Source organism: Eutrema salsugineum, unplaced genomic scaffold (genome assembly GCF_000478725.1).
Source record: "Eutrema salsugineum unplaced genomic scaffold, Eutsalg1_0 scaffold_20, whole genome shotgun sequence".
NCBI lineage: Eukaryota > Viridiplantae > Streptophyta > Magnoliopsida > Brassicales > Brassicaceae > Eutrema > Eutrema salsugineum.
The window spans coordinates 157175-229263 of NW_006256828.1; the positions used below are offsets into that span (position 1 = coordinate 157175).

General features: G+C 34.2%; 3 protein-coding genes, 3 long non-coding RNA genes and 1 pseudogene across 9 annotated transcripts; 4 read left to right on the plus strand and 3 right to left on the minus strand.

Annotated features, from left to right (window-relative positions):
* The first annotated feature begins 6350 nt into the window (after positions 1 to 6350).
* Positions 6351 to 9293, plus strand: LOC112086389. 4 transcript variants are annotated; one of them, XR_002899505.1, is made up of 4 exons: positions 6351 to 7790; positions 7868 to 7974; positions 8148 to 8348; positions 8472 to 9293. It is a non-coding gene; the product is annotated as an uncharacterized LOC112086389 (long non-coding RNA). The 4 variants fall into 4 exon arrangements; XR_002899503.1 differs by having other exon boundaries at positions 6351 to 7162; positions 7330 to 7974; XR_002899504.1 differs by having other exon boundaries at positions 6351 to 7162; positions 7386 to 7974.
* Positions 9294 to 20148: 10855 nt separating this feature from the next.
* On the plus strand, positions 20149 to 21823 carry LOC112086403. The gene is made up of 2 exons (XR_002899524.1): positions 20149 to 21249; positions 21522 to 21823. It is a non-coding gene; the product is annotated as an uncharacterized LOC112086403 (long non-coding RNA).
* Positions 21824 to 33592: 11769 nt separating this feature from the next.
* On the minus strand, positions 33593 to 33811 carry LOC112086408 (annotated as a pseudogene).
* A 134-nt stretch (positions 33812 to 33945) lies between these two features.
* LOC112086391 lies at positions 33946 to 43130 on the minus strand. The gene is made up of 3 exons (XR_002899509.1): positions 42939 to 43130; positions 41835 to 41903; positions 33946 to 34355 (listed from the first exon to the last, which is right to left on the minus strand). It is a non-coding gene; the product is annotated as an uncharacterized LOC112086391 (long non-coding RNA).
* Positions 43131 to 46974: 3844 nt separating this feature from the next.
* LOC18016125 lies at positions 46975 to 48292 on the plus strand. The gene is made up of 3 exons (XM_006398009.2): positions 46975 to 47205; positions 47720 to 47794; positions 47898 to 48292. Exons 1-3 carry the CDS (start codon positions 47085 to 47087, stop codon positions 47999 to 48001), a joined length of 300 nt encoding a protein of 99 aa, XP_006398072.1. The 5' UTR covers positions 46975 to 47084; the 3' UTR covers positions 48002 to 48292.
* Positions 48293 to 49754: 1462 nt separating this feature from the next.
* On the plus strand, positions 49755 to 50677 carry LOC18016144 (uncharacterized protein F12A10.7). Its single transcript, XM_006398010.2, has 2 exons — positions 49755 to 49917; positions 50141 to 50677. Exons 1-2 carry the CDS (start codon positions 49800 to 49802, stop codon positions 50398 to 50400), a joined length of 378 nt encoding a protein of 125 aa, XP_006398073.1. The 5' UTR covers positions 49755 to 49799; the 3' UTR covers positions 50401 to 50677.
* A 19849-nt stretch (positions 50678 to 70526) lies between these two features.
* Positions 70527 to 71493, minus strand: LOC112086409. The gene is made up of 2 exons (XM_024155323.1): positions 71372 to 71493; positions 70527 to 70956 (listed from the first exon to the last, which is right to left on the minus strand). Exons 1-2 carry the CDS (start codon positions 71475 to 71477, stop codon positions 70844 to 70846), a joined length of 219 nt encoding a protein of 72 aa, XP_024011091.1. The 5' UTR covers positions 71478 to 71493; the 3' UTR covers positions 70527 to 70843.
* Between the last annotated feature and the right edge of the window lie 596 nt (positions 71494 to 72089).

A 72089-nucleotide genomic window follows, 5' to 3' on the forward strand; every position in this document is an offset into this window, starting at 1 on the left:
CTTCTCACATATTGTTTATAGATTTAAAACAATACCGTTAAAACCTCAAAATTTACATAAAAATTATTAGATTAACACCACAATATTTTAAATATATTATTAAAATACTCATATATAAAATTCATATCTTAATAAATATAATTGATTACATAAAATTTTTATTAATAAAATACTCACGCGTAGCGTGGACGCAAAATCTAATCTTATATATAAAAGACTATCAACTCTCTGCAGCTGAGTGACACATCAGCAATGGAGAGAGTGACATCTGTCAATTTAAAATATTAATAAATAAATAATTAATTAAATTTAAAGCAAATACATTAAAGAACATATAAATAAACATTAATATATATATATATATATTACAATGAATTCAAATTGATTTTTATATAAAATTTATAAATATTATATAATACAAAACTTTTTAAATGCACCATTCTATTTTCTTTTTTAAGTGATTTAAACTTCATTTTCAAATTAAAAATATAATTAAAATTTTAATGCAAGTAAAAAATAATAAAACTTAATAAGTTTAAAGTTTAAAATAATCTTTTATAAAACTCCAACTAATAAAATTATAAAACACAAAGAATATTAAATAAATGATTAAAAGTTATTAAAAATAATAGTTAAATGAAGGGCGTCTACATAAAAATATCATACATGTTTTTTTAAATTTAAAAAATTTGGAATCAATAATATATATATAACCAAAAAATTCAAAATATAAAATTAAGAAAGTTAACAAATATTATATTAGTAAGATTTACAATAATAAAAAATATGAGAATCGAATAACAAATAAATATTTATCTCTGATATTCAAAGTATATTTTTAAGTGAACGATTACGTTTTTATACATAAATTAAAATAGTAATTTTTAGTTCCTTGTTATCTTGTAAGAAAAATTATACTATTTAGCACAATTAGGTGTAAAAGAGATTACAAATAATATATCATCAAGAAAAAAATGAAGAAAATAAAATATTTTAAACACAAACATTGATTATAAACATAAGATTCAATACAAATTATAAAAATATATTATTTAAAATATAAATTAAAATAAGATCCGCGCAGGACCCTAAACCCTAAACCCTAAAATACTCACGCGTAGCGTGGCCGCGTCATGTCAGCATCTCTAAAAGTGCCACCGGTCTTCTTTCATAGTTTGATGCTCACGCGCTTTTACTCATGCCTTCTTGTTTTCCTCTCTTTAGTTGTGAATTTACTCTCGACATTAATTTTTTCCTGCGTTTACTCTTCTACCCTTCCCTCATTTATACGAAAATCAATTCGTTTTAGTTTTCTCATCTAACCATTCGTACTTTAAATCTACCAGGAGAAATATTGATACAAATGAGTGGGAGATTGGGTCTTCTCAGCTTCGCCTCTCTTCCATGGAAGCCACAAGCAAGGTCAGCGGCTTTAGACTCAAGAAGGAGATTGTGCTGGTAAAGTGTTCTAGGCATTCATAATCCATTTAAACGAAATCTTGTAACATCGTTTTTGGGTTCACAACAAATGCAACGATTATGGTGCTTATATAGATTGTGAGAAATTGGTTCTCGGTTTAATACTTTGGTCCAGCTAAATTAAGAACGGTTGAGCTGGTTATGAGTCCAACAGAGAGTATTGGGCCAAGGTGAAACGGTGTGGCCCAAAGGCAAGCGATCAGGTCGTTTTGGAGAAAGGATAAGCTTTAACAAACTCTAACGTCTATATTTAGTTAGTTTGTCTCTCTCCTTGATCTGTAATCTTAGAACGAGAAATCTCTCTGTAACTCGAAGCTCGTATAGTGGATTTCCAGGTGCTGTTCCTGAAGAGAGATGTACCCAGGTTTCGGGGAACTCTATACGTGCGTGTGTTGTTAGTTTTCCTTCCACAAGCTAAAACCAGCGAATCGAGAGAGAGAGAGTGAGCTAAGATCGAAGTAGATTGGATCGAACAAATCGAGTCGAATCGATAACAAGTGGTATCAGAGCGAATCCAGGTTCAAGGAAGGTGCTCAAGGATTCGATCTAGCTCGGATCGAAGAAGACGAAGATCAAAGGCTTCGAAAGGATTCTTGAAGCGAAGGGATCGGAAAGTTTCTTCGATCGGATCCCGAAATCTGAAGACTCAGGGAGTTTCCTAAATCTTCTTTCTATTCCATCTGTTAGTTCAATAAAGCTACATCGAATATCAGGAATCTATCATAGACTTAACCTGTGTAGGGAAGATTGTGTTAGATTAGCGGTCTCGTGTGTTTCTTGACACTCTTTGTTGATTGTTACTTAGATCTGGTTACTCTGTCTTGTTTCTTAACAGCGAAAGGTTAGATCAAGGATAATCAGTCATGGAGCCAACTCCAGGAAAGTTCGAGATGGAGAAATTCGATGGCAAAGGGGATTTTGGAATATGGAAGTACAGGATGTTGAGACAACTCGAGATCCAGGGTTTGGGATCAGTTTTACAAGAGAAGACAAAGTTAGCCAGTCACCGATGAGAAGGGATCTGTAGTTGATCAAAAGGATGATCCGAAGGCAGCTGAAAAGGATTTGAGGGTAAGAAATCTTTTGGGAACTTGTGTGTCTGATCAGATCTTGAGGAAGATTATGTTCGAGCCAACGGCATTGGACATGTGGAAAGCCTTGGAAGCAGATTATCAGACTAAGTCGCTCCCAAACCGGATTTATCTCAAACAAGCGTTTGCAAGCTTCAAGATGGAAGGTAATAAGTCCATGGAAGATAACGTGGACAAGTTCTTAAAGCTCATACAGGATCTTGCCAGTCTACAGATTACGATTAGTGATTAGGATCAGGCGATACAACTTCTTACCAGCCTTCCTTCTGCGTATGAACATCTTGTTCACACTCTAAAGTATGGGACAGGCAAGGACTCTTTGACGGTAAAGGAAGTAATCACATCGGCATTCGCTAAGGAGGCAGAATTGAAGCAGAAGGGTATGCTTTCAAAACCAAAAGGGAATGCTGAGGGGCTCTATGTCGAGTCAAAGAAGAAAAAGGAAAGCAAGGGCAATGGTAAGCAGTCAAAGGGAAAAGGCAAAGAGAAGTCTAAGGACAAGAACAAGTTTGGGCCAAAGGCATGTTGGATTTGTGGAGATGAAAATCACTGGAAGAAGGACTGTCCTAAGAGGAATAAGGATACTACTACAGTGAATATAGCATCGAAACTACCAGAAGCAATAGCTTTAACGGCCAGCGTTCAAGGTCCAAGTGATGAGTGGGTACTTGACTCTGGATGTACCTTTCATATTACACCGAGGAAAGAACTGTTATCTGACTTTGTGAGGTGTGAAGAGACCAAAGTGCTTATGGGTAATAATACGCATTGTTTGGTTAAAGGCAGAGGAAAGATAACTATTGAGAACCCTGATGGCTCTATAGTTACTCTCAGCAATGTCAGGTATATACCAGATATGGGTAGGAACTTAATATCCTACGGTCAGCTTGAGCAGTCAGGCTGTAAGTACACTGGTGGGGACTTTGAGGTTGTCTTCTTCAAAGGACAGAAAAAGGTGTTATCTGGAAAATATGAGCAAGGCTTGTATTATCTAAAAGGAAGAGTCTTAATACCAGAGGCGAACGTGGTAAGTGGAGGTGATGAAGTGACAAGAAAATGGCACTCAAGACTCGCTCATATGGGACAATTTTCAATGGATGCTCTAGTCAGAAAAGGGTATCTAAAGAAAGAAGAAGTTTCAAAGCTGGGATTCTGCGAAGCTTGTGCGCTAGGAAAGTCACATAAACAAAGCTTCCAAAAGGCAAGACACACCACTAAAGAAGTTCTCGACTATGTTCACTCTGATCTCTGGGGTTCTTCTACGGTTACACCAAGTTTATCAGGAAATCAGTACTTCTTGACATTTATTGATGACTTCTCAAAGAAAGTATGGATTTACTTTCTAAAGTTGAAAAGTGAAGCTTTCCAGAAGTTTGCAGATTGGAAGATTCTAGTTGAGAATCAGACGGGGAAGAAGCTTAAGTGTCTGAGAACTGATAACGGGCTCGAGTTTTGCAACAAACAGTTCGATGATTTGTGCCGAGACACAGGGGTTAAAAGACACAAAACGTGTCCATACACTCCACAGCAGAACGGAGTTTCCGAGAGGATGAACAGGACCATTATGGATCGTGTAAGAAGCATGCTCTCTGAGACAGGTTTGAAAGGTGAATTCTGGGCAGAGGCGGCATCCACTGCGGTATATATAATAAACAGATCACCAGCTGCATCAATAGACTTTGAGGTACCCGAGACACTGTGGACAGGAAGTAAGCCGGATTATAGTCATTTGAGGTGTTTTGGATGTATGGCTTATGTGCACGCCATTCAGGACAAGATAAGTCCGAGAGCTTTAAAGGGTATCTTTGTAGGCTATGCTCAGGGCACCAAGGGATATAGAATTTGGTTGTTGGAAGAACGAAAAGTCGTTATCAGTAAAGACGTTATCTTCCATGAAGAAAAGCTATTCAAAGACCGGAATGCTGACACTCTAAGTCACTCTGCATCTGACTCAAGGCGTGTCATCGGAGTTCCACTGTTAAATACCATCGATAGGTCCCAGAACTCTAGAAATGAGTTGAGCGAGGAGGACTCACATCTAGGAGAAGTTGATTCTGAGCACATTGCAACAGAATCTGACAAAGATGAAGAGTCTAGCTCATCTGATGAAGCAGACGATGTTACTTCTACTGGAGGTGACTTAGACCACTATCTGTTGGCTAGAGATCGTGAGAGAAGAGTAATAAGACCACCATCCAAGTATGAAGATGCTGATTTTGTAGCATATGCCTTGGCCACGTCGGAGGTTATTAATCTGGACGAGCCTAAGACATATCAGGAAGCAATGAGCAGCGAAGAAAGGGAGCTGTGGAATTCAGCGATGGATGAGGAAATGGACTCTTTAGAGAGAAACCATACATGGGACCTAACAGACAAACCCAAGAAGCAAAGAGTCATAGGCTGTAAGTGGGTTTACAAGCTAAAGCCAGGTATACCAGGAGTTGAGAAACCTAGGTATAAAGCTAGGCTGGTAGCTAAAGGTTATGCTCAAGTTGAGGGCATAGATTACAATGAGGTTTTTGCCCCTGTGGTTAAACATGTATCCATCAGACTGATTTTATCTTTGGTGGTTAATCAAGACATGGAACTTGAGCAACTTGATGTGAAAACAGCATTCTTGCATGGAGTATTGCAGGAGAGAATATATATGAGTCAACCAGAAGGGTACATCAAGAAGGGCAATGAAAACAAGGTTTGCCTACTAAGAAAGTCTCTCTACGGTTTAAAGCAGTCACCAAGGGAGTGGAATTTCAGGTTTGATACATTCATGGTTAGAAATCGGTATAAGAAAAGTCAGTATGATTCGTGTGTGTATCTGAAAGGAAAGACAGCAGAGGACATGGTTTATCTTCTTCTGTATGTCGACGATATGTTGATTGCTTCAAAGGACGTCTCTGCAGTCACCTCGCTCAAGACTCTCCTCAACAAAGAATTCGAGATGAAAGATCTCGGGCCTGCAAGGAGAATCTTGGGGATGGACATCTTCAGGGATAGAGAGAAAGGTATACTGGTTTTGTCTCAGGAGGAGTATTTGAATAAGTTTCTCAAGACGTTTGGCATGTGGGAGTGCAGGTCAGTCACTACACCTATGGGTTCACAGTTTAAGTTGCAGAGTCTTACAGAGAAAGAGGCTGCAGATCAAGCTGGAACGATGGACAAAGTTCCGTATGCGAGTGCTGTTGGTAGCTTGATGTATGCAATGGTGGGTTCTAGACCAGACTTAGCTTACTCAGTGGGGTTGGTAAGCAGGTACATGGGGAACCCTGGGAGAACACATTGGCTTGCAGTTCAATGGATTATGAGATATATTAAGGGAGCTGCTAAAGTCTGCCTAACGTTCAACAAAGAAGAGGAGTTTAAGGTAAAGGGTTATTGCGACTCAGACTATGCAGCGGATCTGGACAGGCGAAGATCTATCTCTGGTTACGTTTTCACTGTTGGAGGTAATACGGTGAGCTGGAGATCTTGTCTACAGAAGGTGGTTGCTTTATCCACAACGGAGGCTGAGTACATGTCTTTATCTGAAGCTGTGAAAGAGGCACTTTGGCTTAAAGGTATATGTGAAGAAATGGGTTATGAACAGGGAGCAGCAGAAGTTCATTGTGACTCGCAAAGTGCGATCTGTTTGGCAAAGAACAACATGTTTAGTGAAAGAACGAAGCATGTGGCTACTAAGTATCATTTCATCAGAGATGTTATAGTGCAAGTAGATGTGTCAGTATTGAAGATTCATACTACAAAGAATCCAGCGGATATGTTAACCAAAGTTCTATCAGGGAATGCGTTTAACAGGTGCCTGGAGACTTTAAAGATCACTGCCTAAGTTGGTGGTGAAACGTCATTGCTGTTGATCAGGTGATGACGTTAATGCCTCAAATCAGGTGTTGGTTTGAGGGATTCCGGGTTTAAGGAATCGCATTATGTTTGCTTCTGGTGATCAGGAAGTGAAGGGAGTCAGAGTTCATAAGTTGAAATCTGCAATGTGCTTTGATCGGTGTTTGAGAAGCACATCAGGAATGGAGATCTTCAAAGTTTCTTTTAGCTGGAACTGAAAGAAATCGAAACCAAGGAGGAGATTTGTGAGAAATTGGTTCTCGGTTTAATACTTTGGTCCAGCTAAATTAAGAACGGTTGAGCTGGTTATGAGTCCAACAGAGAGTATTGGGCCAAGGTGAAACGGTGTGGCCCAAAGGCAAGCGATCAGGTCGTTTTGGAGAAAGGATAAGCTTTAACAAACTCTAACGTCTATATTTAGTTAGTTTGTCTCTCTCCTTGATCTGTAATCTTAGAACGAGAAATCTCTCTGTAACTCGAAGCTCGTATAGTGGATTTCCAGGTGCTGTTCCTGAAGAGAGATGTACCCAGGTTTCGGGGAACTCTATACGTGCGTGTGTTGTTAGTTTTCCTTCCACAAGCTAAAACCAGCGAATCGAGAGAGAGAGAGTGAGCTAAGATCGAAGTAGATTGGATCGAACAAATCGAGTCGAATCGATAACATAGATCATTCTCGGGTATTTTTGTTCTTAGGGACTGAGTATTAGTGTATGACACATGTCTATTTCACATTGAGTATTGCCAATGAATCTATCAAGGTAATTTCTCGTATACTCTAGCTACTACAGTATATCGCTTCCCTAGAAAATAGCGGCTTCCAGAATATTGGGGGAAACGGGGTTTTCCTGTGTTGACAAAGAGCGAGAATCAAAGATATGTTCTTTTTTAATTAATTTAGTAATGTGCTATGTTGGTATATGCGTAGATTGGGTGTGTGCACTTGTGTATCCATTGATTCTCAAGGCTTTCAAATTGTTGCAGCTTGGTTATACTGAGGAGTTGTTCTGAAGTCCGAGAAGCGTATCCCTTTGCGCCTCGTCTTTGTATTAACAGTCTTGCTATGTTCAGCAAAATCCAACTGGTTGATTCCGATTCATTCAACTTTCCATTGTAAGCATCTTAGATGTAATTTTTTGTTTTTATCTGTCTTTATTGGGTTCTATTTGCATCAGAAACTTAATCTTGGTGAGGCATGAGTCATAAAGGTATAAAACAAAAGTAAAATCATTTTAAGTTTACCAATAATAATAGTCACACACTACTTTGTCAGTCTCTCTTTTAATCTTCAGAAGCGGAGCAGTATGGAGAAGACAATGGCAATTGATGACCATATAGGTTGTCCAATGAGTTATCTGATTGCTGAAGCACGCACGAGTGAAGACTCAAGTGACATCTCAGTTTTTGCTTCTCGTGGTTCCTTTCTTACATCAATATGTTACCAACTATTTTTTGTTTCTCTGTAGCCTAGAACCACAGCTTCTCGTATGGTGAGCCAATGAATGTAGAATCTACAAGACAAGCTTTGTGTGATATGGCGTTACGGTTTGGTGAAGGACGTGAAGAGTCAATGGTAATAACTGCCCCATTACTCATTAATATCTCAGGAAGAGTCACTAATAACAGGCTGAATTTACTCTCGTCTAAAAAGTTTCGTTATGTCTATTCCTCTATGTTTCTTACTATTTACCTTAATAGATACGTAAATCGAATTCCCCTTCTTTCACTGAACTACAATGTTGTCAGCCGGTGAGCCACGAGGATGGAATGTCTGTCGAGACGGTTTTTGGGAGAAAAAAAGCCCCTTTCAGTAAGGCCTTTCCAATCACAAATTTTTTTACTGACACTAATACTCAGTATCACTGGTACCGAAGTCCATTTACGATCCGTCATCTAAAGGAAATGGTATAGTCTTTTCTTGACCCAAAGACCACAGCTAAGATTCAGGTAATTAAGCTTTCCTTTCATTTCAAGATCCAAACTTTACTTCTTTTTCCACTTGAAAGACTATAGTCTATAGCAGTCTCGGTTAGTTAGTAAAAAACCTCTGCTTCTGTTCATTAATGGCAGGTTCTTGGCAACCAATACCAAAGCAAACTGCTAGAAATCATTCACGCCAAGTGCTAACTTGATAACTCTTTACATGTGACTTTGGAACTGTTGTTTTATCTTCAGATAAGCATCTAAAGACTCTCTTCTCATTGTTTGTTTAGTGAACTGCCTTTGTGGGTGGTACTTGTACCTGCGCAGCAGTGCCGGTTCGAAAAAATTTGAGACCCTGTGCTGCTAATTTATAATAGACTTTATAATATGTAATTTTTAAAATATTTATATGGTAAACTAATAAAAATATTTATCATATATATAAGTGAGAAGTGAGTAAACAATCACTTGAATAATTAATTTAATAATTTAATATTAAACACTTTAACCATCAAAAATATATGAAAAGAATTATCAAAAACTAAATATATACGTTATAAACCATTTATAAACAATGAGAATAAAATTAATTATGATAAAAAAAGTTTCTGTAAAAACCTTCTATTATACACTTGACATTACATGTTGTACTTAAAATTTGTTTATATTTTTTTCATAATTTTTTTTAAAAACAAATGTTTTAAAAAACTATAATAAACCTCAAATCATATTGGACTCTGTGATGTATATCATGTCACACGTGCTAAATGCCGGCCCTGCTGCGCAGATAAAGATGAATCTATGCATTCAGACAAAGGTTCATGGAACGACCCCGAGATCTTAATACATGGAAGTCGAAAACGTTGCAAGTAAGACGGCAGTCTTTTATCCTGTATTGCCTTCTTCGGAAATGAATGTTGTGTATGGTTGACAGCTGTTTTGTGATTCTTCACAATTTTGCTTACAATACCTATTTGGTTGTGTATTTGCATGGTTACTTGGTGTGTAATGTGCATATTTAAGTTGTACTATATATTTATATAATAGAAAAAAGAAAAAAAACCTCATTGACTTGCCTAAAGATTGATCAATGTTTTTTTTAATTGAATTACATCCGGAATATTTACAATTTTGAATTCATATCAAACTCCACAAAAGTAACACAGTTTTGACTTGGCTAAATATTTGATCAATACTCATTGTATGCAGTCACAATTTTGAATTCATATCAAACTCCAACAAACGAATTCTCACAATGTCACCTCATTAGCCAAAAACAATGTCCTTTCTTCACTCTAACTGCAATCTATAACTATTGATTTATGGTTGTGACTATAAATTTATATTCATTAAAGTTTTCTTGTACGTTCTAAAATTGGCAAATCCAGATATCAAAAGTCCATCACATAAGCAATTTCATGAGAATAAACCAAAACTAATTACATGGGATAGCAACTTTTTGGAGAATGATGATAATGTGACTTAAATAATAAAGTTTAGATGATTTTGCAAATATTTAAAACAAATATTAAAAAAATATCGCGCATATGCACAAGTATTCACCTAGTTATTTATAAAACTAAACTAAATACTGCATGATGTAAAGATTCTCTCATAGTAAAGATAATAAGTGATTTATTGTAATAATTAACCATCGTAAAATTAGATATAAAATTTTAGAGTAGCCATTTGAAATAATAAAACAAAACCAAATAAATCAAGCTTCCGTAATATCTTGTAAGTAAGACTCAATTTGTTGAAAGATATTTTTTAATGACTTACACAACTTAGAGAGTCATTCAAAGTTATATATATATATATATATATATTTTTTTTTGAGCTTAGCCTGACACATCAACATCACTTAAACTTGCTCTCAACTTAACATGTGCACATATATGTATAAAAACTGCCAGTCAATCAACCCAACTATCTAACTTTTACCAAGATAAGTTCAAACTCTTTATTGAGCCAAAATAAATACAAATTTATGTTGACCGGGTCAATTTAGTTACAAAATTAGTCAACCTTAATAATTGTGTACCTGGAGCCGTTTAATAAAACGAAGTGTCTCATAAATTAGAAAACCTAAACATTAAAACAAAAATCATACTCCCTTCGTTTTACAAAGAGTGTCGTTTTAAGGTTTTATTTTTGTTTCACAAAGAGTGTTGTTTTATATTTTCAATGCAAAATTTTAAACAATATTCCAGTTTTAACCCTATTAATTTAATGTATTTATTAGATAAAAACAAATTATTTAATGTATTAATAAGGGACAAAATTATACTTTTAATAATTTTCTTAATATGTGTGAAAAATGTCAAAATGACACTCTTTGTGAAACAGAGAGAGTAATTCTCTATACTTCTCAGTCACAACTTCTTCTCTTCAAATTTTAATCTCCATTGTCGATTATCCTTAAAATCATCATCACCATCATCGATTATCCTTGAAACCCTTTAAATCGTCATGTCTAGAAGGAAAAAAAAATCACTCCACGTCGAAGCAAAACAAAAAGTGTTATCGAAGATGAGTGTGGTGGAGGAACTCCTAAGGCTCCAGAAGATGATTGTGTGGCTATAGCTGATGACAATTCTGGAAATGATGTAAATGACGGCAATGGTGGTGATGACGTGAACCATCTTCTGGTAGAGTCGGCAACTTCTTCATTCAGACTGTATATGACAACAATGGAGGAGCAAAGATTATTAGAAGAGAAAACACTTGTCCAACAACTCTCTTTTCTCTGATATTTTTTTCTTCTTCAGTTACTATTCCCTGCAATTACTACTTAATCTTCTCTGCAATTAGTACTTTGTTTTATCTGCGATATATAACTTTTCTCTACAATTATTAATACTCTGTAACTCATGAAAATGAAGACAACTAAAGAAATCAAGTTTATTGCATAAACTGATTCTTAAAAAATGGAGAAGACGTTGCAGCTGTGAATGATAGGAAATTAGAGACTTGAAATCTCGATTTGGGGATTTTGGTTTTTTAAAGTTCAGGTTTTCTAATTTAGAAAACTAGGGTTGAGTTTGCGCTTCACTCAGATTTGAACATATGTTCATGTTTTTATATGCTATTTCTTAAAAAGAGTTTGTTTGATAAATTTCTTTTCTTTGTTTAATAATAATTTTTATAGTTTGTATTGTGTTAACAATGTCTGTATTCTATTAGTTATTTTGATAGTGTTTCTATATAACAACAAATTTTTCTCTCTTCATCTTCATATTCTCATAGTTTGTTATTTTAATTTTTTATTTTTTCTGCATATTTATACTAAAATTTCTTTTATTTTATTTATTAATACTAAATATATTAAATATAAATGTAAATATAAATGTATTAAATGCATATTTTAAATATATATTAATATTAAATTTTGTAGGTTTAGACTTTCATCATATTTTGTTTAAACAGCTAATTCATCATATTCTTTTTCTTATTTTCTTGATTTTATTAGATTTTTTCTCCATCATCAAATTAACATAGTATATTATTTTCATTTTCGATCTCCTTTTTCATCTTTAACATTTTTGTCTTCGTATTTTCTATAAATTCCTCTTCATCAGTTTTGAGTTCTTCTTCCTCTTCTTCTTTCTCCTTTTTTTTTCATTTTCATCTTCATCTTCTTCGACTTCTTTTTTTTTTAGTTTTTCTTCATCTTTTTTTTCTAATTTTGTTTTTCTTATTTTTACTTATCTCGTTTATGTATTCTTCATCTTCTATTTCATCTTCATCTACATGTTTTCTTTAAATTTTAAATTTGTCTTCTTTCTTTTTTTCTTATTCTTTTTCATCGTCTTAAGTTTCATTTTCATCATCATTTTTTTCTTTAACTATTTCTTCTTATTTTTTTTCCAACTTTTGTTCCACTTCTTCTTGATAAAAAAATAATGATTATAAACAATAAGTGAATTAATGAAATCATTAACTTAGTATTAGTGTTTTTCTTTTATTTTAAAATGAAAATAATACTATTTTAAAGTGTATGAATTAATTGAGTCATTAATTTTAATTTTTTTATGTGGATATCCTAAATAGAGAAAAAATTATCCTATTATATAATAGATACGTCGTTTTATTAAATGTTAAAGTAAACGACTAATCACATCAGTTACACAATTATTAAGGTTGACTACTCATATCTAAATTAGCCTGGTCAACATAAGTTCGTGTTATTTTGGTTCAGTGAATAGTATGCACTTATTTTGGCGAAAATTGGATAGTTGGGTATTTTAATGGCCGTTTTCCCATTTTATGTTAGAGTGAAAAAAAGGTACACGCAAAACAAAACTATCATTATTTTCTCTTCACTCATTTCCTTTTCAAGAACATGACAAAACTACCTATATTTTGTTGCACAAACTTGCGTAAATATTCTAAAATCACCATTTCTACTTTATATTCAACACCACAAGTATTCCTCCAATTTTTAAAAAACTGAGAGAATAACTAAGTATTATTTAGTGATTGTCTACATGAAGGTGACAAACTTTCAAAACCTTTAAATTTTTCCCTTTTGCAATTGTTTGTCTTGAAAGATTCATAGTTCATTTCAATTATAAATGTAAGATTAAATTCCTTTATGAATTCAGTTTATGAAATTTATCCTAAGATAAACTAGATTCATTATAATCCAACCAAATAGACGTTATAGAAGAAGGAGAAATACTAATCTTGATCCATGCTTTGATTAGGCTTGAGATCAAAGATTTCTTCTTCCTTAACCCTTGTCTTTTAGAATCTCTTTTGATGGAGAAGATATCAATTCTTTCTATCTTTCTTTTCTCATGTGGATGTGTAGTAAACTTTTCTATTATGGTGATCACTTTTAGAATGAAGCTTAAGCATCTATTTATAGGAGAATAAAATTTGCTCACAAAGTATTGCCTTTAGCTCTGTCTCCAAGTTTTAACTTTAGCTTGGAGACAAAGTTTCCCTAAAATCCTCCATGATAGTCACATGTCTTTACAAAATCTTGATCACCAAGTTAGAGCTTACTACACACCATATTTCTCATATATACATATAATTCTTAAAGAAAGACTTGTCAACATTTTAAAGTAAGGAAGAGGGTTATTAATACACCTGAATTCTAATGTCTTTAATTGAAACCGATCCATCATGGTGTCGTCTTTTATGTTAGAATTCTAAACTTTAATATGAGCTTGATCTAATAGACATATATGTCACTTAAAGATAGAAATTTTCTTACAATAAATCTTATATATAAAAGAAGAAGAACTTTCTCCAGTTTGCGCATGTGAATCACCATCCAGGCGTAATTCTGATCATCATGTTCAGAACCCTAATCCGAACTACTACCATGGAGACTTGCGAACTCTACACCACCGAGATGAGCCCTATTCGCCACACCTGGTGAACCGTCGACCATCTTATCCTTTACCTCATCAGATTCTGCACCAGAACTATGAGAACAATCTACTTAACATCCTGCTTAATCGATTGGAAGCTAAGCTGAATCAGTTCCTTGCTTCCCAAGCCCTCATCGAAGCTGCCCTGCGAACAAGGATAGATGCCATCACCATCAACCTTAACAAGAGGTTTGATGACCTCTCTGAGAACGTGAAGACATTGGAGGATCAGAGAACCAAAGACAATGAAGTGTTGGATCAGAGTATGGAGTCTGTCAGAATAGAGCAGGATAAGAACAAGTTCAACATTCGACAAAAAGAAAGGGAGCTGCAAACCCTAACTTCAAGATCGATGACTTGGACAAGGAGCTGAATGAAAGCAAGAACCAGACCTACGACTAAAATTTAGAGATGTGGCAAGGCGTAGCTAAGGTTGAAAACAAGACAGAAGAGCTTGATGCTACTTTAGATAAAGTTGTTTGTGCTTTCGATGAAGTAGAAGAGAAAATTGAAAAACTTTCTAAAGATCATAAAGAGTGTGATCTGAATACTGGAACCAATGATTTGGATACCCAAGACGTGCCTGATAACCACTGGAAGCAAGAGAAAAACAATGGAGAAGAAGAGATTGAATAAGCAAGCATGGAGAGCCGGAGGAAGCTGACCGCAGCTGCGAGCCTTTCACCCGTGGCCAGAGTCACTTCCACTGTGGCTCCGAGCTCCTCACCCGCGGTGGAGCGTGATTCTTCAGACTGGGAGAATTTTCATCCTCTTTCTAAACCTGTTCAACTGAAGACCGACCTCATGTGACCAGATCTAGGTTGTTTGATCAAGCTGTTATCTCAATCACTACACAAGCATCAAAGGAAAAGAAGGAATCCAACACTTATGCATTTTGCAACATGGTTTACACTTGTGACAATGAGCTTCAAAGAGCAATTCTCAGAAGATGAAGAGTATAGTTTGTTTGTTGAAGATCTAAACCCTGGGGATAATTCATCTAATGACAACTCAGAACCAATAACCAAGAGCATATCTAGAGAGAGACTAATCGAATTAAACAAATTTGTGAAGTCCATTCCTCTTTATCTCGGATTCGATGACATCTGGAAGCAAGGCTGCCTTCAAGTGTTCTTAGATACAACAAGGAGACTAAAGAGAACATCTACACTTATTTCAGAAGAGCCATGTATCTATCTTTTCCGAGATCATCACCTGATGCAGCTGTTTACTGGATCCATCTCAAAGATCCCCAAGAAGCCAGTGACTACACAAACAAGATCAGCAAAGAAGCACTTGAAGAGTTCAATTAAGTTGTTCAAACTCTGCACAAAGGAATTTCGTTTGCCAAAGCATGTAAAGACTACATGATAGGCCACTTCTTCTGTGATAGCAAAGAGTCTATCCAAGAGATGAAAGACTTGTTCACACACGCCCAAGAAGGTAAACCAGTTCAAACTCTTCACAAAGTTCAAGACAAATGTCAATTTCTTATCTCTTGTGACATTAGAGGTGAAAGATTCTTCAATATTCTTTGTGATTCTAGAGCTTGCATTAACATGATGTCCAAAGCTACTGCTTTGAGACTTGGCATTAAGCACATTTTGAGTACCAGGACAAAAATTAGCTTAGCAGATGATTCAAGTACAATACCAAGAGGGATAACCCGAGATAGTCCTCTAAGTATTGGAGATTGCATAACACCTGTCGATTTATACATATTGAAGACCAAAGATGACTCATATCCAGTTATCCTTGGATGGCCTTTCTTAGCAACTGGTGGAGCCATCATGGATTTGGCGCAACCGGAGAGTTTCTTTTGCAAATATCGACAAGAATATCTTCTATGAAGCTACACCACTTAATAACAAAAGAGAAGAGCATAAAGCCCAAACATTTGAACCGGAAGAACTCTGGAGTGATGAAGAACAACAAGAGAGAACAAGAGGGTTTCGAGAAGGACTTGTCTTAGGACAAGATCTTATTTGAACTAAGTCCTTTTTCTTTGCAAAGTCTAGCTAAAGACTATAAACCAAAGTTCTTGATAGGAGGCAACCCATTTAGGTACTTATTTTTTTTTTTTTAGCTTTTTTTTCTATTAAAGTTTTGTTTTTTTTTATCTTATACAGACCTTAGTATGCATCTAAAAAAAAAGAAAAAGAAGAAAGGATCTGACTGCGGTCGAGGAGCCTTCAGCCGCAGCCAGCAAGCATTTTGCCGCGGCCACGAAGCCTTGACCCGCGGCCAGCACGAGTCCAACCGCGGCCGCGACATCCTGACCTGCGGCCAGCACCAGTTCGGCCACCCTTGGCCACTTCCACATCTACCTTGATTCTAATCAATCCCCATTTGATCAAGCACTACTCCACATCATCCACCATCCACCATTCAACATCCTACCACCTCCACAATCACCTCACAATCCATCACCAACATCAGGTAAGTTTTCTTTTTTTTCATCTTTTTAAATTTCACATACTCTATTTCTCATCTTTTCCTGATTTATATTACACTGGGGGCAGTGTGATTTAAATTTGAGGGAGGATTTCATTCCTTTCTAACCACCTTTTCTTGCATGAGCCCTTGCATTCTGCATTTTTCCTTAGCTTGTACTTCACCCTTAACCCAAACATCAATTCAAACATGATCTCACCACAGTTCCTCATGTCTGTCGACATATATGTGCAAAAACGCCAGAGAGGGAGGAACAACATAGTTTTCAGTCAGTCAAGAGAATGACTGAGTGAAACTGGGAAGGAAGTGTACCATGCAATCTCAGCAAGCCTCATGATGTCTCAAAAAGCTCAATCTTAAAGGTAATTTTCGTGCTCTCTAAGACCCTAAGTCAAAAGGCGGTTTCCCCTTTCCAAAAAAAAAACGAAAAAAAATAAAAGAAAAGAAACCAAGAGCCTAAAGAGTCTTAGAAGCCGAAATCATTTGAGCCAAGCAATAGGTATTCACCTAAGGAGTTATGGATTGACAACCTAGACAAAAATCCAAGTATGGGGGAGTTATAATGAGAACTTGAAGAAGGATATCAGAAATCTTGAAGCAAGGAGAATGTGACTGAAACCTGTGGAGACATTGACAGTTCTATCCTCTATTGCTGTTTTGCATAATGTCCTGTTTTTCCAGAAAAAGGTAACCCTAAACACATCAAACCTTACCATTAAAAAGCCTTTTGATACCTAACCTTGAATGCCTTTTTTAATATCCTTTTGATGAGAATCACTGAAACCTTTAATGAATGTTAAGAGCTAGTTGACTGGAAGTTAGTTCTAAGTGTGTGGATTTTTGCATGACAGATTAACGGTAGTTATGTTTGTATTTTGGTGAGAATTTTATGGACTTGATCTGATTGATACATTGTCCATAATTAAGGTCTACAAGTATGGTTGCTGATATTTTTGAGTTCCCTTTCATTTCTGTTGAATGATATTTTTCCAAATGGGATCTTGTTTTGTTTGAGGACAAACAAAGTCTTAAGTCTGGGGGAGTTGATAACACCGTATTTGTACCCATTTTCACCATTGATTTCAAATGCTTTTCTAAAGGTTTTAATCAGTTTTAGGAAATTTTATTATGATTTCCATGTATTTGTAGTTTCAAGGCTCTTTTCAGGAAACTTAGGAAAAATGATGACAAAATGGAAGAAATCCACTTTTTCAGCTCAAAGTCAAATTATCAGAAGTTCAGCCTTAAATGAAGATTTTCTCACCGTCTGATCCAGCTCAAATTTGGAGACAATCAAGAAAAGACAACCAGCTTTCTATAAAACTTTACATCACGAAGATCCAACGGTGCAATCAAAAAGATACATGGAGAACAAGTTGACTCAATTCACCGGCCACAGAAGACTCTCACCCGTGGAAAACCTACATTTTACCTGCTCAGGAAGACTTTCACCCCCGGTGGACCTAAGGACGAGCCACAAGGCCCAACATCAAAGCCCACTTCACCATTCCTCTTCACAAAAGCCCTAAATGAGACCTGGAAGATCCTAGGACCTATAAATACATTTCTTAGCAGCCCTAAAAGGGTGTGTGCTCCTGTAATGAGATTTTGAGCCACCAAACTTTGTTTTTCTAGGGTTAGGCGATGGAGATGGGGATTCTTCCCCAGATCCATTTTCTTTCTCTTTTCTATCTTATTAACTTTTCTGTTTCATTCTTTTGCACTCTTCTATGTCTTTTATCATTCCTTGCATCATGTAGATTTGTCCCAGAAAGTCAAGTTGTTTGAAGATTTCGATAGGCATACATATCGATTAGGATTTCTAAGTTTCTAAACCATATTCTGGATCTCATATCTTCTAAGTTGTTCATATTGCATGAGAGTAGATTCATGACCTATTCTCTGAGCCTAGGATCGATCAGAGCCACGAGAGTGCTGTATCAGATCATCCATACCTAACTTCAGAAGAACATAGTTGCTGTAGGAGTCGAGAGCTACCTATAGAGAAGATGTGAGCAGACGAATTCAATGTCTAATGCATGATCTTATTTCTGGCATGAGAGCGAGAGTTAATTGTTAGATCTGAGTGATTAATTTATTAAGATGGCGAGAGTTGGTTAATCATACACATTTATATTCTAGTTCCATGCAGATCCCAGAAACAGATGAAGATAAATCGCCCGGAAGCTAATTCGAAATGCCACCAAACATCGATTAGACTAAACTGGAGAAGTCTAAATCGCCACCTATGAGTTTAGAGTCTATAGTTTAAGTCGATATGCTTGAGATATTCTTTTAACAATTCATATGCATTGCATCTTATTTCTTGTAAATATTAGATTAGGTTTAGTTTAGGATTCTTAACCAAAAACCACAAATCCCATAAGTTTTTGACTTTGCTTATTTTCCCAGTTTGTTGATTAGACATATTCCCTGTGAATCGACACCCTAAATTATACAACTTACATTTGTGCACTTGCAGACACTAAAGTTTTATAAATTAAAATTTTTTGAAGACCAATGGGCTTGTTAAAAAACAAATCCTAGACCCGCAAGTCCATCAGCTCTCAAAGTTTGTCATATCATCCTCATAAGATACTCCTTGCTGACATTGAAGATCAATAGCTACTTCGATGTTTTAGAGCTTCCAATTAGTGATTCCTTCTTCTATGAGTTATCAGCGCTTTTGCAACAGTTGAATGGATCAGTATTCCCAAGTTTTATGCAGCCGCGGATACCCATTATTTCGATCAGTTTTCCCAGTGGTGTCCATCAGTCATACCAGAAGAAGGTTGTTAAATCGTTTTGTACTTCAATATGAGCTGCCTACGTACCCAAAAGAGGGATCAAGCCATTCGTAGTTCATATTACAGAAAGAATAAGAAAAGATGTATTCTATGTCTTCTGCAGAGTTGTGAATCAATCCTTGAATGAACGATAAGCTCTTTATTTATAAAGGTTGAAGCCGGTCGATTTTCCTTTTCCTCCTTGACTTGATAATGCAGATTTCCTTATTTCTTGGAGCAGATAAGAACAACTTCCTTTTTCCTTGAGGAATTATCTTCTCGGAATATTTCCTTTTTCCGGATAAGATCAGGAAATATTCTGCGGATGAACCATCATAAATCGGGATTAATTGGGCCAATCTTGGTTCATACCGGGCTAAACCGGGGGTGCGGAGTACACCTCCAACAGTAAGCCCCCCCCTCAGTCCGGCGAAAGAGTATATGTAGGAGTTCGGCGGATTTCGTAAGTACTTTTAGTCTGGTGTGAACTGAGATTGGTAGATTCTTGCGAGGCTGTTAGCTCGGCTTATATGAGTTTCGACTTAGTCTATTGCGAATTGCGATAATTCGGCTTACATTTGCGAGTGTTGTGAACTCAGCTTACGGTGCGAATCTGAGGTGTTCGGCTTAATTTGTGCGAGTTAAATGAACTCGGCCTGGGGGACCCAAGTGAGCTTTCTCGTGCTGGAAGAGTGAAGTTCGAACTCTTGTAAACACACGATACGGACTCAAGGTTTCCTAAGTCGAACCAGAGTGTGCGAGATGGGCTCGGCTTATTGTTCTCGGTGACTTAGGAATAAGTAATGCGGGACTGGCCCCGGCTTTAAAAATTGTGGATTCTTTCACCACGGCGCCATGTGGACGCTTGCGAGATGGATCTCGGTTTTTTAAGGTTGCATTGTTGAGAAATGCTATCGAACAACTGGCCAGGAAGTCGATGTAATACCGATGAGTTCGGTTGGGACTGCGAACATGTCAGTTCGGCTTGGAGGGACGGACCCTGAATTTTAAAGGAGCTCGGTTGATGAGCTAGAAGAGGTTTGAGCGTGGTATAGCTCGGGAGAAGAGTGTATTCTGAGATTCAGGGTCCTCGGAGCGTGAGCTTAAGTGGGAGCTCGGAGCTCGTTTTTAGAAACAGCTTTGGAGAAGCATGAGTTTTTGTGGGAGCTCGGAGCTCATCTATGGAAAGCTTTAGAGAAGCGTTCTCTTTTTCTTTCTTTTTTGCGAACAGTAGTTCGGCTTGAGGGACGGACCCTGTAACTTAGCAGAATGGAGAATATTTTTGAATAAGACAAAGATCTCGATAAATGATACATGGGTTTCGAGGAGCTCAGTTTGACGAGCTAAGTATAGCTTTGAGAGATTGGTAAGTAACTTTGGATGTGAGCGGAAGCGGAACGAGATCGGTGAAAACAAAATTGGAATGAGTTCGGTGAGTATCCTTCTATGGAGAGCTCCATGCGGTTTTCTGCTTATAGCCTTGTCAAAGCAAGCAGGTTCTTGACTATATGTCGTTATAATGGCATTCGTGCACCAAATCGTCCTAGCCGGAGCTGATACTTTTGTAATCCTTTTGGTGTGGGATTGTGGAGCTCGGCTCTTTGATGTTCAACCCTTGTTAGAGCGAAGATTGGTTTTTAGATTCTGGTAAAGAGCTGGTGAAGCCGTGCGGCGAGCTGAGATGGTGATGGTATCGGCTGGAATAAATCTTCTTAATCTCAGTGAAGTATTTCTGGGATGTCATCATGTATTGAAACTTGGGAATTGTTGCAATCTCTGAAGTTTTCCGAGCCTAGAATGAAATCTCTTGAGTTCGGTGATGGAGCAATGTGCGTGGATTACTCTGCGAAATCGAGAATCGGAGGCAGCCTGTGTTCTTCGCCATGGTTGCTGAAGTGAGAAAGAGGAGAAGATCTCGGGGGATTTTTTGTAGGCATCGAAGCAGACAGATGAGACGGCTCTGGTCGGAAAAGTAGTAATTCACCGGAAGATGCAGGATGGTGAATAGCGGCGACGATGGCGGAGCTTTGGGAAGCTCGAAGCGATGGACCTGATATGATCGGAAAGCAGAGATAACGTCGAAGCTCGGAGTGAAATTGATTTTTCGCGGAGTGCTGATTCTGGTTCTGGGTGGAGCTGAGTTTTCGAAACAGCAAATTGCAGAAATTCCAATCAGATCTTTTCATCTCTCGATGAGTTCATGGTGAGATTGTGAACTGCTCTTTGAGTTAGGATGATCTGAGACAGAGCTGTGGGCGTGGTGTTGCGACGATGGCGGACGATGGAACTCAGAGTGAGGTATCCCATAGCCCCTACTCCCTCCTTTTTTTTTTTTTTTTTTTTTTTGGAAAACAAAAGAGCTTGGCTGCTTCCTTCTTATTTATGTTGAGCTTGATGTCTGATGAGTTCAAAATGAGTTCGTGAAATGCCCTTTAAAGATTGGAGTCAGGATCTGTGAAACCGTTCTCCACATGGGTTTGAGCTTGCTCTTGAATAGAATTTGTTCATGGGCGAACAAGTTAAACCGTAGGCTGGGGTACTTCATGTTTTGGTCTTTTTATCATCTCCAGGGCATAACAACACTTAGGTGATCATGGCGGTGGAATGACTTTCCTCTGTTTCTTGAATCGGTGAATTGGTGGAGGTGTTGAAGATTGATGAACTGAGATAGAGCTGTGGGAGCTCGTTTTTGCAAATGCCGAGCTAACGAGCTCAAGCGAGGCCGACGAACTCGAGCAGAGTTCACAAGGGGATGGACTGACTTGGTGACCTTTCCTCGTAGGGTGGGCTTGTTAGTTGAAGATGACTTTTCCTCTCTTTTTTTTTAACAAACGAGCTTTGTCTTTGAATGAAAAGCGCATTGGCGATAGGAGAGATGCAGATATCGTCGGCTCGAGTCAAAAACAAAGAAAAGTCAGACCATAAGTTAGTCAATTTCCGATCAAGAAGCGTGAGAGATAATGACATAATCTTAAACCAAGATGATTAACGTATTGATTCAACTAACGATATCAATTCAAACAAATTAATGAAAATATGTGACTATGTATTCTGATTCACGATGTCGTTTTTTATAAGGGCTAAAATATGACGAGAGTTAGAGAGATTAGAAATCCACTTAATTATAGTTATACTCGTTATGCAGCCGTAATTTTTGACCAAACAAACCAGGATGAATCGAACTAGCAAAAGATTCTTTTATCAATTATTAACTAATGATTCTGAGTCCATGTATTCAATAAGCCTGAAAAAGTATGAGAGGATAAGTATAATTCTAAACACTTATCTTTGATTGATAACGGATGACGTTGAGATTCGGAGATCGGCTATTTGAAGAAGACGTTGTCGGCGTCAAAGATCCATGTTGGTCATAAGAAATCATAATCGATGGTCTTAGTTGGTAGAAGCAACGAGAGAGATCGGAGATACTGTCATCATCGATTTAGGTTTTTTTTTTTAATTTTCGTCCCCCTACCTGGCGCGCCAATTGTTGATACCGAGTATCACACAAAGAATTTAGAGATTTTATTAAAGTTATAGCTGAACTCAATATGAGCTGCCTACGTACCCAAAAGAGGGATCAAGCCATTCGTAGTTCATATTACAGAAAGAATAAGAAAAAGATGTATTCTATGTCTTCTGCAGAGTTGTGAATCAATCCTTGAATGAACGATGAGCTCTTTATTTATAGAGGTTGAAACCGGTCGATTTTCCTTTTCCTCCTTGACTTGATAATGCAGATTTCCTTATTTCTTGGAGCAGATAAGAACAACTTCCTTTTTCCTTGAGGAATTATCTTCTCGGAATATTTCCTTTTTCCGGATAAGATCAGGAAATATTCTGCGGATGAACCATCATAAATCGGGATTAATTGGGCCAATCTTGGTTCATACCGAGCTAAACCGGGGATGCGGAGTACACCTCCAACAAGTATTCCCAAGTTTTATGCAGCCGCGGATACCCATTATTTCGACCAGTTTTCCCAGTGGTGTCCATCAGTCATACCAGAAGAAGGTTGTTAAATCGTTTTGTACTTCAACTTTGGAAAGAGATGCTGTCAACTCTCTGTGTTTAAGCAGCTTCTTTCATGTCCATGAACCAATAGATGACTTGTCCGGAACCGACCATAAGGAACCTTGCTGGATCAATGATCCAATTAATGAGTTAAAGCCTCCTGGCAAACGAGAGATATCTACACGTCCATCTCCTGATACGTTTGCGAGTTCTTTTTAGAAGAGGTGTGTAATCATTTACTGCCATCCTCTTAGTCAATATAGGTAGCCTCAAATACCGAACCCTTGGTCTTTCAAATTCTAAGTGTTAGACATCGTGTTTCAATACTAGGTTGCATAATGCGATAAACAATTAAGATTCACGTGTTCATGTCTAATGTCTTCATCGAAAAGAAGCATATAGTTAATAGACCTCATCATCCTCATCACCTCCGTCTCCACCTACTTCTACGTCCTATCCTCCCATAATTATTTTGATCACACAAAAATCTAATGTGAAAATTTAAAGAACCATAATAAAATGCCCTCATATTATGTCAAAAGAAGATATAATATTGAAAAAAATTCTCTTCTTGATATTAAACGTTAATAATACAAAGGTATTTGTACCAAATTAACTATCTTATCTCAACATGAGATTAGATTTATCATACCTTATCTTAATCTTTTGATATATATCTATAAATCACAAAAATCTTATCATAATAAGATGTTTACAAGAGTGTTTTCTAGTTTAGACTTCACGGGTTTCACTTTTTGAAATTTAACGATCTAATATATTTTCTATGCAAGGCAGCAAGCTATACATGTTGCAGAGCAACTTTTTTAGTCCATCAAACCTCCGTTATAAAGTAAAACCCGTGAAAGTTAAACTAAAAAATATTCTGTGAAGATTATATTGTGATAATGTTTTAGTGATTTATATATGAATAGAAGGATAAGTTTCAATCAATTATGATAACTTTCTCTCATGTCAAGATAAGATCAATGATCTAATATAAATATTTGTGTATTACTAAAGTTTAAGACCAAGGAGAAAGTTTGAGAATATTGTTTCTCTTTTAAACATTGTATCAGAGGTTTTTGATTCAGATGTTAAAACCTAAACAGTTATACCGGCAAGACTCATAATACCTTTTTAGTACATAGAGTAAGAACTAAAGGATTATAAATACACAACATTTACTACAATTCCTAAAATTACATGAACTCAGTAAAATTTCAAATTTACTACATAAAACAAAAAAATAATTAAAATTAAACCATCAAATGGACAAATGTGAAAGTGTGTGAAATGAGAGTTAGTTTTGATGCTAGCATCTGACAAGGAGGACACATGATCGGATCAAAAAGAGGACACATCTGGATGTTTTTAAGATCGATTAATTTCTAGCAAAAATATATTTTTATTGTGTTAAACTATATTCTCGATATATATTGTTTTCTACGGCACTTGTATACTTCTTTCTCTATATATAATATATATATACATATATATAATGAATCAATATTATTTATATCTTTAAGATCGATTAATTTATAGCAAAATTTTATTTTCTTAGGCTAAACTATATAATTTAATTCACCATATCTATATCCTTCTCTAACATTTCGCTATGTATATTAAATTTGCAAGACAAATATACAAGCAAAAATATACATTTATGAGCTCGACCGGTATTTACAAGAGAGATAAGATGTACTCACATTATGTATTGTCCAGAGGTTTGTGACTGAAATTGCACAACTCATATAAAACTCGTAAGTCCAGTGACTTTGAATAACACTAGGCATATCCACAAACGAAAAAATGAAACATATAAAAAAGAGGAGTTCGTGAAATGCTAATCAAGCTTACGAGAAAAATAAATCATGGATGGTGTTCATTATATTCATAATCATAGGAAACTATGAAATCCGATAATACATTTCTCCAAAGAAATTCCAACTAAATCCACCAGAACAGTTTTACGATATAGCAGAGATTTTATCCTCACAGAAAAAAAAAATGAAAACAGGAGATGAGCATGAGAGAATTACCTATGTTATGGAGAAGCAGAGATCCAGTGGACTCTATCGATCATCATTAAGCTCGATAAGACCCACCAAGAATAACAAACCAAAAGTAATCATAACAATAACTAACAGATTGTAATCAGGTTTTGATTCAGAGTGGAGTTTTATGCTTACATCAGGGAGCTTCTGTGGTATTCACCTGGGAATGATTTTTGCTCTCTCTGATTGTAGTTTCTTATGCTTCTATGCATATAGTTTTCTTTTTTTTTGGTTGGTGAGAGAGAGGCTGCGAAACTAGGGTTATTTTCTCTTAGGTATTTAAATGAAATTTGCATGTGTTTCTTTAAAACAAATTTGGTAATTGGTCAATTAGATTTGCCATTTTGTCAATTAGATTAGATTTGTTTTTGAATTTACAAAATCCTGGCTATCTTTCCATAATATTAATCAATTTAAACTTATTTTCATCCAAAAAGGTTATCTTTTATCCTGGCTTTGGATAACTTTTAGTTACAGAGTTGACTACACTTTATTTTGTTGTAATTTATTGAAAAATATATTCAAAGGTAATGACAGAACATAATTTCATAAATTCTTACAGAAGACTTTAAAATCACAAATTCTTTAAAAAAATTAAAAGTAAAATAAACTGGAATATTAAAAAATTAGAAAAAATCAAATATATTGTTGAGGAAATTTGATTTATTATATTTTTTAAAAACTACAACATTTTTTAGAATCTTTGAAAACTAATTTTTTATTAGGTAAATGACAATTATACCGTCGAATTTTGAGAATAAATTATAAATAATATAATGATTAGTTTTATTTTTTACTATCAAAACAAATATATATTGTAAATATATTCAATAATAATATTATATAAACTATCTAATAACAACATAAATTATTTTAGTTAAAAATTTATATTTTGACTCAAAGAATTTTTTTACATATATTCGAATTAACTCTTATTCTTATTATTACTATACTCAAATAATATATATATATATATATATCACCCATTTTACAATAAAATTTTACAAAAACACGTTTTGAAGCCCTAAAAGCACCTCCAATGAAAGCTCTTAAGTGGAGCGTTCTTATTTTTGTACATAAAAATAAATAAAAATGTAATTTGGAGAAGCTCAAGTTAAGAACGGTTCTATAAACAGAGAACTTTAAGAACTTTATGGTTGTGTGTCGCATTGTGGTTGGTCAAAAGATTTTTTCTGTTTTTTTTTTTTTTGAAAAAAGTTTTTGTATATGTTTTTATGTTATGTATGTTTAAAATTTTATGAAAATATAATAATTTTTAAGTTATAAAATAATTATAAATTTAAACAAGTAAATTCTACTTAAAATTTTATAATCTTTTAAAATAATTTTTATTTATTTAAGAATTCTTATTAAAAAGGTTCATAATTTTAATTTTTTCAAAATTAATATTAAAACTTATGGTAAAACTATTGGAGATGGTCTAAATTCATGCAAACTGATGTGTTATCATAAACATTTGCATTCACACTGTCTAATATATATATATATATATATATATATATATATATAGTATTATTTGAAAAGTTAAAAGCTTGTTTTTGATAACAAAAACAACAAAATCTTTTATAGTTCTTGATCGAGGTCTTTGGTCAATAACAGCTTTCTTGCTTAAATCGGTAATTCTTTTAAAATGTTTGTTCTTTATTTTATGGTCTTCGCTTCTTCGGTTTGTTTAATAGACATACTGTAAACAGAAAATTTATCGTATTTTAGTTTCACCTACAAAATTCTAAAAACTTGTTTTTAGGTAAACACAATCCTCTTGTAACATAGCATATAAAAATCCAACTTTTATTTATCGGAACAAATACAAATCTTTAGAAGCTAACCCACGTACGTTAAATCATAATAAAAGCAAAATAAAATCGTTTATCATTTGATTTATCGATTGTTTTGTATTTTAATTATAAAATATTAAAAACACATGGCATTGCCTCCAAAATTTGTTTTCCCAGACCACTGGAACCGGAAAAAGACGCAAGGCTATAGAAAAACTGTATGAGATAGAAAGATGACATCTAAAAACTTTAAGTTGTTATAGTAGAACTTGTTAAAGCCGCCAGGATTGTTGGCGAGAGGATACTAGGGAAGGATTTCTTAGTTGCCGATACAAGGACCTTGAGATTAGATGGCGGCAAGCTGGCCGCATGAGATAGGCTGCGTTGGGGGTTGCATGATGGCTATAGATGGCACATGACATTCTCCATGATGATTGCATAAGGCATCTGACATACTGCATCGGTAGAAAGAAGAGGTCACAAATGAGAAAGAAAGAGATTGATGAGTTTTCATGCCTCTCAAGGTGGAAGTTTAGTTGTAGAGACAAGAGGAGTTCGGGAAACCTAGTCTAACCTCTTGGTGAAATGAGTAGACAAGGAGATCTTTAGGAGTTGTAAGGAAATAAGGATGAGTCATGAGTGTTATTCAAGATTTTAAACTCTTATATGTGTTGAGTTATTTTAGGGTGTAGCTCATTGATAATAGTGGATTCCGAGATACCGTCCTCGGTAATATTAAATATAAATATAAAAACCAAATAGAGACCATGTATTATTTGATCTTGATCCGTTTGATACGATTTCATTTTTGGTATATTTTTAGTAATTTGAACGACTTCTTACCATAGTTAAGATTTTTTGCCACTATAATTACATAGCTAAGATGAAGGAAAAAGTGGTAGACGACGTGGAAGAGGTAGAGATGGTGGACGAGTGGAAGTGGTGGCCATCATTATGGGGAATCATGATTCATGAATGCCAAAAGAGTAGAGCAAATGTTTATCACAAACATGATTATTTAGAAGTAGTCAACATCGTGCTTGAAACACATAAGGATGAAATGATAAGAATATCTTATTTTGGGAATTTTTTAATTTGGAAAATGGTGCCAAAATAAACTATTTGATGAAGTTCTTATAACATATGCTTTCTCGACTACACAAAAGAAGCAAAGCTTTGGGTATTTTTTTTAGGGAGTTTTCCATAGTTACAAATTTTTAACTGTTATAAGATTCAAGTAGCAAAAAAGAAATGGAGAGACAACGCCAATATAGAAGAAAAAAATGCTGTTTGAGAACAAATTTTTGGCGGAATACGCAAAAATTTAGAGGTTTGCTAGCGATTAAATCAGTGAAAGACATGGAATGTAAAATTCAGAGGCTAGCGCTTCAAATGATAATCAATTAATTGCATCCTACTATATACGTCTACGACCATCATCATTAACTCCAAATAAAATCGTAAACATGGGCATTCCCTCTTTCATGAACTGCAACGGGAATCCTCGGATTTGGATTTAAAAAGGAATATGAGATTGAGCATTTCCAAATTCATATTTGGACACCATATTTGAAGAACAAGAAATGGTCGTTGATGGAAAGCTCATAGACCCCTATGCAGAACGATTTCCATGGATTCTTTAGAGAGGAAAATGACTCTCAACTATTCTGCCATGGACTTAACTGGCCTGACCCCAATTCCGAGGCAAGGTTGCAATGATAGAGATAGAGCGCATGTTCTTGCGTCGTGGAATCACCAGACGTCTAATGACAATGAAGCGGTTCAACAATATCCGGTGGTAATGAGAATGGTTCATCCTGGGTGGAGATTGTCGGCCATCTTGAATAGAATAGCGTAAAAGCACAAGGGAAAAGTAATTTGCAGAAACATTTATTTGCGGAATATAGTTTGCAGAGAAGAATTGCAAAGAAGATTTCAGTACTGGAGCCTGAAAATAAGAAGATGTTGTTGTGACCATCACCATAGTGATGAGGATAAATTGGAAATCGCTTTTTTAATCATCATAACTTTCTCTTTATTATTTTTATCTAATTAATTTTTTTAAGACTATATATTTCTTTTGATGTGATTCATTTTGTTAATAAAAAGGAAATTTTTATGTTTAATTAAAAACTACTTTCTAAATCACTATATTACAGAATGTATACTAATTGCATTCATATTTTTTTGAGGAGTTACAATTTTTATATAATTTTAGTCAACAACTCATACATATGCACTATATAAAGTATATGAATTTGGATGATAACACAATAACTAATATAAATCATTAAACTACATGTTATGGTCTAGAGTTATATTAGTATTGTTATTGTGTTCTCATCCAAATTCATATATCTGGTATAATGAACATGTACGAGATATTGGCTAAAAATATAAGTGATTCCCAAAACGAATGTAATTTGTATATTATGTGATTCCAAGTAAGAGTTTTCAAGATCATGTGTAACATATGTTTGTGTAATATAGTTATTTAGAAAATAGGCGGTCCACAACATACATGTCTTATTGTCTAGCAGACCAATTATATTAGATCTTAAAATTTTAATATCCGATTATAAAGTAAAACCCGTGAAGTCCATATTAAAAATTAATCTCGTAAAAAAAATTATGGTGACAAGAATTTTGTGATTTGGATCTATATCTATATCTGGTTATGATAAGTTTATTCTTATATTGAGATAAGATCGTTGGGGTAGTATAAATACTTTTGTATAATTAACATAAAATTTTCCAATACTTTTTTTTTGACATAATATCAGAGCATTGATTAGTAGTTTTTTTTTAAATGTATTAGATTTTTGTGTAATAAAAATGATTATGGGAGAAAAAGACACAGAAAATGGTGGTAACAGAGGTAATGAAAAAACTGTATCCTAAAAAAATGGTTACAATAATACAGTGATGAAATGACCATATCCCACTAGCATATAGTACATGTATAATTTACTTCCAAAGAATAAAATTATGGAATTTACGAAATCTAGGAAATAATGAGAGGTGTTCATTTTTCAAGGAAATATCAACCTATATCCACCAGAAAGGTTTTACGAATTCATTTCAGAGATATTCTCGAGGAAAAAAAAAATCACAAGAGATGAGAATGAGAAATACCTTTGTTATATGGAAATGTGGTTTATTCAGATAATCTCTCCGCACCGTTTTATTGAGAAGAGAAATAGAAGATGTCTTTTTTTTCTTCTAAAAGCTGAGAAACTAGGATTTTTCTTCTCTTAGGTATTTATATGCAAATTTTTGTGTCTATAAAGCGAATTTAGTCTATTATATTATATAAGCGATTCAGCACTAGGTTAGATTTATGTTGCATCTAGATGCTGCATCTAGATATTGTTTGTTTTGAAAATTAGTTTTTGCATCAAGTGCTGCATTTAGATACAAAATTGTTCGTTTATGAATTAAAAAAAATAGTTGGATGCAAAATAAATCAAATGATTAAAAAAGTATATTTATGTTATATTAGTTAACTTTCCGCGTCTTGCTCTGGCTAATATAATTTCCATTTGATTTTTGAAAATCTAATAATAGTTTGGATTCATTTGTTTTTTTTTAGTATATTTGAATGTTAGATTTCCTTGCATTTTAATATTGGAAAAAATGATCGTAAAATTAGTATAAAATAGAAGAAGTAAATAAAAACATATTGGTATCCAAATAATTTAATTTAAATAGTTTTGAGATCTTTTGATCATTGTTCTACGTATTTTGGACGTAATTTTTTGAACTACCATATGAACTTATTCGATTTTAATCACTGTTTTATGTGTTTTAAACATCACAAATACCGTCATTTCAGTAGTTATATATATATTAACTTTTTGTAAGAGTTTTCCTTTTAAATTCAGTTTTATTTGTTTTGAAACGACATTCCATTACTTTTTAAAAGGTTTCTATTTTTTGTTTCTTTTAATATTTTTGTTAGATTTTTTCTAAATTTTGAAAACGTGAGATGTAGATTCCATTTTTTTATTAAAAAATGTTTTTGTTAATTTGTTTTCTAAATTTTGGTTTACATAATTTTTGTTATAAATTATTGACATAGTATATGTTAATACTTTTTTAGAAAAATATTAATATATGTTTACCTGATGACTCCATGAATTTTTACATTTCATCAGATAATAACGAATCAAGGATTAAACGGTCTTTTTGCAGCTAAAACTCATTATAGAGCTGACACGTAAGCGAAAGACTCTCTCATATTTATACTAAACCATAAAAAAAATCGAAGTTAGATTTTAGTTAACATTTTAGTTAGATTTTTGTTTATTTTGAAGACATTAGAAATGATAAATTTCTATTCTTTTAATAAAACGTTTTTGGTTCTTTTTAAAAAACAATTTTTGGTTTAATATAATTTTATAAACGGTTTGATTTGACAGTGAAATTAAGCATTTAACCATAACAATTTAAACCGATTTGATTTAAGGTTTTTTACACGTCATTTGATACGGTTTGATTTGAAAGCGAAATTAAGCATTTAACCATGATAATTTAAACCGGTTTGATTTAAGTTTTTTTGACACGTCATCAACTAAAAATGAATCAAAAACTGACACGTAATTAAAAAATATGGCTCAACGGTCTTTTTGCAGCTGAAACTCATTCTAGAGCCGACACGTAAGCAAAACACTCTGAAACACACTCTGAGCGCGACACCTAAACAAATCACTACACAAATAAGTATATAGATTTTTTGTTTATTTTGAAGACATTAGAAATGATAAATTTCTATTTTTAATAAAACGTTTTTGGTTTTTTTTTAAAAAAATTTCTGGTTTAATATAATTTTATAAACGTTTTGATTTGACAGTGAAATTAAGCATTTAATCATAACAATTTAAACCGATTTAATTTAAGTTTTTTTACACGTCATTAGATACAGTTTGATTTGAAAGCGAAATTAAGCATTTAACCATAATAATTTAAACCGGTTTGATTTAAGTTTTTTTACATGTCATCAAATAAAAACGAATCAAAAAATGACATGTAATTGAAAAATATGGCTAAACGGTCTTTTTGCGACTGAAACTCATTCTAGGGCCGACACGTAAGCAAAACACTCTGAAACACGCTCTGAACGCGACACCTAAGCAAATCACTACAAAAATAAGTATATAGATTTATATCAAATTAGTTTTATATTGGATTAACTTAAAATTATTTTCGAAGTGATCTTTTTCAAATTAATTTTTAAAAATACAGAAAAATAATTCTGATTTTTTTTTGCAAAAAACATGATTTCGCAGATTTGGCGGAGAAATTTTGTTTTCATGCATTTTGACAAAAAATTAGAATTTTGCGTTTTTGGCGGAAAATCAAAATTTTGCAAGAAAACATCATTATTATCTGATTGGGTGGGAAAACTGGTGATTTTTTAGTTTTGGTGAGAGATAAATTTTGTGTTTTTGTCGGGAAATCAAAATTTTGCAGTCTTTGCAGTAAACCAAATTTTTTTTGATTTTGACGAAAAATAAAGATTTTGCATTTTTGACGGAAAGGCGAGATTTTTTGGTTTTAACGAGAAACCAAGATTTATATTTTTTTTGTGGGAAATCAAGATAATGTTTTTTTTTGGGAATCAAAATTCTGCGGTTTTGGCAGGAAACCAAGATTTTTTTGTTTTTGGCAGAAAATCAAAAATTTTCATTTTGGCGGGAAACTGAGATTTTGCGGTTTTGGCAGAAAACTGAGATTTTTTGTTTTGGTTGGAAACCAAGATTTTTTGTTTTGGCTGGCACCAAATTTTAGTGTTTTTGGTGGAATATGATATTTTGTGTTTGTGGGGGAAAAATGATATTTTGCGTTTTTAACAAGAAAAAGTGGTTTTGCGGTTTTGACAGGACATCAAAGCTTTTCATTTTTACAAGAAAATTAAGATTTTGTAGATTTGGCAGGAAAACATGATTAACGGTTTTGCAGAAATAGGAAATTTTGCGATTTTGGGTCGAAAACCAAAATTTTTTGTGTGGGAAAACATGATTTGGCCAAAAGCCTAATTGATTTGACAAAAGTTGGATATGAAGGATCAATACCGTCAGTTAGATAGTATGTCATGTTGTATTGACTTTGGTTGACGAAAAAATTCACTCTTGGAGTATTTCTCTGTTCAACATCATCGAAAACTGGTGAACGGTTTAATACGTTAATATCGTTCAATGTGTCCGAACATCCAAAAAAGGTATAACAGATCTATAGATCATGTGATGCAACTGCTTCAAGACAGTGGTGGTTCCTTTATCTGTCCAAGTAATTGAATTTCCCATGCTGTAAGACAATTTTTCTATTCCCAATGCATGCAATCAATACTCCCAATCATCTCTGGAAACCCCCGCATCTCACTAACATGCAGGATTCTTTACAGATCATCTTGAGTTGGAGCTCTCATGAGATACACTTGCTTATACAATTGTATGATTCATTTACAGAATATACGCAAACACTAATGTTTTAGTACCTCATATTTTGATGTATTCATCAACTGCGTTGGCCGCCACACTATATACCAACATTCGCAATAGCCGTGGTACATTAAGCTAATGGAGATATACTTTCTTTCTTGGCTGCATCAACTCGTTGGATGAAATACTTGTCACTGCTTGATAGGTCTCCAACTAACCGAAGAAAAACATGTTTGCACATCTGAAATCGCCTACGAAACATTGTATCATCATATGTAGGTTGATTGGCAAAATAGTCTCCAATCAACCTTTGGTTTGCCACTACATGATCTCTCTAGAAGTATTTTCTCTTGCTTCAAGGTTGATAATTTTCCTTTATTTTGTTTTGACGCTCCTTGAACGGGTTGATGATATACTTCTCTTCAATTTTGGACTGTCTTTTGTAAGCTTCAATATCGAAAGGAAATTCTGATGGATCTATTAATTTTTTGTAGTAAGATGTTATTTGTGGTATTGATACATCAATGGAAGTATGATTTCTATTTATAAGAAATTATGTGGTTTAAATCGAGGGTGAGAAATCCTAATAGATAAGGCATGAGTGGTTAGAATCGAGTGGTTGAAATATAATAGATAAGGATTGGATATAATAGCCGAAAGTCAAGGATTACATTGAAGAAAAATATATGGAATATTGACAAATAAATATTATTGAAGTAATGCAGAAATACAAAAAGACATGAGATACACAGTGACAAAAAGCAGAAAGTGACAAACACACGTTATTAAAAGAGAAGTGATAAAATACAAACATACACTTGACAACAGTTAATTTCTCAATAGATCGTTCTCTAGGTTCTCTAATAATTTGTTGCTTTGATCATCGAGATGTTCCTTTTCACTTAGCTCTAAAAAATCTTCATAATTTTTTTTCTTGAGTCCTCTCGTTCATCAGTTTGTCCAATCGTTCCAACTCTTGTTCCTTGAATTATTTGAATTCATTTCATTCTTCGTTGATCACTTCCAATGCTGCGCCCTTACCTTTCTTTTTACTCTTTTTTTAGCTGCATCCCTCCCCATTTGATGAGCACTTGATCCTACAGAGTTCAAGTTTCTTACATCATTTTCATGAGCTCTGTTATATCCACTGTTTCCTGAGCTATTTTTCCTCCTATTTAACTACCATAATGTGTTTGATCACAACAAAGCTGTCTGTTCTGCATTTAATCCAGCCACTGAGCATCACCAAATTTTGATCAGTGGTCCATTTTGGACTTTTTCGAGTATGAGATGAATCTTCTACATTTTGGGTGGCCTTGTTAGCACCGCTCATGGCACCAAGTGCCATTTTTGTTAAAAATTCTGGAAATTCAGTTGCGTGAGATGGATATAGTATCATCGATTTATAATATGGATGAGATGATAGTTTGGAACAACTAAGGACATCATAAAATTTGGTGTAAACCTATAATTTGGTGTATTTTGGGGACATGCTTGGTCAAAAGAATGATTTTTAAATTGATAGTTGTTAGGATTTGGGTAGTAAAAAGGATAATTAGAAAAATTTTGGATATTCAAAGGATTATTGTTAGGATCTATTTTACGAGAAATATGTTTATGACTAGAATGAAAGAGTTTATGAGAGGATAAAAAAATCATAGTAAAAAATAAGTTTTTTTTTTGTCTCCAAATTGAAATAGAGAAAAAAAATTATGAATTTTGGTATAAATTTTTTTTCTTAAATAATATACAATAAAAAATTAACTTTAAATATTTGGATGAGATAAAAATCTGAGAATACAAAGAGATGAATAAAAAATAACACATGTCCAGCTTTATTCTATCTCCTCATCTAGATAGATTTACGCGTATAGAAAGTATGTGAATCACACTTCCTATTCTAATTGGACAATTTGGACTGCATGAGACTATCTTTTCTGATGTTTCAACATGTTGAATAAATTCAACTTGAAATTATACACGTTGGTTTTCAACACCTTCATGCAAATGTTGAATTTCTTTTAACCGATGTGTATAAATTCATGTTGAATTTATTCAGCATGTTGAAACATCAGAAAGGTTTCACGCAGCCAAATTGTCTTATTAGAAGAGCGAATATGATTCACACTTTTTATACGCATAAATATATCTAGATGAGGAGAGAGAATAAAGTTGGACATGTGTCATTTTTTTATTCGTCTCTTTGTATTCTCAGATTTTTATCTCATCTAATTATTTAAAGTTAATTATTTTATTATACATTATTTTTAAAAAACGTTTTATACCAAAATTCATAATTATTTTTCTCTATGAATTGAAACTTATTTCATTCAATTTGGAGGAAAAAATGTCTTTTCCACTATAACTTTTTTATCCTTTTATAAACTCTTTTATTCTAGTTATAAATAATTTTTTCGTAAAATAGATCTCAACACTAATCTTTTTAATACCCAAAATTCTTCTAATTATTTGTTTCATTATCCAAATCCTAAAATCTATCAATCTGAAGATCATTCTTCCAACCAACTACGTCCTCAAATTATATTTTAATTAAAATTCTTATTTTTAAATTAATTTATTACACAATATATATTAATTACATTCTGTTATAACACATATCATATATGGACTCTTATACCGGCCCATTAGGCCCATCAGGGCATTGTACTTAACCTAGATTCCCTATGTACTCTATATATACATTTCAGTGATTAATAAAGTTTCTAAGTTTTCACAACACGTTATCAGCACGATAAGACTCTCTGAGCGAAAAACCCTAATAAATCCGGCCACCACCAAAACCCTAAAAGCAAGTCGAAACTTAAAAGACGCATATCTTCCAAACCGTGAGGAACCAGAAGACGATCTACATATCAAATCGAAGCCCTCGACAAGACGAATCTACTGGTGAAAACCGTTTGTCGATCCAACGTCGGACGCGCCCTCACGCACACTTACAGTACACGACGATCAACCGAAAAAAAAAAACCAGATCCGAGTTTTTCCTGCTTCAACCAGCTTCTCCAGTTTTGGTGATCAATTCTTGGAATTTGTAGCGGCTAACTGAGGTCTATTAGCTCCCAGTTTCATTAGCCTGTCAGAAATCCAAAGGTGGAAAAGCACACCAGCAAATGGAAACCATAGTCGTAGATAGTGGATCCAGCCACACTATCTTAAGAAACAAAAGTTACTTCATAAACCTAACCTATCAAACCGCAAATATTAGCACCATCGCGGGTCCCTCAAACCTTATCGAAGGATATGGCCATGCCTATGTGTTGCTATCAAATGGCACACAACTTGAAATACCAGATGCTCTATATTCTCCTAGTTCGAAGAGAAATCTTCTGAGCTTCAAGGATATAAGACAGAATGGTTTCCACATAGAAACCCAAGGTCAAGGGAACAAAGAATCCCTCCTAGTCACTAAAACCGTAGACGGCCATAAACAAATCCTCGAAACCATACCCGCGCTCTCTACTGGACTTTACCATGCTAAAGTCAGTATGATTGAAGCTAATACCACTCTCAAAGCCCGGTTTACTGATTATACTATTTGGCACGACCGGCTCGGTCATCCCGGTGCAAATATGATGCGTAAACTAATTCAAAACTCTCAAGGGCATACCCTCAAAGAAAACCGAGCTTATCCTCAACACCTCATGTGCACAGCTTGTTCTCAAGGCAAATTGATCACTCGGCCTTCACCAGTTAAAATCTCTAAACAAACACTTCATTTCCTAGAAAGAATCCAGGGCGATATCTGTGGACCTATACATCCATCTTCCGGACCATTCCGGTACTTCATGGTCCTTATAGACGCATCGACCCGTTGGTCATATGTTTGTCTCTTGTCCTCTCGGAACCAAGCCTTCGCTAGGTTCTTGGCCCAAATCATCAAATTGCGGGCCCATTTCCCTGACTTCCCACTAAAGACTATCCGCCTTGACAATGCTGGTGAATTTACCTCACAAGCGTTTAATGACTACTGTATGGCCATGGGGGTAACCGTGGAACATCCTGTAGCACATGTCCATACTCAAAATGGATTGGCTGAATCATTCATTAAACGCATTCAATGGATAGCCCGACCATTACTCATGAGATCAAAGCTCCCGGCCTCAGCATGGGGACATGCAGTATTACATGCTGCTGAACTCATACGCATCCGGCCATCTAGTGAACACAAATATTCCCCATCCCAACTACTCTCGGGTCATGAGCCAGACATCTCCCATCTCAAAACATTTGGGTGTTCAGTATATGTACCCATTGCTCCACCACATCGAACCAAAATGGGACCTCAAAGAAGGATGGGAATATATGTTGGTTTTGACTCTCCCACCATCATAAGATATCTCGAGCCAACCACTGGAGATCTCTTCAAGGCCAGATATGCGGATTGCCAATTCGATGAATCGGTATATCCCTCTTTAGGTGGTGAGACAAACAAGCTGGTCAAAGATCTTTCATGGAATCAAACATCATTAAATTGGCAAGATCCTCGGACTCTAGAATGTGATTCAGAGATCCAAAAGATTATTCATTATCAAAAGCTAGCTAATCAATTGCCAGATTCCTTTGCTGACCCGACCAAAGTAACCAAATCGTACATCCCAGCTTGTAATGCACCAGTACGAATAGCTGTCCCAACGGGACAGACCCAAGTTGCTACAGAGTCTGCACCACGTCTCAAACGGGGCAGACCTCTCGGTTCCAAAGATAAGAATCCCCGGAAATCAAAGAAAGGTGCAATAACCGAAACCGGGATTCCTGCAATATCAGACATAGCCGCGGCTGAGACTCAATCTAATGAACCCTCAATGGAAGTTCGGGACGCCGAATCTCCAGGTTCAGAAGATAACAATGAGATCTCCATCAATTACAATATGTCCGGAATACAATGGAATCGAAAAGAAGTCGACTTAAATGCACTCTTTGCATACAAAGTAGCACTTGATGTTGCGCTCACGCAAGAGGATCTAGAACCCACGTCAATAACACAGTGTACACATCGAACAGATTGGCTAAAATGGAAAGAAGCCATAAACGTGGAGTTAAAGAGTCTCAAACTCAGAAACGTGTTCGGTCCGATCATCCGGACCCCATCACACATCAAGCCAGTGGGCCACAAATGGGTCTTTGTGCACAAAAGGAACGAACTCGGTGAAGTCGTTCGATACAAAGCACGGCTTGTAGCACAAGGATTCTCACAGAGACCCGGAATCGATTATGAGGAGACTTATTCTCCAGTGGTGGATGCAACAACATTCCGATTCCTCATAAGTCTGGCCATAAGAGAAAATCTTGATCTGCGGTTGATGGATGTTGTAACCGCATATCTCTATGGGCCCCTGGACAACGAAATATATATGAGACTCCCAGATGGCATTGAACTAAAAGACAAAAATGCATCTCGAGATCAATACTGCATCAGGCTGAACAAATCCTTGTATGGACTGAAACAAAGTGGGCGTATGTGGTACAACCGCCTCAGCGATTACCTCATCAAAGAAGGCTACAAAAATGACCCCATCAGTCCATGCATCTTCATCAAGAAGTACTCAAACAAAGGATTTGTAATCATAGCAGTATACGTGGATGATCTAAACATCCTCGGAACATCTGGTGAGATCTCCCAAACAGTCGACTGCTTAAAAGCAGAATTCGAAATAAAAGACCTAGGCAAAACAAAGTACTGTTTGGGATTACAACTTGAGTACATCAAAGGAGGAATCCTTGTGCATCAATCGGCTTATATCGAAAAGGTACTCAAGCGATTTAATATGGACCAAGCTCACCCATTGACCAGCCCAATGGTAGTTAGAAGCTTAAGTGATGACCCTCTTGGTCCCAAAAAGGATGATGAAGAAATCCTTGGTCCTGAAAAGCCATACCTCAGTGCTGTAGGAGCGTTAATGTACCTGGCTAGTCACACTAGACCAGACATATGTTTCGCCGTGAACCTCCTCGCTCGATATAGTTCATCCCCAACTCAGAGGCACTGGAACGGTATAAAACATCTCCTAAGATACCTTCGAGGTACTCAAGACTTAGGACTCTTCTATACTAACCAAAATAAAGATGGGTTAGTCGGCTTCGCCGATGCAGGATATCTATCAGATCCGCACACTGCCAAGTCTCAAACTGGCTACGTTTTTACGCATGGAGGAACAGCCATCTCTTGGAGATCAATGAAGCAGACACTCACTGCCACTTCATCAAACCATGCTGAAATCCTAGCCATTCATGAGGCTAGTAGGGAATGCGTCCGGCTGCGCTCCATGACTCAGCACATCCGCAGAGATTGTGGTATGGACGAAGACACACAGCCCACGGTGATGTATGAAGACAACGCGGCATGCATAGCTCAGCTCAAGGAAGGATATATCAAAGGAGATCGGACGAAGCACATTCTACCGAAGTTCTTCTCAACCTCAGACTGGCAGAAGGACGGCACTCTCAGCGTTCAGCAGGTCCGATCCAGTGAGAATTCAGCTGACCTCTTCACCAAATCATTGCCTACTTCAACACATCGGAAGCTCGTCAAACAGATAGGAATGTATAGACTTAGAGATCTGCAGTGATGCTACAATCAGGGGGAGTAATGCGTGTTGTACTCTTTTTCCTTCACCATGGTTTTGTCCCACTGGGTTTTTCCTGGTAAGGTTTTAATGAGGCAACATTCCCCAGCGCATTATCGAGATCCCGATTGAGTAGCTGGCCCGGTTCACTCGTCCAAGGGGGAGTGTTATAACACATATCATATATGGACTCTTATACCGGTCCATTAAGCCCATCAGGGCATTGTACTTAACCTAGATTCCCTATGTACTCTATATATACATTCCAGTGATTAATAAAGTTTCTAAGTTTTCACAACACATTCATATTTTTTTTTTGAGGAGTTATAATTTTTATATTTTTTTTTAGTCAGCAACTCATACATATGCACTATATAAAATATATGAATTTGGATGATAACACAATAACCATACTAGTATAATCATTAAACTAATGTTATGGTCTAGACAAACTTTTTATCTGCCTAAAAACTAAGGAGTGAAATGTTGATGAATGTGATCACCACCATGTCCACTACTTAATGGTCTTGTCTATGTCTCTGTTTGGCCTATATATACTCATCAATTTCGTTCTTTCAAAATAATATATATGGATTCCACCCCTTATTTTTAGGCACTTAATTACAAACTTATCTAGGCCATTACATATAGTTTAATGAATTATATTAGTATTGTTATTGTGTTATCATCCAAATTCATATATATGGTATAATGCACATGTGTGAGATGTTGACTAAAAAAAATACAAAGTAATATAGTGATTCCTCAAAACGAATAGGTATGAATGTAATTTGTATATTATGTGATTCCAAGAAAGATTTTTTTCAAGGTCATGTGTAACATATGTTTGTGTAATATAGTTATTTAAATAATAGGTGGTCCGTAACATACATGTCTTACTATCTTTTGGACCAATTATATTAGATCTTAAAATTTTAAAATCTAATTATGAAGTAAAACCTGTGAAGTCAATATCAAAAATTAATCTCGTAAAAAAAAATAGGTTAATAGGAAATCTGTGATTTGGATCTATATCAGAAGATTATGATAAGTCATATCTGGTTATGATAAGTTTATTCTCATGTTGAGATAAGATCATTGGTGTAATATAAATACTTTTTTCATAAATGACATCTAATATTAAATTATTATTTTTTGACAAGATATCAAAGCATTAGTTTCTAGTTTTTTTTTTAATATGTATTAGATTTTTTTGTAATAAAAATGATTATGGGAGAAGAGGACATAGAAGATGGTGGTGAGAGAGGTGATGAGAAGGCCGTATCCAAAAAAAAAAATGGTTAAAGTTATACGGTGATGAAAAGACTGTATCCTACTAACATATTATACATGTATATTTTATTTCCAAAAAGAAAACTATGGAATTTACGAAATCTAGGAACAATCATGAGAGGTGTCATTCATAATCATAGAAAATTACACAATCCAAGAATAGTTCAGGGAAATATCAGCACCTATATCCACTGGAAAGGTTTTATTAATTCGTTTCAAAAATATTCTCGAGAAAAAAAATTAGGAGATGAGCATGAGAAGTAATTTTCTTATGGAGTTATGGTTAATTCAGATTATCTCTCTGCACGGTTTTATGGAGAAGAGAAAAAGAAGATAAAATTTGTTTTTCTCTGAGAGCTGAAAAACTAGAATTTTTTTCTCTTAGGTATTTATATGTAAATTTGTGTTTCTGTAAAGTGAATTTGATCTATTAGATTGTATAAACAATTTGGCACTAGATTAAATTTTATTTTTAGTTAACAAAATCATGGCTGTCTTTCCATGATTCAATAGTATTACTATTAACCAATCAAAATTATTTTCATTTCAAAAAAGTGATCTTGTATTCTGGCTTTTGGATAACTCATAAATACAGTGTTGTTTTTATATTTTTTCTGAACATCTATTTTTGTGACCATCATAACATAATATTTGACCATGATTGTAATATATCTCAAGTAACTACTGTGAGTGACATACCTTTATAGCAAAGCTTGGCTTATTTTCTTTCATATTAGCAAGCTTTCTTTCAAATGAATTACAATATATCTGCAATGTTTCCATGAATATTATTATTAGTGAAAGTATACAATAAAAACAAAACTTGAAATTCATTAGACTACTATCAAATCATTCTGGTATCTCTATACACTTTGTTTGAGGTGACTTCTTAAAGAGATGTTTGTTTTTTTCACCACTGAATGATTAAAACTATAGTCACATAATTGTTACAACCATTCATTATTTGAAACTACTACCTTTTTTTTTATCTAAAACTCATAACAGAATTGTGACAAAACTAAACATTCACAATTAATTGCAATAGATTATGACCAAAAGTTTTGATGCATGCCATTAGTCATCTTATATTATATATGCAATAAAACATAATACAAATGCATTGATAGTTTTTCTAAAAGCATAAATCCAATGAAATAAAACATAAAATAAACACAAAATAAAGTTTTACTAAAAGCATAAATCTAATGAAATATTCTTAGCAAAACACATACTAAACATTGTTTTAAACTAGTCTCAGTGGTGAAGTAATTGGACATTCTGATTTATCATAGACTATAATTTTTCTCCATATATTCGATCTGTTTCTGGAAAAACAGATTCTCTTAATGACTTTGCTTTAATTTTGTCTCCACCTTTTGGAGAATGGAGATTATTATTGTTATCATCTCCACTTCCTTAAAAACATGTGGTGCATCCAAGGAATCATAAAATGATGATAATTTGCTCTATTGTGCTCCAAGTTCAAAGATACTACCTTGACTATAAATGGCTATAAACAACACTAGACATATTCACAAACGACAAAAAAAAATGCAAAAAAATAAAAAAATCAAGTTTGTGAAATGAAAAAAATAAGCTTATGAGAAAATTAAAATCCAAGAAATAATCAAGGGAGGTGTTCTATTATAATCATAGGAAAACTACAAAATCGACAATATTTCTCAAAGGAAATATCAACTTAAATATGAGATTTTACCTCAAAAAAAAAGAAAATGAAACAATAGATAAGCATGAGAAGTACATATATATGTTATGGAGAAATGGAGATCTAGTGGACTCTACCGATCATAATTAAGCTCGATAAGGCACACCAAGAATATCAAACCAAAAGTAATAAGAACAATCAAAAGACCGATTGTAATCAGGTTTTGATTCAGAGAGGAGTTTCCGGGGTCGTCCATTCACCTGGGAAGGAGTTATGATTTATTTGATTGTAATTTTCTTATGCTTCTATGCATATAGGGTTTTTTTTTTTGTGAGAAAGAGGCTGGGACACTAGGGTTTCCTTCTCTTAGGTATTTATATGCAAATTTATGTTTTTTAAAAGCAAATTTGATTCATTAGATAAGATTGGTGATTTGGTCCATTAGATTAGATTTGATGTGAGTTAACAAAATCCTGACTGTCTATCCATGGTCTGAGAGAATCACAATTTAACCAGTAAAAAGTACTTATTTTCATCTCAAAAAGAAAGATATCTTTTAGCCTGGATTTGGATAACTTATAAATACCGAGTTGACTAACCTTTTTGTAATTTATAAATTTTTTAAAAATATATATAAAGGAAATAAAAGAACATAATTTCATAAAATTGTACATAAGAATGTGGAAACTGTATATATTCCTATGAAACAATAAAAACTATAAGAACTTGATTTCTATAAAGAACATTACAGAAAAAAACATTTGTAAAATCTTTTTAAATTGTTCATTAAAACATTTTTTATAATTTAAGATATTATTTACCACATTTCATAATGTTGGAGATAAATTCAATCATTCTTACGTAGACAAGTCATATGCTAGCACATAGCGTCTATGGCTTTTTTGCAGGTACAACCCCCCCCTGGGCCAAATTAGGATTTGTATTGGATTTTTGGCCCAATACGGCCTAAGCTTATAGCACCGGGCATGAATCTAGTTGGATTTGAGAGATCCAGCACGATAGGCCACATGTTCCCAAATTTCTCGTGTTTGATAGCACAGGCCACGCTGTCAGAAATAAGGAAGTCGAAAATTGAGTGGTCAGGAGGAGGAGATGTCACATTCTTTCTGTCCTAGACCTAAGCTCGGTGATCCGAAAGGGTCAAGACATAAGGAAGAGTGGTCCGCACAGGTATCCAGAGAGCAAGGCCTTTCCGTCGCAGTAGCCCGGGATCCGGGCCAGGTATTAACAATCCATTAAAGCGGGAAAATTATTCGAATTTCCCTCCTTTCGATAATAGGAATATGCTTTAGTCTGAATTAATTGCTCATACTCTTACAAACCCACGAGAATGACATTTAATGTGTTTTCATTACGCGTGTCAGGTGATAGGGACATCTTATAGCAGTCAGGGGGAAAAGCAGAAGTTCAGCAAAGAACCATACCGCGTCTAAACCGCCGACCCAACCCGTACACTGAAAGCGAAAGGGTGAGACCATCAGAAGTGCCAAGGGGCGGTCTCGTTGCAGGCAGAACACGCCAAAGATAGTTGGTAAGACCATCAGAAGTGTGACACCATCATAAGATTCGAGTCTAGTCAAGTCGGGTCATGGGCCGATCCACCCGATCCACCATCTATGGTCTAACCTGGTATACAAACCCGAGTCAGGTAATTTCCTATTAATATTTTATCATTTCCTACGGGGAACAGGTACACTTTTCAGCCATCTCAAATCTCACGATATTTTTCTAGATACTCGTGATTCTTGAGCTCAGGTAATTTACACCATTCTGACCATTTTTCCGGTTATCTCATTTCATATCTACTCCACGGCGGTTCCTAAACTGTGGAGCTCCATCACCCTCAAACTCTTCTTTTTCTCTTTTCACCGTAAAAAGCTCATTCTCACTCCCAGGCCTGAATAGATCTTACCTTTCTCAAGGATTCTAAGTCTACCTTCCTTCTTAGAGTTTTCCGATTTCTTTCTGCTCTCCGAACAGCTATATTATGATTTTTTTGAGCCATTTCCTGACTTGAGCATCAGAGTGCTCTCGGAAAACACACACATATCATATTTTCTAGGCTCTAATGTCTTTTCTGTTTTACAGGAGACTTATCTCCAATAAAGGGACTGAAAATCCCCTAAACACATAATAATTTTATAGTTATTCCTCCAAAGAACCAATTAACTATGGTAGAAGCAATACATCGATTAATAATAATACAATTCAGCCACTATGTTTTAATTTGTGAATTTTTTATTCTGGTTTTATCAATGTTATGATACGATCAGAAATAGCAGAAATCAATTAATTTGTAACTTATAAACAAAAATTACAAATCCCTAAAGATTGTGGTAATATAGCTCCTCGTCTCTTCCCACTCTCAATAATAAAAAAAAAACTCAAATTCATGATAAATTTTCCCCAAACGGCTAAGATAAAGTTGAGTTATTTCGCTCAGTAAATAGTCAGTAAATAATTACTATCACAACTAACTAAAATAGTCTATTACTAATAGATTATAGAAATATAGTCATCGTTTGTTATATGTACGATAAAGCATTTATTAACCGATTATAATAATATCCAAAATAAAGTTTGTCTAAAAGCATAATTTCAATGAAATATTCATAGAAAAATGCATACTAAACATTGTTTTGGACCAGTCTTAATGGTGGACCAATTGGACCTAGACATTCTAATTTGTAAAAGACTGGAAATTGTTCTATATTCGAGTTTTTTTCGGGAATTGAAGATTATCATAATGTTAATTTTGTCTCCACTTATTGGAGATGATGAGTTATCATCTCCACTTCCTTAGAAATTCATGGTGCATCTCCGGAATCATAAAAATGATAATACAAGCTTGACTAGATGGTTCTGGCACCTAATACAAAAAAAAAAACCCAACTATATTTATACAGTAAAAATCAGTTTTATCATTTGGAGAAGGATAGAGAATGGGTAATTAATCCATTCGATTTAGATATAGATCTTCCAAGTCTACGCTTACTTCAAGATTGGAACATGTGTATCTGAGAGTCGACATGACAAAGGGTACTGTTTATAGGTGAGTCATCTAAAATAATTAACAAATACGGCAAACAACCATATACATTAGGATCCTTCTAATTTACCAAAAGACAAAAAAAAAAGATATCATGAGTTAAGAATTTGCATTTGAAATTGGAAAAAAGAAAAACAGAAGAACACATAAAGTAGGGCCCTTTTCTAAGATTTGACTTTCAATAACAGACAATAGAGTTGGTTTTACGAAGATTTTTTTTTCTAAGATTCAAGAGTTCAAAACGAAACTAACATATCAGAATTTTGAAAACATTAGCTTCGAAAATAAGATATTTGATCTGGAAGAAAAACGAATTGTTAGAATGGGATGAAGCTCTAATCATTACATTTGGTTCTCTGTCTTAGGGTTGTTAAATAGCATTCCTCTTAAGTTCGGTTTTGATTGTAGAGACAAGAGGGTTTTGGAAACCTAGTCCAATCTCTTGGTGGAATGAGTTACTCCCAATTTCCAGTTAGTGCTTTCTAACACAAATCCTGGTGATTTCATAACTTGATTAGCATACAGTATATTTATGGGAAAAGTATATGTGCAAGTTGGTCCTCCCAAACTGTCTAGAAATTTCTGATGGAACTATGTTAAATATTACAATGAATATTTTAATCTAAGATTTTCACTGATATGTGTGTATATATATATATATGTATATTTAATGCTAAAAATATGAATTGTTTGGTCTTAAAACACCAATAAATTTGTTTAAGGTATCTAGTCTAACTTTTAGCTTAGCTTTAAAATCTAAAAACTGAATGGAGAGCGAGCATTATTTATTTCTTTTTTTCTTGCAACTTCAGTTTGGAGTTTTAATTAAGCAGAAAGTTATAAATGATGTAAAATCATCCTCAGCCTTCATCGTCTTAGGTTAGTGACCTAATTTTTTTTTTTTTAAAAAATCTTAGTTAAAGTAATTTTCTGGTTGTATTCGGTTAGAGACTAGTGGGTTTGGGATCCGGAATGGTTAAAAAAAATATTAATTTCAATAGAAAACCATTAACTCAAAAAGAACAAAAAGTCGCAGATAAACCCAACAGGGTCAATTGTTGAAGGGATAATATATATAAATGATGAATGGCGGACAAAAGTTCGACCAAAAAGAAAAAGGAATGGCAGAGAAAAGTTTCATTTGTTTTTTTGAGTCTTTAAATGTTTCGAGAGCTTATTAAAATTTGGAACTTTTGAAGAGAGAGAGAGAGAGATGGAAAGGAGTGCTTCTTCAAAATTGGGTCATGTACTCATGCTTCTTCTTCTTCTAAGCATCCTCTTTTTCCATACCGACTCTGCTTTGCCTTCTGATCATGAACAAATCTCGGTAACTGGTTAGTGCTTTAATTCACACACAGACACAGATGACACATATGGCCTATATGCATATCATAAACATCTACACATACATATTTCTTTCTCATATCATGCTGATAAGATGAAAAAAGTTCTTTCTAGTGTGTGACTTAGACAAATCTTTTTATCGATAATCTACGAAATATTCTAATCTCATAAATCAGATTTCATAAAATGTATAGACTTGTTGATTTGTGCATAATAGGTTTTATCGATATTATTTTATTGATATGATCATATTTTTTTAATACTGCGCTGTCTATAAAACACTTTCTATGACCAAAACGAATTTTTCTGTCAATCTATATAATTCTTTTAAACAGTATATTTTCAATACACGATAAAAATATATTTTATAACTGAAAACATTAAATTGTTTGAAACTGCTTAATTTTTAATAAAGGACCTTTTTATTTTTATTTTTAAAAAATATTTTCATGTTTAAAAATAATTTACATGCAAAAGATAATCAATTTTAAGAACAAAATGAAGGGAGGAGAATGATGATGTTTTATAAGCATAACATAGAGACACCACCATCGACAAGTGAACGAGGTGGTGGTCACGGTATGGTGCTCATATCCATTTGTTTTTTTTCGATATATGTCACGCATGTTTTTTCCTTTGTACATATTCATCTATATATTAATGTATAAATATTATTTCGTAGGAAGGAGACTGATGAGTATATACAGACCAAATGGAGACATATATACAGGTCCATCAACCAGTGGACATGGTGGTGGTCACGTTCATCAACATTCCACTCCATAATTGAACAGATCAAATACTTGAGCCAAAAAAGAATATGAATGTATAATTTGTATCTTATGTGATTTCAAGTAAGAATTTTAAAATATCAATATATATAGCATATGTTTGGGTAGTATATTAATTTGTAGTTTATAATATGATTTCGAGGAAAGATTTTGTGTTCTTAACAAATGCATAGCAAATGTATGTGTAATATAGTTCTTTTATAAAATATATTTTGACTGTAAACAATAAGTCTAATTCAATATTTTACGGTAGTTGTTATATCTATATTAATTTCTTTTAGTATTTCTTAATCGGAGTCAATAAAGTGCATGTAAAAGAGATTACTGCTTTTCCGAACTACTTTCTTGTACGTATTACTTGTTACCTTCTGTTGTTAAAAAACTAATGTCTGAACCGTGAATAGCTTATCTTATCAAAATATTCATATTTTATATTGGCTGATTAATATTCCATCTGAATTGGTTTTTGATTATTTGTATCGATGATGAGTACTGTCGTTTTCTTTTGTCCTTTTATTACTTTTATTAGTGCTGTTTTGTAAACTTTGGTGAGTCTTTTGTTAATGTTGGCAGATGGATGTGGAGTTTTTGAATAGAATCTATTTGATTCATGTTTTTGTAGGATGTCGATTCAACCAAATGTCAGTTTAGGATTTCTATAACGATTGTATTCACTTGGTTGTAAGTCGAAATTTAAAAGAAAATCTAAGAAAAAATTATCAATAACTACAACCGATAGAATTTCTGAAAGAATTTATAAATGATGTTGGAGTAGAAATATGGAACAACAAATATGGTTTTCCTCTGAAAGTAATTACACGGTTCATTAAAAAAAGTTCATTTGATCATCTAAAGACCGTCGGCATCTTTTTGTGAATGAACTTGTTTGCGATGTGCTCTTTTTTGTCATAGCTTTTGATATTTAAAGCGAATATGGCCCTAATTAGCATAGCATGTGATGGTGAAAATGAGGAGTCTGGCAAGGACAATAGAAACTTCTTCCCGTGATGGTCTCGGAAGAATGACAAAGTCTCCTCTTTTGGGAGAACATACTGATTTCTTTCTCGGGTAAGAAACAAAATAAAAATTCAGAAGAACTACAGCAACAAGAGGTATTTTATGTGAACAAAAAGGAGAATTATTGTTGAGGGATTTCTGACTTGTACTGTTGTGTCCACCACTTTCTCTAGACTCATTCACCTCTTCATTACAACAAATAAGGCAACTGGTGTCACTTATTTGATTTTGCTTTTACATTGGTTACATTTGACATGAACAGAAAATGTATAACTTATAAATAAGTTGTATTTTTTCGACAAATTATATAAGTTGTTTTGGTCTTTCTAGAAGTAGTGAATTAAACATAAACATAAACTCCTACTTAAAAATAATTTTAGTTTAATCAAATAGCGTCACTAAAAATTCAGCCGGATCGATACGCTTAACCGTAGAATATTACAATAGTTAACCAAAGAATATTTGATCGTCAAACGAACAGGACCTATGTAATAATTTTGTAAGCCTTTCTTTATCTTGGTCTTTGTTACTCAATTAATGAGTCGCCGATAAAGAGTTTACCTCTTGCTAAGCGTCATTTTTGACCTTATATAAGACTTTTTTGGTTTAAAAAGTCCTTATGTTGGACTTAGACTAGTCGCATTGTAAAGCCTCATTACTATTAACCCAATATATATATATATATATATATATATATATATATATATATAAATAAGAGTTTGGGATGAAGAGGTCTTGCAGTTTATCAAGAGAGAGAGAGAGAAAGAGAAATAGAGATGGCTGAAAAAGGTCCTTCGAGTTTGGGACTTGTGTTCTTGCTCCTAGTGATTCTTTTGGTCTTGTGCTCTAACGACTATGCTCTAGCGTCTCCACAAAAGTTACACCCATCATCAGGTTAGTTTTGACACATACATATCACACTGTAATAACTGTCTTAACTCGAGTTACAAAGTTAAGGAAAAAAACTATGGTCTTCTTCTAATAGATTTATTTTTTGTTTGTTTCATAAGTATATATATTCTCCTAACATTCGTAGAAAGAACTTTAATTTTTTTTTTTTTGTGCAATCATAAAGAACCTTTAATTATTAATGTTTTAAATAATATAAACAAAATAGGATGGAGAAGACAGTTGGTTCGAGTAGAGTCATCAACAAGTTATCGAGGAGGTGGATACGGTGGATATGGTCGAAGTCGAGGAGGTGGATATGGTGGAAGTCGAGGAGGTGGATACGGTGGATATGGTCGAAGTCGAGGAGGTGGATATGGTGGAAGTCGAGGAGGTGGATATGGTGGCTTTCATTCGCCATTGCCTTCACCTCCACCACCACTAGTATCACTACCACCTTCGATGTCACCGCATTTACCACTGCCATGATTCGAAGAGATACAAGCTGCTACGTAAGGAACGTCAACCCATCTATTCAAAGATAAATCTTTCCTGATCGATGTGACAAGAGATACAACTTAAAAAGGTTAAAAAATTATAGTTCATACTCAATATTTTCTGCGCTTTAAGGGTTTTATGAAAATAGTGTTTAGGTCGTTTACTGCGATCTGATTATTAATGAAATGAGGATAGATCTTTCTGATCCTCCAAAGGTATATACTGTATATAAAAGACAGATGTCCTAAATAAGGAAAATATGAATTAATTAGATGACTGATTAATTAAGATTTGCGCAATAGAAGGGCATCAATTCCTATTTAATTTTATCTTTAACTTTAACATGTCCATTGTTTTTTCGATTTTCTGATCGAAAAACCTATCGAGGGATACAAGTCAAAGTTGAGTTTTTGTTAGTTTGTTGGCTGTGAATTGAACACAAAGACAAGTCATTAATGAGTCTACTGACAAGTCAAAATAAGAGAGTAGATCTTTGTTACAAGAAGAGAGAAGAGAGTGTGAGTTGGCGAACATGAGGGGTCCTTGCAAGGACAATAGAAACTTCCTCCTGTGAGGGTCTCCGAAGAATTACAAAGTTTCCTCTGAATTTTGATTTTTTTCTTACCATGTTCTCCCAAAATAAATAATTCTTGGTAAGGGATTGTGACTTGTGAGTACTATAAATATTTTCATGGATTATCGTAACTGACGTTAATATGTGCCACTTGGAAAACGTTATGCTTAAACTTTGCATCAATTAAAATGGATGGAGTTAACGTTTATTATAGGTTTTTTTGGACAAAATGTGAATATTATTTACCAAAAATTAGAACGGTTTGCTATCATGCTTGGCGGAGCAAACAAATTTCAAAAAGACCCCAAAAAGAATAAAAAAGCATACTTGAGAACAGGTGAATAATTAAAAGGTTAGACTAATATATCTAATTACTCATATGTGAACTAAAGAGATAGCAGATCCCTGAATTCATATAGGTTTGCTTTCAAAGAGTTATATTAATTCAAGTTATTATTAATCTATTAATAATAACAAAATGAAAAACTATGATTAACCATTGTGTCTTTCTGTTGTACTTTTTCATGTATAACTACTAATTTATATAAAAGTTATCACTGTATGGTTGTCTTTTCGTTTTATTTTATTAATTGTATCGTTTCATAAATAACTGCCGATTATCAAAAGTTGTTTCTATGAATGAACCATTGAACCATTGTATCGTTCTAATTATTATTTTTTAATTAATTGTATATTTTCATGTATAACTGCTAATTAAAGTTATATAAAGGTTATTCTTCTACGGTTGTATTTTTTCATTTTTTTATTAATTGTACTATTTAATATATAACCGCTAATTATTAAAGGTTGTTTCTATGAATGAACTACTGAACCATTGTGTCTTTCTAATTATTATTTGTTTTAATTAATTGTACTTTTCATGTATAACTCCTAATTTATATAAAGTCTATCATTTTACGGTTGTGTCTTTTCGTTTTATTTTATTAATTATACTATTTCATATATAACCGCTGATTACCAAAAGTTGTTTCTAATGAACCATTGAACCATTGTGTCTTTCTAATTATTATTTGTTTTAATTAATTTTACCTTTTCAAGCATAACTACTAATTTATATAAAGTTTATCATTCGACGGTTGTGTCTTTTCGTTTTATTTTATTAATTGTACCATTTCATATATAACATACTTGTGTATTTTCAAGATTATATCTATTCTGTTTCATTATTCATTATTTGTTTTATTGAAATTTTTTATAATGCTTTCTTACTTTGAAAAACAACATCTTATATATCAATTTATTGTTGATAAACTTCAAATTAACTTAAAATTCCTTAATCAAAACATTGTTCATTTGCAAGCAATTGTTACCGAAATGGTGTTACAAAAAAGATTTTTTAGTAGATGGTTAGCTATGAATAACGAAAAACTTGAAATGAAAGATGAAAGATCTGGTCATTCCCCAAGAAAATATTTATTTGGAATAAATGCCAAAATATTTGGACTAAACAAAAAAATGGTAATTCTCTAGGCAATTATTTTAGTAATCTTAAAAGGCAACATAATATTTTTTTCTATGTTTTTTTAGTTTTTTTTTAATTCTATTCAGCCATGAATAAAGAAAACTTTGAATTGGAGGGTCGCACATCCTCTCAATATCCAAAAAAATATTTTTGGAAGAAAATTCAAAATATTAAGACTAAACGAAAAAATGGTAATTCTTTTGACAATTTTATCACTAATTTTAGGCAAAATAATTTTTTTCCTATGAGCTTATTAGTTATAGTTTAAAATCAGATTTTTAATTTATCATTGAATGTGCAAGTGTATCACTACTTTTGGTTATATTATAATAGTTATATAATTATTTGACACATGAAACATGATATACCAAATATAATGAGGAATAAAGATGCACTTTCTAAAGTAGATAATGCAACTAATAGATTTGGATGTGAAGTGAAAAAAAGAAGACAAAGAAGAAGCTAATTTATGTAATAGTGATGAAGATTTTAGTTTTGAAAAAAAAACATTAAATAAATTTCAAGACAAAAAGGCTAGGAAGAAACAAAAAAAGTTAAATCTGTGAAAAAAATAAAGATATGAAAAATTATGAATGAACCATTTTATCTTTATATTATTATTATTTTTATTAATTATATTTTTTGTGTATAATAGTTATTAATATGAAAAGGTTATCATTATTATAAAATTGTGTCTTTTTTTAATTATACATTTCTGTGAAAAACTACGAATAAATCTTATGTCATTCCATTAAATATATATATTTTTTTTAATTGTATTTTTATGTATATATCTCCTTGCTATAGTAGTATGGTTATGTCTTTTGGTCTTTTATATTGGAATAGTTGTTTATTGAGTGAATATATGATTATATTTTAATAGAAAATAAATGTTGGAGATTTAAGTGTTATGGTTATTTTGGTGAGTGATTAGAATGTTGAGTTTATGGTAATATTCTATTTATCAAGTATACAATTCACCTATTAAATGCCATAAAGTTGAAGTATCTACTACAGTTACAAATTTTCTAACACCATTGGCATAAGATCTATGAATCCACTATTTTAAACAAAAAAATATATATTATTTATTCAATACTATGATCAAATTTAGTTATTACGTATTTGTTTTTTATTTTTAAGAAATTCTTCATGTAGGAAATAATAACAATATGAAAAAACTATGAATGAACCACTGAACCATTGTGTCTTTCTATTTATTATTATTTTTAAATTAATTATACTATTTCATGTATAACTACTAGTTTATTTAAAGGTTGCAATTTACGGTTGTGTCTTTTCATTTTATTTTATTAATTATATCATTTTGTACATAACCGCTGATAATCAACGGTTGCTTCTTTTAATACTTATGTCTTTTCAAGATTGTATTTATTAATATATATATATATATGTTTATTTAGTGAATCTATGATTACATTTTCTGGTTACTTTATCAACCATTGCAACTCTTGAGTTTATAGTTATTTACTAAACATTGCAACTCTTGAAATTAAAGTTAATTTACCAACAATTGCACATCTTGAGTTGATAATTATTAAACCATTGCAACTATTCAAAATCTAAACAATTTATTTTTCAATATTAAAGCATTAAATCTTTTCATAATGAAGACACAATTACTTATTGAAGAAGCACAACTTTTCATTAACAAGATACAACTTTCTACAATATATATATATATATATAACAATAAGATATTGTTTTTGTTTTAATTTTCATTTAGAGATGGATAAACATTCTATTTATCAAGCATACAATTAACGTGTTAAACGCCATAAAGCTGAAGTATTTACTACAATTACAAATTTTTCTAACACCATTTGCATAAGATCTACGAGTTCACTATTGTTAAACGAAGAAAGTATTATTCATTCAAATAATATGATCAAAATTAGTTATTATGTATTGGCGTTTTCATTTTTAAAAAATCTACTCATGTAGGATTTTTTTAAAACTTGGATGATAATGTTTGAATCGTTATTGTTTCATCCTCCATTTAAGGGTGTAAAAGTTTAATACGAAATTGATATAATATAGTTTTAAAAATATTTTGCATGAAAGTATAAAACTCAATGAAACTAGAAGTTCAATAAAATCAGAAAGTTTCTCCCAACAACAATCTTCAATTAACAGTACGTCAGTTAAACTATATATTTTTTCAAAAAATATTTTTAGAATGTTAATTTATATTTATTAATTAATAATTCTTTTTTGAATAGATGGTGATTTTCAACCAACATCAAACAATGGCATTATCCCAAAAAAAAAGTTGTTATACTGAGTAATTCTATTGCTAGTCATAACAACATTAACTTTTTTAATATATTAGAACTAATAATGTTAAAAATTTAAAAGAAAAAGAGGAAGACCACGAAAAGAGGAACCAAATAATAACTTAATGAAATTCCCCATTGTAATACTTATGTTTAGTCATTGGAAAATATTGAAACAGATGCAGTCAGTAAACGACCATTGTTCTCAATTTGTTGCAAACAATGTCGTGTTTTACTCCCTACGGCTCGTGAGCATCCACCGTTATTTTGTCAACCATTGCAACTCTTGAGTTTATGGTTATTTACTAAACATTGCAACTATTGAGTTTAAGTTTATTTTACCAACCATTGCACCTATTGAGTTAATGATTATTGTAATTGTTAGAATTATGTTTCTTCTAAACTATTGCAACTATTCATTTGTACACTTTGGAATTCTATAAAATAAAAACTATGAGTGGACCATTGTATCTTTATATTTATTTTTTATTTTTAATTAATTATATATTTTCGTATATAACTGGTAATTTATTCAATGGTTACAATTCTATAGTTGAGTCTTTTCGTTTTATTTTATTACTTGTACCATTTCGTACATAATTGCCGATTATCAAAAAGTTGTTTCTCTTAATGCTTATGTCTTTTCAAGATTGTATATATTTGGTTCCACTATTCATTATTTCTTTTAATATTATTTTTTAATAATGCTCTCTAATTTTGAAAAACAACATCTTATACATCAATAATTTTTGTTGAAAATTTCAAATTAAGTTAGAATTCTTTGAGAAAAACATTGTTCATTTGCAAGCAATTGTTATCGAAATGGTGTTAGAAGAATTTTTTTGAGTAGATGGTTAGCCATGAATAAAGAGAAACTTGAAGTGGAGCGTGAAGATCTGCTCATTCCCTAAAAAAATATTTAAGTTTAAAGTTTTTTTTTTTAACTCTATTCAACTATAAATATAGAAGAACTTGAATTAGAGGGTCTCACATCCACTCAATATCCAGAAAAGTATTTTTGATAGAAAATTCAAAAATTAGGACTAAAAAGAAAAATGGTAATTCTCTCAGAAAATTTACCACTATAATTTTAGAAGGTAACATAATCTTTTATCCTATATATTTATTAGTTATATTTTAAAATCTGATATACAAGTGTAGCACTACTTTTGGTTATACTATAATAGTTAGTTAATTTGTTTGACATAGGAAATATGATATACCAAACTATAATGGGGATTAAAAATGAACTTTCGAAAGTAGATAATGCAACTAATATATTTGGATGTGAAGTGAAAAAAGAAGACAAAGAAGAAGCCAATTTAGTGAAAGTGATGAAGATTTTAGTCTTGAAAATAAGAAAATAAAAAATCACAAAAAAGTTTCAAGACAAAAGAAAAGGCTAGGAAGAACAAAAAAAAATAACTAAATCTGTGAAAAATAATTATAAGAAAAAACTATGAATGAACCATTTTCTCTTTGTATAATATTTATTAATACGAAAGGTTATCATTATTATAAAGTTGTGTCTTTTCGTTTATTTTTTTTTTAAATTATATATTGCTGTGAAAAACTAGGAATAAATCGTTGTGTCTTTCTATTGAATATATTTTTAACTGTATTTTTGTATATAACTGGTAGCTATTGTATGGTTATGTCTTTTAGTTTTTATTTGTATATGTGTTGTTTATTTAGTAAATTTATGATTACATTTTAATAGAAAATGAATGTTGGAGATTTAAGTGTTATAGTTATTTTGGTGAATCATTGCAACAATTGAGTTTATGGTTATTTTACTAAAGACATTGCAACTATTGAGTTTATAATTATTTAATAAATATTGTAACTCTTAAAGTTAAGGCTAATTTACCAACCATTGCACTTCTTGAGTTAATGATTTTAAACCATTGCAACTCTTCAAAATTTAAACAATTTATTTTCAATATTGAAGCATTCTATCTTTTCAAAATAAAGACACAATTACTTATTGAAGAGGTACAACTTTTCATTAAGAAGATACAAATTTCTACCAAATTCTATATATATATATATATATATATATTACCAATAAGACACAATTTTTTATTATTTTCATTTAGAGATGGATAAACATTTTATTTATCAAGCATACAATTCATCTGTTAAACGCCATAAAGTAGAAGTATCTACTACAGTTACAAGTTTTTCTAATAATATTGACATAAGATCTACGAGTTCACTATTGTTAAATAAAGAATGTATTATTTATTCAATAATATGATCAAATTTATTTATTATGTATTTTTTTATTATGAAATTGATATAATATATATATATATATATATATTTTTTAAATTCCTTGCAGAAAAATATGAAAAATCAATGAATACAGGAAATTCAATAGAATTAGAAAGTTTCTTCCAACAAAAATCTTTGATTAACAATATGTCACATCAATTATATTTTTTAAAAAAATACTTTTGGGATATTAATTTACATATTTTAATAAAAATTTCATTTTTGAATAGATGGTGATTTTTAACCAATATCAAATGATAGCATTATCCCAAAAAAAGTTGGTATAGTGAGTATTTATATTGCTAGTCATAATATCATAACTGTTTTGTTTAATAAATTAGAACTAATAATGTTAAAAATCTAAAGAAAAAGGAGGAAGACCACAAAAAAAAGAACCAAATAATAACTTAATGCAGTGTCCTGATTGTAATGCTTGGGTTTGGTCATTAGAAAGCATTGAAACAGATGTAGTTAGTTTACGGTCATTGTTCTCAATTTGTTGTAAACAAGGTCGTTTTTTACTCTCTATTGCTCCTGAGCCTCCACCGTTATTAGTTAAGCTTTTAAATGAGCTTTTGCTTCTCCGATATATACGAGCATATAATTATATCATAGCTTTTACTTCTACGGGTGCAGAAATTTATTATTCTGTTCAAAATACATATCGGATGTATTGTTTCAAAGTCTATGGTGAAAATTATGATCTTATTGGGTCTGTACTACCATGTGATGGAGCCACCAAAGTTCTCTCAAATGTATATTTTTGATAAGACTAACAAGTTAAAAAATCGCCTAATATCACACAATTAAAAATTTATTAAGCCAATATAATATGTCCAATGCTATATGAAGTTAAAAATTCAAGACAATTTTCGGTTTTGGAAAGATAATGTTGACTGAAAATGTTTCAAAACTATTTCTAATGGTTTGAAATCCAAATATTTCCAAATTTTAAAGGATCATGATAGATTTGAATTTTTTTTTTCATACAAGATTTTGTACTAAAATTTTATTCTCTTTGTTTAGAGATTTTAATACCTCATATCATGATAATATTTTAAAAACTTCTCATTGTCAAAATATATCTATCAACGATTGTGTTCAAACGATAAAATTGATCATGTTGGTTATAGTCGTTTTTTAATTTCTTCTCAATGTCAATTGTATAGTTGTCTTTTATATGGATGTATATATTGAGTTATATATTGTTACATGAATATAAACTTAAATAGATATGTGTGTTAGTTGCTTTGTATGGTTTCGTTCGTCTCTTTATATTTTTGAAAAAGTCATATCTATTTATTTTTTAAAATAGTAGTTATTTTTTTCAAAAATTTAAATATTTATATCTAAATATCATCACTTTTTGTTATATATATATATATGTTTACTTATAAATAATTAAAAATAATTAAAAGTTTAATATACTTTATTTTCCCCGCAATCTCGTGAAGGCTCGAGACCTAGTATATCTAATAATAATATTATACAACCGGGGTCACGTTTGCTTTCAAAGAGTTTATAACTTGACCCCACCTACATATTCCTCTACTCTTAGGAGGTAAAATAGTTTGACAAAAAGATCAACATTTATCAGAACACTGTAAAATCTTGTATTCAATCTGATTTTTTAAGTTATTATTAATTGGTATGGTTAACTTTAAGTTATTATTAATTGGTATAGTTAACTTTAAGTTTATAAACTCTTTACCTGGAGCAAGCAAACGTGACCCCGGTTGACAACACCTACGGTGTGCCCTAGCTAGTGCTTGCAAACAAAATGATAATGATTTTCATCAATTTAGTAGTTAAATTTATGGAAAAAATCTTTCTTAGATTAAAGATAATTACAAAAAAATTAAAATAAATAAAAAACATACAAAACTCATATTTTAGTAAATGATCTCACTTATATATTTATATCAAATTTTTATGATAATTATTAATTTATAATATTAATGGGATCACATATTTACATAGAAAATTGATTAAAAGTATAATTTTATTCTCTTATTAAATTGTGATATATTTTTTGAACTGGTCTAACTCGAATCTATAAAAAATTTTTACTTTATAGTAGTTATTAGTTTATCAAGTATTAATTTATAGAGTTTTTACTGTATATGGTGGAATGAAGAAATGAAAGTAAAAAAAACAAAGAGATATACTGTATTATTAATAACAAGTATATTTTTTTGAAAGCTAACAGTAAATGTGAGTTTGACGAAAAAAAACAGTAAATATGGGTTCCATTTTCAGGCCTAATTTTTTGTTTTTTCATAACATTTCAATTTACCGTATTCCATTAGTTTAATATATAAAAAATAGTATACCTATATAATAAAAATTCAGTTGGACCATAGGAAAAAAAAACTTCATGCCATATTTTGGTCATTGTGCCTCAATTAATGTGTAGCCAAAAAAGTCAACTTTTTTTTGTTAACTATAGGCAACTAAATGTTTTTTTATCCAAAGACTAGTCCTAAGAAATTTTGTATTCGGGTACGTATTTGAAAAAATTTCAAATTTGAAACGCGGCTAGATGCCAAAGAGATTCGAATCCAAGACTTTTCCACTTGGATGTTATCACTGAGCCAACGCATCTTGGTTAAAAAGAGAAGTCAACATCCAAGTGGATAGTTTTTCAACTTTTTGCTGCGCATACTTAAAAATTAAATACATATATGTATTTAAGTATCGATCCCTTTTATAATTTATCAAAGAAAGAGAGAAAAAGAAAAAGAGTGATGGTATAAAATGGTCCTTGGAATTTGGGACTTGTGTTCTTGCTTGCTGTGCTTCTCATGGTATCATGCTCTAATGATTGTGCTCTTGCGTCTCCACAAGAGTTACGCCCATCATCAGGTTAGTCTTGACTCTTGACACATGTATAATGATTTTGATTTTCATTGACGGAGTTCAAAAAATCAGTGAAAAAATATGCGCCAATATAGTTCTCCCAAAAAACCAATAAATCCATCAATTTTCTTTGGGTTTTTGTTAAAAGGTTTTCTAATTAAAATGCAATGAACGTAAATTAAAAGACTACTACTTTTATAGCCATAGAGATAACGAAAGTAGTTTGAAAGAGACGAATAAGCATACAAATAGTTTGACTCTGACATAAAAAAATTGAAAAAATAGAGGGAAGATCTAAAAAACGAAACTCATTGTGATCCTTAATATTGTACTAAAAGGAGCAACAAAAGAATTTTCTTTAGTTTTTATTGAGTTAATTTAACTCTAGTTTTTGTTTGATATCAGTTAAAAAAATCGTTTATTTTTTTCTTTTTTGGTATAATTCCAGACCGCATAAATGGTGAGTATTATGGCATCAGAGCCTCGACTCATGTTATGATTGAGAGAATCATTGTTTATGAATGATTGTTGTGAATGTTCTGGAAAACGATCTCTTAATCATGTCAATTTCAAATCCAAATCCTCCAACCATCGATTCTCCGTTTGCAATTTCCACTTTACCAAAATCAAAAAGCCGTTCTTCCTCATCTAGTATCAATTCTCTCTACGAAATTGAATACGTCCCTGGAGATCAACTACCCGAAACCACACTCCCTCTTGTTAATCCATATGAATACTTTGCCAAAAAGCCTAGTGCTTTCTCGGTTAAAGGTGTTCGAGAACTCATCAAGCCATCTTCCAATCGAAAAGTCATGGAATATGTCCAGTCCAGCAAATTCTCATCCTGTCAAGTCCCAGCAACCGAAGAAGAACAATTCATCTCGCTCAACATACCGGAGAACCTTCGTAGGTTATGGCAACAACAAGGATATACTCACCTACACTTTGGTGTAGTCCGGATCGGTTTGACCTTACATGCTCGAAAAGGTCTACTTGTTATAGCAAGAATCGCCTTGGTCGATTCAAGACTGAAATCCTACCAACAAGCTTGCATCGGAACAGTCCAAACAACATTAAACGCCGGAACAGTATTCGTGACACTGTTTCTAAACTTTAATGTCTCGCTACAAGATCCAAATCTTCTGAAGACACTCAAGGTCCAACTTCAGCTCACCGGAGCTCCTATGCAAGAGAAAAGTGTCGTGGCGACCCTTCATCATCAGATAGTCTACCGAATCCAAGATCATGCCTTAGATCTTGTACTACCCTCTTCTGATGAAGCACTTTACCTAGAAGTCACTTCAGCATCTCAAGCACCAAACTCCATCCAGATTCCTCGTCAAATATCTCGCGAAGAGCTGCTCCGCCGACTACCAGAATCATGGATCACCAGCTACGAGAAGCTGCATCAAGCGGTTCAAACACAAATTCAATCCTCTGAAGTCAGCTTTCATTCACGAAATGATGGTACAACCGAAATCAAGTTCGAAAAACCAAGATCATCCTCATTCCGCAAACAACTGTTCACTCATTTTGCTATCCAAATTGACGAAAGGGAATTCTATAGTCCAGCAAAAGAACAAAATCCTAAACCAATCTCTTTTGGACAAAACGGATCGGTACTATATCCTTTCAAAGATGAAGATGGACATCAATATTTCGATATCTGTTCCTGCTCAGCATGTGAAGAAGCCAAATACGAATCTGATGACGAGATTCGCACAAGGAGAAGAAAGAAAAAGGATCCACTCTACAAAAGATATCTAGAAGGAGATCCCACCGTCGGTCCTCTCGGTGAAGGTAACGGGCGATACGACTTTATAGTCCAATATTCGGAAAAGAAAGATGAAAATCAAATCATGATGATCAACACCGAAGACTTCCCTCCTTCAAGCGACTTTACCAAGGACAACATCGCACACAGCCCAAAGATACTCACTCGAGCAATCAACTCTTCTGGACCAGATCAACTAAGCCAAGGAGAAAAGGTCCTCAACTGGCAAACTGAGAATGCCATCGCTCAAAATCAACTCCTCAAAACAATAAATCACAAGGTTGATCAGCTGATGGAAAATTACATCAAAAGGCAAACTAGCCTTCAGAGCTCAATAACAGAGATCCATGGCCGGCTTAACAATCTTCATCAAGAAGTGATGGCTATGGCACAAAATATGATGGTCAATACAGCACAATTCCGTCATAAAGAAGCAGAGACAGCCAGCCTCAAAGCCCAGCTAAAAGATCTTCAAAGAAGCCTCGAGAGTATGATTTACAATCAGAATCCTACGAGTTCTTATTCCAATCCTTTTGGTAGAATGCCTATGTATCAGGGCACCTACTCCCCAGGATTTCTCTCCGGCTATACGAATCAAAGACCAAAAACACCAGCCCCCGGATTCCTATCATCTGACGAAGCCTTTACGTCAAGATATGGCATGACCTCAGCTTGCAAGCCAAAAGTGTCAAAATCAAAACCAAGACGACAGAAGGATTCCGAGTTTATGGTCAATCCTACCAAACGACCAACACTTACTTCTTCGTCAAGCCATGAATCAGTGGAAGATTCAAAAAGAGAAGGAAAAGAAATTGGTATAATTAAATACTCTATGGCTAGTCTGTTGGATACTATTGGACAGACTTCTACTGCTCAAACAGCCACGGAGATGCCGCAAACACAGCCTTCTCAACAAATTGCAACACCAATTGCAAATATCGGTCATTATTCGGAGACTAATTCTAACAGTTCCGAATCAGCTTCGGATGAGGAATCTCTCCCAAACCAATTTGCCATAGGCGACGAAAGAGGCGAACCATCAACTCCAAAACGAGAACCTGATATACATGAAATCTATTCAAGCGATGAAGATATGGAGTACAGGCCTCCCAGGCAGCAAGAAATACCAACAAGACCATTTGCCTCTAAAGTCATGGTCTTCACGTTTGATGACATTCCTTTCGAAAAATGGAATGATCGTCTCGATGAATTTCATGCATGGATGAATTCTGAAGCAATCACGTCTCCCTTAGAGCTTGTAATTCAGCAGTTTACGGCGCGACTATCTGGAGCACTCAAAGAATGGTGGAATTCACTTGGTGAATACAGACAGCAGCAAGTCTATCAAACAACAATACCGCTACTTCTTGGAGAAATTCATAGAGAATTTATCGGTACACCTACACATTTGAAAGAACAGCTTCAAGAAGAGTTCTTTACTGCGAAATGCTGCTCATTGAAGAAAAGAGACCTAGCTAAGCATTTTGAGCGACAGACGCGACGTTATTACGCTCTTAATGGTCTCAACAATCCAAGCCTTAAGCAGGTACATCTCTCTTCGCTTGATGACTACCTCAGTCAACAAACGAAGCTATACATAAGAGATCAAGGCGAGACAGTGGAAGATATTTCCATTGGCCAAATACAGCAATATGTCTTCCGAACACTAGACAAACTCTGCAAGCAAAAGGAGTTTTGGATGGAATTCATGGATAAATCAAAGCAACTATCCAGGATCTGTGCAAGACCAGATCTATCCATCAAATGTTTAAAATCCAAGAAGACATGTTCGTGTGATGATCGTAGCAAATCACGGAGATTCAGAAAAGCGTCTCACAAGCGTTTCAACAAATTCAGACGCAAGCGATTTTTCAGAAAGAAAAGAAGCTTCAAGAAAACAACGAAGTGTTTCCTATGTCGCAAAGAAGGTCACTTTGCAAAAAACTGCCCAAACAAGTCGAAGAAAAAGAAACAGTACTTAATCAGCTCAATCTCAAAGATCGCACCAGACCTCGATTTCGACAACAATGATCTAGAATCAGTACTATCCTATGATAGTGATGAACAAGATGCCATATGTGGCTACTCGGATTATGACGCGATGAATATCGATGAAATTGGATCTTGTAGCGAGACATTAAAGTTTGGAAACAGTGTCACGAATACTGTTCCGGCTCTGATACCATTAAGATAAGTACTTTAGTGGTCGATCTCGAACTCGATGATATGTTTGTCGCAGCATCCATAGTATTCTCCTGGGCACTCATATTCTGGTGTAGGCTCTTCGTAGTCAGTCTGTGACTCTTCATTGATTTCAATGTTGAACATTTTTCCAATTTCATCGATATTAATCGCGTCATCCGGTAGCTGAGCGTCCTGGAAATATTCTGGTGGACAGTCTTGGGACAGTGGTTCCTTCTCCTTCTTGATCTCCTTAGTAACTGGAATGTCTTCTATGTTTTGTTTAGACATGGAAAACATAACGTCTTCGTCTAGACTCATCTGGTAATCGATCGGATAGTACGACCAATTTGGAATGAAAGGAATTGGGAAGGTCTGTCTGGCATTGTTGAGACGGAATGCATGTGTTTGAAAGTCTTCGTAGGCTTTAACGTCGCTGAGGTTGAAATCTGGACGAACTCCTCTCTGATAGTCATTGTGATGGACAAGAGTGGGTAATGCATGAATTTTGCTGGATTTAGAGTTGATCTGAACAGGAAGATGGAAGAAGTAGATCGTGTGAGGATTGAAGAACGGATTGAGACCTCCTTTCTTTAGTTTCTTGAATGGTAGGCTTGTTGCTTTTGCCGATTTTCTTAGTTTTCCGCTCCAAACAATCAGTGGTGCGAACCATGCTAAGAATGTGGAGAAGCAATCTCTTCGGTTTTGTACAGCATTGACGTACTGGTAAAGCCATTGGATATCAAAGGTGATTCTGATGGTGTAGACTGAGCAGAGGTACTAGAGGAAACATAGAACTTCTTCCGGCATTGCTGTATTCTCGATCCTGTAGAGATGTGCGAACGGGTGATCAGGGTGAATACCCATTGGTGCAATGAAGTGGCAGTTGATTCCGTATTTGGACAGGATGATGGACTGGTATTTGAAAGTCCTGTGTTGAAGATGCTCATCCAGAGTCCTCTTGTCTACGAGCTGGTGAGCGTCAAGAGGCATGTTTGCGTCGAAGTCATAGTATTGATTTTCCGAACTTGAGGAAGCTGAGGCGTTTGCCATCATATGAACTTCTTTAGGAGGGTTTCTACTGAGCATGTCAGCAAGAGTGTTCTTCGCATCCTTTATATAGAAGGATTCGAAGTCGTACTTCGAAAACCATTCGCTCCAGCGCAATAATTGTTGATGTGGGACCATCTTCTGCTTGAATTGTAACATCTTTGGAAAAGAAGACATATCCATTTCCATGCGAAATTTATGTCCTACCAGATGAAACTCGAATTTCTCGATAGCCTTTATGACCGCTAGGATTTCTTTGAATGTAGAGTGATAATGCATCTCAGAATCTTTAAAGCGTCCGCTCTTGTATCCACAGATTTGACGTTTACCATTGATTTCTTTGAATAAAATGGCTCCCCAATATTTGTCACTTGCGTCAGTCTGCAATATTCGTAGGCCTGTAGAGGGAATCTTTAAAGGTGATAGCTTCTGTATCTCCTTTTTTAGGCTTTTGACTGCTTCGGTTTGTTTGGTAGCCCACTGGAGTGGTCTAGTCATTTGCGAAAGTTGCGGAATAAAGTCGCTGATGTAATTAATTACTCCAAGGAATTGTTGGATTTGTCTCCGCGTGAGATTTTCGTCGGGAAAATCGAGGAGTGCTGTAGCTAAATGGGCTTGCAGTGTGAATTTTCCTTCTGTGATTTGCATTCCAAGGAAGTCGATGTTGGGCTGGGCTATCGTCATCTTTCGGGCCGAGAGCATAATTCTATATTCTTCAACTATGCCTTGAAATTGTCGGAGAGACCGAATATGCTCTTCTTCGCTTGTTGAGAATAACAGAATATCGTCGATGTATATTAAAGCCGTGTGGAGAAGAGGCTTAAATATACGAAGCATCACTTGCTGAAATAGCGATGGCGCTGTCTTTAATCCGAAAGGTAGAACATTCCATTGGAGATGTCTGTTGGGTAGGCAAAAAGCTGTTTTGTATCTTTCATCAGGATGAACACCAAGTTACCAGAAACCAGACTTTAAATCAAACTTGGAAAATATGGTGGCTCCTTGTAGGTGTTGAAGGAGTGCCTTCTTGTTTGGTAGAGGAAACTTGACGTCTTGTAGATATCGGTTCAGTGGTTTGTAATCAATTACCAGTCTGATTTTTCCTCTTGCTTGTTCTGCCTGGTTGTTCACATAGAATGCTTTACATGCCCAAGGTGAATTTGTTGATGAGACAACTCCTTGTTTCACTAGTTGGTCACATTTTTCATTTGCTTGTGTCAATAATGTTGGTGGCATGCCTGCGTGACTTGCTTTTGTCGGAGTGGTATGGACATTCTCCTTGAAAGGTAGAGAGACGAAGAATTCTGAATTCAGCCATAGCGGTTTGTCACATTTTTGAAGGAAGTCTGTGTGAGAGTCTGCACATGAGACTATTGTGATCTCTTCTTTGATTTTCTCGAAATCTTGAGATATGACTCATTCGACCGTGAATAGACGTGGGATTGTTGTAAAAGCTTTGTAGAAAGCCTTCCATCTCATTCCTCGTGTCTCAATAGATATATCAAAATTCTTCTTAAAAGTGTGATAGGAATCCCATCCTAATATCAAATCTTTTCCTGGTGCTGAGGATCCAAGCACTTCTGTCGTAATCTGACAGCCTGGGAAAAGTTCGATCGTCACCGGTTTGGATTTGAGATTGACCGTCAATGAACCCGAGTTTGCTAATCGAAATTCTTGTTGATGTGGTAGCCACATAGAAATCGGGAGAATTTTTGGGTTCATTATCGTCGTATATGCTCCTGTGTCGATGAACGCAATTGCATGAACTGGCTTCTCCTTTTGTGATGGATCAAAGATCGTAACTGGCAGATGTGGTGTTTGAATTTCTTCTTTTTGCGGCATACGAGTGATTTTAAAACAGCTGTCGTTATTGACTTCTTCTTCTGAAGAGGAGGAGTCGGATGAGTAGTCATAATCCGAGTAGCCACATATGGCATCTTGTTCATCACTATCATAGGATAATACTGATTCTAGATCGTGGTTGTCGAAATCGAAGTCTGGTGCGATCTTCGAGATTGAGCTGATTAAGTACTGCTTCTTTTTCTTCGACTTGTTTGGGCAGTTTTTTGCGAAGTGACCTTCTTTGCGACATAGGAAACACTTCGTTGTTTTCTTGAAGCTTCGTTTCTTTCTGAAAAATCGCTTGAGTCTGAATTTGTTGAAACGCTTGTGAGACGTTTTTCTGAATCTCCGTGATTTGCTACGATCATCACACGAACATGTCTTCTTGGATTTTGAACATTTGATGGATAGATCTGGTCTTGCACAGATCCTGGATAGTTGCTTTGATTTATCCATGAATTCCATCCAAAACTCCTTTTGCTTGCAGAGTTTGTCTAGTGTTCGGAAGACATATTGCTGTATTTGGCCAATGGAAATATCTTCCACTGTCTGGCTTTGATCTCTTATGTATAGCTTCGTTTGTTGACTGAGGTAGTCATCAATCGAAGAAAGATGTACCTGCTTAAGGTTTGGATTGTTGAGACCATTAAGAGCGTAATAACGTCGCGTCTGTCGCTCAAAATGCTTAGCTAGGTCTCTTTTCTTCAATGAGCAGCATTTCGCAGTAAAGAACTCTTCTTGAAGCTGTTCTTTCAAATGTGTAGGTGTACCGATAAATTCTCTATGAATATCTCCGAGAAGTAGCGGTATTGTTGTTTGATAGACTTGCTGCTGTCTGTATTCACCAAGTGAATTCCACCATTCTTTGAGTGCTCCAGATAGTCGCGCCGTAAACTGTTGAATTACAAGCTCTAAGGGAGACGTGATTGCTTCAGAATTCATCCATGCATGAAATTCATCGAGACGATCATTCCATTTTTCGAAAGGAATGTCATCAAACGTGAAGACCATGACTTTAGAGGCAAATGGTCTTGTTGGTATTTCTTGCTGCATGTGAGGCCTGTACTCCATATCTTCATCGCTTGAATAGATTTCATGTATATCAGGTTCTCGTTTTAGAGTTGATGGTTCGCCTCTTTCGTCGCCTATGGCAAATTGGTTTGGGAGAGATTCCTCATCCGAAGCTGATTCGGAACTGTTAGAATTAGTCTCCGAATAATGACCGATATTTGCAATTGGTGTTGCAATTTATTGAGAAGGCTGTGTTTGCGGCATCTCCGTGGCTGTTTGAGCAGTAGAAGTCTGTCCAATAGTATCCAACAGACTAGCCATAGAGAATTCAATTATACCAATTTCTTTTCCTTCTCTTTTTGAATCTTCCACTGATTCATGGCTTGACGAAGAAGTAAGTGTTGGTCGTTTGGTAGGATTGACCATAAACTCGGAATCCTTCTGTCGTCTTGGTTTTGATTTTGACACCTTTGGCTTGCTAGCTGAGGTCATGCCATATCTTGACGTAAAGGCTTCGTCAGATGATAGGAATCCGGGGGCCGGTGTTTTTGGTCTTTGATTCGTATAGCCGGAGAGAAATCCTGGGGAGTAGGTGCCCTAGTACATAGGCATTCCACCAAAAGGATTGGAATAAGAACTCGTAGGATTCTGATTGTAAATCATACTCTCGAGGCTTCTTTGAAGAACTTTTAGCTGGGCTTTGAGGCTGGCTGTCTCTGCTTCTTTATGACGGAATTGTGCTGTATTGACCATCATATTTTGTGCCATAGCCATCATTTCTTGATGAAGATTGTTAAGCCGGCCATGGATCTCTGTTATTGAGATCTGAAGGCTAATTTGCCTTTTGATGTAATTTTCCGTCAGCTGATCAACCTTGTAATTTATTGTTTTGAGGAGTTGATTTTGAGCGATGGCATTCTCAGTTTACCAGTTGAGGACCTTTTCTCCTTGGCTTAGTTGATCTGGTCCAGAAGAATTGATTGCTCGAGTGAGTATCTTCGGGGCTGTGTGCGATGTTGTCCTTGGTAAAGTCGCTTGAAGGAGGGAAGTCTTCGGTGTTGATCATCATGATTTGATTTTCATCTTTCTTTTCCGAATATTGGACTATAAAGTCGTATCGCCCGTTACCTTCACCGAGAGGACCGACGGTGGGATCTCCTTCTAGATATCTTTTGTAGAGTGGATCCTTTTTCTTTCTTCTCCTTGTGCGAATCTCGTCATCAGATTCGTATTTGGCTTCTTCACATGCTGAGCAGGAACATATATCGAAATATTGATGTCCATCTTCATCTTTGAAAGGATATAGTACCAATCCGTTTTGTCCAAAAGAGATTGGTTTAGGATTTTTCTTTTGTTGGACTATAGAATTCCGTTTTGTCAATTTGGATAGCAAATTGAGTGAACAGTTGTTTGCGGAATGAGGATGATCTTGGTTTTTTGAACTTGATTTCGGTTGTACCATCATTTCGTGAATGAAAGCTGACTTCAGAGGATTGAATCGGTGTTTGAACCGCTTGATGCAGCTTCTCGTAGCTGGTGATCCATGATTCTGGTAGTCGGCGGAGCAGCTCTTCGCGAGATATTTGACGAGGAATCTGGATGGAGTTTGGTGCTTGAGATGCTGAAGTGACTTCTAGGTAAAGTGCTTCATCAGAAGAGGGTAGTACAAGATCTAAGGCATGATCTTGGATTCGGTAGACTATCTGATGATGAAGGGTCGCCACGACACTTTTCTCTTGCATAGGAGCTCCGGTGAGCTGAAGTTGGACCTTGAGTGTCTTCAGAAGATTTGGATCTTGTAGCGAGACATTAAAGTTTGGAAACAGTGTCACGAATACTGTTCCGGCGTTTAATGTTGTTTGGACTGTTCCGATGCAAGCTTGTTGGTAGGATTTCAGTCTTGAATCGACCAAGGCGATTCTTGCTATAACAGGTAGACCTTTTCGAGCATGTAAGGTCAAACCGATCCGGACTACACCAAAGTGTAGGTGAGTATATCCTTGTTGTTGCCATAACCTACGAAGGTTCTCCGGTATGTTGAGCGAGATGAATTGCTTCTTCGGTTGCTGGGACTTGACAGGATGAGAATTTGCTGGACTGGACATATTCCATGACTTTTCGATTGGAAGATGGCTTGATGAGTTCTCGAACACCTTTAACTGAGAAAGCACTAGGCTTTTTGGCAAAGTATTCATATGGATTAACAAGAGGGAGTGTGGTTTCGGGTAGCTGATCTCTAGGGACGTATTCAATTTTGTAGAGAGAATTGATACTAGATGAGGAAGAACGGCTTTTTAATTTTGGTAAAGTGGAAATTGCAAACGGAGAATCGATGGTTGGAGGATTTGGATTTGAAATTGACATGATTAAGGGATCATTTTCCAGAACATTCACAACAATCATTCATAAACAATGATTCTCTCAATCATAACATGAGTCGAGGCTCTGATACCATAATTCTCTCAATCATAACATGAGACCGCATAAATTGGTGGTACGGTTTCTGTTAAATTTGGATCGTTTAAACAAATTACCCATTAGCTTGACATAGTATGCTTAAGACCGCTTATGACCGTCTAAAACTAATGTTTTCGCTTAATAAAAATTGCTTAATACCAACATCTAGGCAAGAAAACAGTCTATTACCAAATTAGTTTAATGGGTCTTACCGTCTTACCAAGGATTTTCCGGCGGAATCAGATCCTCCAAAATTAAAAACTATCAGAAATTTTTGAACAGATTACATGAAAAAAAAAAGTAAAATAAACGAAATGTCTGTAGCTTGTAGTAACGGTTAGTACTAGTGTCGTCGCTAAGTCATATATTAGGTTCAAGTATGATAATGAGTACAAACTAAGTAATGCATTTATCCAAAAAAGGTTCTTATACAACGTGGAACAAGTTACAACTAAATTTCATTTGTAACCCAATTATTATAGCACGATCCAACATATCTGCAAAGATCCAACTACTATAAGAATATATTAACCGTTATTTTTTTCGTTTGTTTGATACTAATCTTGATCATTCTTCTTAAATACTTTCTTCGACCACTAATCAAGAAACTTTCGGGTACGACTTTGGCTTTATGGGCCTTGTCCTCTAGGCGATTTAGAGGGCGGTAGAAAGATAGGAGGTCGGGCGATTGGAGGGGGAGGAGGAGCGGCAAGAGGAACGCAATCCAAACGCAATAATAATATGTCATGTCATTAGTCTCTTTAAACAATTAATGTAATAACCAACACAATACAACAATATATACATACATGCAGGGGCGGAGGGAGAGAGGAAGGTATGGGGTCACATGCCCCCTATTCTTTTTTGTTTTTTATTAAATAAACCTTAAGAAAATTGATTTAGTATGATATTTAAATGAATTTATAAAAAAGTGCCCCCAATTAAAAAAAAATATGCATTTTATTGAAAATGCCCCCAACAAAAAAATGTTCTAGATCCGCCACTGCATACATGCATGACACTGCCGGTTATTACTGTATATGGATGTTGTGATCTCATATAAAAAAGACGCACAACTCAATACTGAAGCATTAGATCATCCTACCATGTATAGAAAAACAAGAGAACTAGTGTAAATAATGCGAGTTAATACTTACCTTGGCGACGTGCGGCCTGGACGACTCCAACTTGAGTTGAGACCAATAAAAGCAGAGTTAACAGAGACAGAAGACGAGAAACGAAATTAGATGTCTTTGTAGCCATTAAGATAAGTGGTCGACCCTCTCAAAACTCCATTACAGGACCTATATTATATATATAAGAGAGTGAAGCATCGTTAGAGATCCTAAATCTAGTACTGGACTATCGAAGACGTTCCCATTTAACGCGCTTTTACTTAATTTGTCACTTTGCAATAAGTCTTCAGGCAATAAATGACATTATTTTGTGCAACTGACATTGATGTATAAAGTAAAGTTTCATAAAAAATTGAAAAACTATAACTTCTCATAATCGATTAAATATTCAAAATTAAACCAATAAAAGGACACAACATGGCACATTTTAGGGTGTATATAACTCACTTCAATTTATAGGTTTGTTAATCTCTAGAGACCTGGTTCATTTAATCAAAAAGCTCAAGGAATTGCTTGACAAAGACTTTTTTTTCATGAATTTAATCGAATCAACAAAAAGAAAAAAAAATCTTATTTAACTTCAAATCTGAATAAAAAAAAATAGCAAAAGCAACATTTATACTGAGTAAAGACCCAGGAAACAAACAACCCTAAAAGCTCAAGAAAGAAAAAACTAGGGAAGAAAGCTCGAGAAAGATATATCAAAAGTATTAGGCCATTCCGCTTCGCCCTAAGCCTA

Bases quoted from the DNA above. Each gene is read 5' to 3' on its own strand.
- LOC18016125 (XM_006398009.2), top strand. From the start codon at position 47,085: ATGGAAAGGAGTGCTTCTTCAAAATTGGGTCATGTACTCATGCTTCTT. The intron at 47,206-47,719 runs GTTAGTGCTTTA...AACAAAATGAAG, and splicing joins TGAACAAATCTCGGTAACTG to GGAGGAGAATGATGATGTTT. The intron at 47,795-47,897 runs GTATGGTGCTCA...ATTATTTCGTAG, and splicing joins TGAACGAGGTGGTGGTCACG to GAAGGAGACTGATGAGTATA.
- LOC18016144 (XM_006398010.2), top strand. From the start codon at position 49,800: ATGGCTGAAAAAGGTCCTTCGAGTTTGGGACTTGTGTTCTTGCTCCTA. The intron at 49,918-50,140 runs GTTAGTTTTGAC...TAAACAAAATAG, and splicing joins AAAGTTACACCCATCATCAG to GATGGAGAAGACAGTTGGTT.
- LOC112086409 (XM_024155323.1), bottom strand. From the start codon at position 71,477: ATGGCTACAAAGACATCTAATTTCGTTTCTCGTCTTCTGTCTCTGTTA. The intron at 70,957-71,371 runs GTAAGTATTAAC...AATGACATGACA, and splicing joins CCAGGCCGCACGTCGCCAAG to TATTATTATTGCGTTTGGAT.